Here is a 72,089-nt window from a genome sequence, read left to right on the forward strand (position 1 = left end):
CTTTAGTTCATTTGGTTAAATGACGGAAATATGTATAGCAGCCTTAACACAGCAATGATACGTCGTTTCAGTTAGATCAAAAGTCCAATGGATTGATTTTGTCAATATTCCAGACGCTTATTCAGTTGTCATCTTGTTGAATAAAATTTTTTATAATAAGAAATGCGCTTTGTTTAAAATCATATTTATGACAATAAGTCAGGGAGTTAAAACGTGTTGTTATTCTATTGAATTAAGTTTTGTCATTCGAGATATTTTAGAGTATAATGATTATTTTGAATCAGAAATAAAAACGTTAGTCAATTTGTTATCGGAAGTTAATAGGTGATATCCCTATAGAGGTGTTCAAATGAGCTCGTGGTGAGATTTTACTGTGAAAAGTAAGTCTGAATAGGGATTCTGGCTAAACAAGATCAAGTCAGTTTGTTGCGTGAGGAATGCTAGTGGGTATCTGATGGTCAACATGGTCTCATTCATTACTGTTTACAGGGATTTTGTAATAAAACTAGTTATTGAACGAATACTTGGAACTTTAGGGCGGGTAACAAGAAACCGGTTAACATCTACATGCATTGCGATAGTGGTTTACTAGGCTTTGGTAGCCCGGGTCTCACTGATGAGTCCTGTTGTTTTACTTTCGTATAATGTTTTGGTGAAGAAATGATAAAGGCCATATTGAAAAGTGAGTTTATAAAGCAGACATTGAGAATTAAAGGGTAGTAGCTTGAAATAACTTTAGAAGGACTTTTACAATTTAACAAGTTATAAAAACTGGTAGAATACTTCTGTTGACAGGAGGAAATGTTAAAAAATCTCACTTTCCTAGTGTAAAAGGTTGATAAAATTATAAGCTAATTATTGTTTTCAAATGCAATCATTGGAGTCTTCGTTTCAATTATCAGGGAACAAGAAAGTCATGAATAAAATGTATATATATGTATAATTATATATGACACGAGCGGTCATTATTTTCGAATTATCTATTAATTTCCAACCGGTCTTACATATAATATATATATTAGGCATTTGTTCTATAGAAAACAGGTCGGGAAATATTTAAAACACTAGACAGTTTGAAAATAAGGAGTTGTAGTTTATACGTTTAGTTTATTTCAAACTTTCAAATCTAAAATAAATATTCGATACATATTTTGTGACACCGGTAGGAGTGTTTTATAAATCAAAAGTTTGAAGTTACGAATTAAACAAAGCTAGTAAGCTTGAATATGTTGCCTCGAGTTTCAACAGTTTCTTTTTACCTGATTATGAACATTAAGGCATGATATTGCCGAAAACCTTGACCCACACCTTATACAGCTACACATTCTTAATACCCGAAATAATGAGAAATGGCAATCTGGTTAGCGCTGCTAACTGTTTACACAGAGAGGATATCTACGATTCAGCCATAATTTCATATTCCAATTCGAAAACTTTGCAGAGGATCACTAGTTAATGCTATAAACTAAATAGTTAAGCTCAACGCATAACATCACTAGAAAGGAAATTTTTAAAATTGTTTGTTGTCTCTTTGCGACACATGTGATCCCTGGAGCGGGCGTAGCGTTGGTAGAGGACATAGTGCTACATGCCATATAAGTAAACTCACGGTCAAATCGTTAAGCAAAATTTTAAAGCCTTTTCTTTTCTTTAACATGATTACAGAAAACTTTGTATGGAATTCAATCCCCTCATCAATGAACAATAAAGACCATCCTATGACCATTCCAATGAAGTTTGAAACACAAAGCATGTAAGGTGTACAAGAAGTGTTTGAACGTGGAAAATGAAAGTGGTGTTTTTACATTGCTATATGACAGGTCAGTTGTTCGGTGGGGGTCAACAGTTCCGAATTGTCTTCAGGTTTGTTGCATATTCTTTGTTTCTGTGTAACAAATGTTTAAGAGAAAAACACGTTCCTACATTAGTTATAGAGAGTATGTTTCATTATTTTTCAATAAATATAATTGATGATTGGTAATAAAAAACATATTTCATAACACAAAGTGTTTGTTTTTTTAATTAAAAACTAGTTTAAAATTAAGCTGTGCTTTATTTAATGCAATAAACCTCATATGGAAATATGTATCACTCGGTTCACTTGTAACCGCACTGTGACACTTTTATAATCAAATAAGCTTGTGAATACGATATGTCCGCATGTTGGCACCGGGCAATAGTTTATTAGTACTACCCCAAATTGCAACAAAAATGAAAAATGACCGACACGTCCTTCAATAAGTGTATATTCTTCCATTTGTCTATAAATAATAAATTAGCATTTATTTACAAGTTATTTATTTAATATTGACGCAACGTGTATATTTACAAATCGCATTTACAATTTTGGTCATATGACTCGTATATAATAAAACATTTCACGCAATCTTTACACATGCAAAAAACCTGATCATGCCATCGAACCAAATTATATACGTCGTCTTTAAGTTCATTGGCTGTTTCATCGTATGGATCCACAAACGATTTTTAAAACGATACTCCTGAGGCAAAACACCAAAACAGTTTACAGTGATAGATTTTATAAAAACCGTAGTCGTTTACCCGTCGTTTTGATATCAATATTAATGTTTTGCTACATCTTCTATCATCCATTTTCATCTAAGTTACCTAGTTCGAAAGGTATTCTGATTATGATAAATAGACGAAATTGTTTACAATCTCTAGCTATTTAATGGTCTGATGTAATTAAAAATAATAAATGAGCGTCTTTGAATATTAAGAGTTAAAGAATAAGCGCTTTCATCTTGTTACTCTTTCATGAAGGGTAATTTTCCATTAACCACGTGTTGAAACATTTAAAGGTATTCACTCTGAGATATCAACGCTGGTGATATTCTTTTCATAACAAGTTCAACTTCATTTTGTTATGTTAATACTGAATAACGCCAGACAGTATTTGACAAATAATTATTCTAATATATTATATTTGTAAGTTCAAGCTTGAAACTTTTCTATTACGATTGCGACCCGTAACAAGTTGTAAGGTTTTTTGTAACTAAGGCTGATTATTAACATCTTAACATCCGGTCTGAAGTTTTGTGGTTCCATTAAAAACACAAACGTATTTTCATTTCTGAAACTGTCAAGCATTAGAGACATACCCTTTAATGTATTTTAAAATTTTATAAACCAGATAATTACTTTTTATAATTAATTTAGAACGGTAACGAAACTATTTTATGACATTAGTCATACTGATTACCAGGTGGCATTTACTCGCCCAACCACGAAACATTTTTTTGCAACGTCATATTGGATATTGAAAAGTCTTAGCTGAACCACTTTGCATTTGGTTCCAGTTATCCGAACAATGCGTATGGTCATTGCGTCTTTGTTTCTATTGATTTGTTTCCAAGCGAGGGATTCATTCGGTAATTCTTATCTAGTAACAGATTGTATTTTGCAATGCAATAATAAACGACAAGAAATATATAAAAAGATATTAATATGTTTATAATATCAAGCACTAACTAATATCAGTATGACATGTGTTTTAGGGTTCATTCTTGGAAACAATGGGACTCAAGGTAAACATCTCTTTCTTTGTCTTTTTAAAATAGTTTATCCGTGAAATAAACATTGTAAATGTTTGATTTTTTTTTAAACTAAATGGGTTGTTTTACAATTATAAAACGAAGTAGCCTTTACATTTGATTTGTGTTTGAAAAGGAAACACAGTTGTGTTGACCTGGTTGTATTTTTTCAAGTTTTTTAGAAAGTTTTATAAACAGCTGTTGTTTTTGTCAAGATATTTGCGAAGACGCTCAGCCGAACTGCAACGCATTCAACATCTGTCAACTAGATCCAGATGCGGCAAAGCGGCTCTGTAGAATGTATTGTAACCTGTGCGACGTTGGTAAGCCGTATATTCATATACCTGTATTATACCTCACGTAAACGTGTCCCTTTTTTGTGTATATAAAGTTGATCGGTCCGTATATCGATGTATTTTGATAAAAATCCATTGTGAAAATTGCAAGCAGCACTCACCAGTTTTATGACGTCAGCGGTCCATATCATGTGTTCGTCCGGTCCAGACCTCGTCAAAAATATAATATGGACCTCTGACGTCATATAATATGGACCGCTGACGTCATAAAACTGATGAGTGCTGCTTGCAATTTTCACAACGACTTTTTCCCAAGTAAATATTATTAATTAGATTTGGTCAATAAAACACATCAAAGGCGCTTTAAACATTTTTGATGGTAAAAAAGTGTTCGGTATAATATAAGAAATGTTACACACCACTTCGGGCCATGTGGTTTTATGAGGACCACCCAGTCAGCCCCCGAAGATGAATGTCATATGACCATCAGTGGTGTGAACTATTTCTTACTATTCATATACAAATATAAAGGGGTCAAAATTTATCGAACTAATTTAATTCTTTGAGTGTGTCATCGGGCAGCATAACAGCAGGATTTTGTTTGAAATTTCGATTGTATAACGAGCTTGATGTGGTATTTTATGAGGAGTTAGTTGATTGAACTAAATAATAAATAAAATAAAATTAAAATACTTGTAATTCAATTAATAAAATCAAACTAGTAGCCCCTGTGATATTTTAATTTGAAATTGATACACTTCAGCAACAAATAAGACCTATAGTGTATATACTTTGAAAAGCACACGGAGGTGCCTGAACAGATTCCTTGGGACAATGTGATGCCCACTTGGTAAAGGTATGAGGTCACATGTGGGATCATGTGACAAACCGTTTTTCCAAATATGTCGGAGACGACACGAAGTGCAATTAAGATAATACGATGTTAAGCTTTTACATTTTAAGTCGACGGCGCCTGGTCATTTTGGAGCTCCTGGGGTCAGTGTGACGTCACGTGTGGTAATGGAACGAGGTCTCGTGTCAGAACGTGTGACAACCCGGCCCCTGCACATGGCGGAAATGTCTGCCCCGGTGACAGAGACCAAACAATAACATGTATCGTGAATCAATGTCCAGGTTAGTATAAGTAATATTATTTAGAACATGTATTCTACTTTTATATACCATTGATGAGTTGTTCCGATTGTTTTTCGATCAGAATAAATATAATCATTACTTACATAACTGATTTTCCAGCGTAACATTATCAATGAACTGGGAGTCAAGTTTGTAATTCTATTATAACATATTTAAGATCCTACTCTTAACTATGATTAATATTTATTCGTAGGTTTAGTAAATTTGTAAGGGCCTTTCAGAGCGCAAAAGTCGTTCGAAGGACCACAACAAAAACAAATGCTTTAAAAAAAATATATATATTTTTGAGGTTCAATACATATATCCGTTGCGAATTAAGTAGTGTATTTAAGACTTGAGCAAATTTTACGGAAGAAAATTTTATCAGATTTCAAATCAAAAATCTTTTCTTTTCTTTTTGGATACCTCTTTATAGACAATGATTATATTTTGGTGTCAGAATAGTCAGTACAACCGAATCAACGCTGTCGTGTGGCTTTGTGGTGATTGGGGCTAAATCAAGAAAGAACTTTGAAGTTTTGTAACCAGAAAATGAATTAAATTAACTATTTTCATTATTTTATTAAATATCGTTCTTGTTTAAAGATGCACTCTCACAGATTGAAGGTTATGACATTTTTTATTTTTTTTTATTTTTTTTTGTGTGTGTTGGAACGAGCCAATTTTTGCAAAAATCCATGGAAATCAATTATATAAGACTGCTGACAAAACAATTAGGTCGCAGATTTTTATATTAAAGTTCAAAAACTGATGATTTATGCATTTTTCCTAAACCGTTAGTAACGGTTTAAGCCATAAAACATTAATTTTCGAACGGAAATATGAAAATCTACTATCTGATTTTTTGTTAGCAGTCTTATATCATTGGTTTGGAGATGTTTACGCAACATTTGCTCTTTCCAAGACAAAAAATTAAAAAGTTGTAAAATGGTATATCTGTGAGAGTGCAGCTTTAAAAAAGAATTATTCAAGAACCATTAATAAATGTTGTTGAGGAAGTATGGGACATTTTGACAGACTTGCCAAAATATATCAAATGCTCTCGATCCAAAACATGATTAAATCTTCGTTCATACTGTTCCCAGAAAGGAGCAAAAGTATGCCAAACACGAGCGGTATCTGATATGTTTGTAACTCATGATTTAGTATTCTCTGACATTAGCCAATTTACACATTATATTTACATCCAGATAACAACCACAAACATATTTAATTTACACAATAAATATGATATTTTACAAAAGTCCACGGAGGTTGGAGCGGCTGGTCACTTTGGGGATCCTGTAGCTCTTCATGTGGTCTCGGAATGCAACGGCGAGACCGCTCCTGTGACAACCCTTGGCCATCCAAGGACGGCAACCCCTGCTTCGGAGACAGTGTTGACAATCGCATGTGTACCGACATTCAATGTCCAGGTCATTATTTTAAATTTTATACAAATGTACTCAAATTTATCTACACTATTCTCACGCGTATGGGCTGTACGTTAAGTCAACGATTTTCTCTTTTTCCATGGCACTTTAATACAGATGCATACTAATTGATCACAAAATTATTAATTAGTTGAACAACGTTGTGTGCCGTTCAAATGTGGCTTTATGAGTTCACAAAATTAAACATATATGTTATTGTTATGTTTACTCTTAAGATACAAATGTTACGAACCCACCTAAATGAGTACTCTTTCAAACAAGTGGTGCCTTTAACAAATCATATAAAAATATTTTCAGTGGGTTAAACATGGCGATCAGATTGCAGTTCATATTGCTTCATATTGCTTTACATGCTGAATAAGTTTACAAAAGAAATCTTGATTGAGACACGACGGTGTCGCTTGAACACAACAATTTTAATTGGACCCAACTTGAAATTTACTTATTTAAACGTCATTCAAAGACCTGTTGACTCAAAACATTATATACTTTAAAGTTGGATGGATGACGTGGTCAGACTGGAGTTCTTGCAATGAAGCTTGTGGACTAGGTCAAAGGCAGAGGTCAAGGTCATGTCAGAACCCGCTAGCCTCTCTCATAAACAACAGCTGCTCTGGAAACGCCGAGGAAACACAGATATGTTCATCTTCGTCATGCACTCGTATGTTATTATTGGTTTAACAAGTCAAATGCATTAACATGGTATAGATACTGTTATTATTTTAGATTTATATTAAGAATTGTAAATATTTAATTCTTTGGAATAAACACGCCTTCTGAAATCAAGTAATTTAGAAAGCCATACGCGACCGGTTTCGCTTGTAGCTCATCAGGCCTTAAATATAATAAATAAATAAATAAATAAATAAATAAATAAATAAATAAATAAATAAATAAATAAATAAATGAATAAATAAATAAATAAATAAATAGTAAATGTGTAATTGCTAATTTGCGTAAGCAACGTCAAGTGTGATGTTTAAAAATGGCTTAAAATGTCAATGAAATAACGCTCGTTTGAGAACCTAACAATTCTTATAAGCCATGAAAAGTAACGAGCGAAACTAGTCGGCTTATTGAAGAAAAGAATACCCATGTGATTCTACTTTTTTATTTGATTACATAGATTCATGAACCGGCACTTTACTAGTATTCGTATGTGCGTGTGCGTGCGCGCGCGTGTGTGTGTGCGTGCGTGCGTGCGTGCGTGTGTGTGTGTGTGCAACTGCGATGCAACTGCATGAAGTGAATCAGCTATTTTAGGGGTATTGTTAGTGTTTTAAGGCATACTGGCATTGGAATAACGCAAAACCATACTGCTGTTAAGGTCATGAGTCTTTATTCGTTTTTGTCTTGCATATATTTTACTTCAGTGATATGTATCATGGTGGTTTTAATTCGTGATTGCCTATGATAAAAACCGACACAACGTGTGTTTCAGAAGGCAAATAATGTGTTTTTTTTTAAATATCTGTAAAAATGAAAAATTCTAAACAAAACACAGTTATAAGTTTTCTGTAAGGCCATGCGTGGCGTAATTAGCTAATGACATCAACTATTTTACTGATTTTCTTTATATATCGAAATATCAAAGTCCGGTTATGATTTATACGATGCGACAATGCACGCTTTGCACATACCATACGTTATTTTGTATCTGATGTATACCATTAATTAACAGTTTTAAGTCTGAACAAAGCATCGCTCATTCCACAATGTGCCAAAAGACAATGTTTCAGATCAATAGGTTCAATACACTGTTTGTTCAAGAGCTTCACTAGTTTGTTTAAAATAGATAGTAACAATATGTTACAGCTGTTTTTAAAATACGCCATCAACTGAAACGCATCATCAGTGTACAAACCATAATTTACTCATGTAAAACACAAAATAAACATATTAAACAAAAATATATTTCACCATTAAACACATGTTTTGTGCTGGCTAAAGACTAATATTAAACATTGTATTCTGAAATATACCTTAATTATACCAGGAGGAAGAGGATTGTTAGGGTTTATAACAGCGCTTGTGGAATTTAAGTCGGTTGGACATTAGTTCCAGAGCAGAATTAAAAGAAAGTGTGTTGAGGTCAAGATTAACAACAAGGGCTATTGCCTTGTTAGAAGACGACAAAAGTATGAGTTAACTGTCTGTTTGTCTTTTCAGTGGGTTGGACGTCGTGGTCGGGTTGGACTTCATGTAGCGTTGCCTGCGGAACAGGTCTACAGAAGAGGTCAAGGTCATGTCAGAATCCGATGACTTCCCTGATTAACGACAGCTGCTCTGGTGACCCACTCCAATTTCAAACATGCACAGACAAAGCATGTGTGTAATACCGATATCACATATAACTTTAAATGTTACTAATTTGAGATTATACTTCTTCGTTTTGGCATAGTTTTGGAGTTTTAAAGATATCGAATTTATTTAAATATATTTCAGATTCATAACATACATATGACACCATATAAATTTAATGCTATTAACATTCGACTACAATTCTCCTATTTCCCATGACTGTAAATTAAGATTGAACTATTAGGATATTGGATATAAGGAGTTTGTTAAATATATCGTTTCCTTCTTATAGGCTCATCAGCATTTACGGCGACGGGATACGCACCTTACGGACCATACTCTATCAGATTCCCATCCGTGATCCTGAATGAAGGCAACGACTACAACAGCGCTACAGGCGTGTTCACCTGCCGTGTACCGGGGCTGTACCTTGTCACTGCCACCATTGGTAAAGAATTTGGAACTAGTGTGGAGTATGTACCATGCTATATACAACTGAATGGGAGCGATAAGCTATACCTCTACCATGATCCGAACAGTGATGAGCAAGATGGTTATACATCCTCCGCCACAGGAACATTTCGCCTGCATGTAAACGATCGGATTAGCGTTAGTTGTGCTAACAGAGAATTTATTTATGATTCAGCAGCGACTTCTTTTTCTGCAGTGCTTATTCGTCCTGACCAGTTGTAGTAATATATGTACTTGACGTGTGTGTATGCACATACAGTGGTTTATCATAAATATATATATGTATGTTTTCTTCATTTCAATAAACAAAGTGATAGGAATGTATTGTCTTTTTAAAATGGTTCATGCACTTTTATTTGCTGTCGTTTTAAATAATTATATAATTGCCGGTGATTAAATTGATATAAACGGATGCTCCATAAAAGTCTAGTAAAGATTTAAATGAACTATCAGAATTGCCTCGTTAACGTTTCATTTTCTAGCGTTTTGAATTGTGTATAATGAGTGACAAATACTAGTTGTATATGCAAATTGTAGTGTACCAGTTTATGCCATTGAAATAAAAATTAAAACGAACTTGTTTGCAATTTTTTTAATTGATTTTAGTACCTACCAGTATGACAATCAATATGTATCGTGCTAGCGTTTAGTCTAGACTTAAAATAATATTGAACAATGAAGGGAATTATACAAATTCATACATACATTTCGTAGTTGCAGATTTGGATTACTGTAATTAGTACATTGATTTGACTGTTCAGTACCAATATCTATGGCTGCAACAAAGTCAAACCCCATGCCAAAAACCCTTTTACCAAACGACGTTAAAAGTTTGTACAAGTAGCTCCCTTGCCTGGCGCTCGTCATTTAAATGGTAGTGCTTGGTAAAATGGTGTACTCAGTACTGGCTTAGCGCAGGAAAGTTGTACCCCGTGTATCGGTGCTTTACACGGAGCACGTAAAAGAACCAAAGGGTATCTTCGAAAAATAGCTAGGGTATCGCACACGGACTTCTTTGTATACCACCACTGATTCTTCAGCGTGCTGTCTCTTCCGCAAAAACAAACGACCCCGTTGGAAATAATGGAAATAAGGGCATGCACTTTCACGGGTTATCCTTGACCGCAAGGTCTAAAGAAATACATACATACATGCCGGAAGCAGCGACGCTAAGGTAATTCATGTTTTATAAATCAGACGTTATAAAAGAAAATCGGCAAAGATATAAATGCCAAGCAGACGAAGGATAAATGTTTTCTCAGTTATTTCACGTATTTTAGAAATATTTTGGGAAAAAACTTTTGTGTGACGAACAACTTGCCCTGCAGACAATGGCAAACTTATTTCCGAAAGAACGTTACGTATGCATACAACTTTAACTCCAATTTTAGGCATATTATAAAAAGAAATATTGTTTGTTTCAGTGTAAGATAGCAATAAATTTCACCGAGTGAAATATAGTACGATCTTACTCTAAAACAAACAATTATCCTCCATTTCATTGCACATTCAAGTGAGAGTGTAACTTGCAAATTCAAATAGTATGTGTCCTACGTTTTCATGCTAAATTTTGTTTCGAAATAGAAGTCATTACCACTTAGGGAAACTGACCCCAATTTTTCGAAACTTCTTAAGCTCAACAGCCTTAAGTTGCTTATTTCAATTAGCCAAAATAAATACTTTAATTGAATTTTGATAAATAATAAATGGTTTATTGTGATAATCGCAACGATTATTCCTATCTAAAGTACTAAAACATTTAAAGGAGTATATAAAACGCAAAATATTGAAAGACAAAAATAGTGGGTTTAACTTTATCCTGTTATAAGAGACTTAATTAAGAAGTTTCGAGAAATTGAGGCCTGATTCTATAAACTCTAAGTAATCATTGATAAGATCGATACTATTTCCATGTGTATGTGTGAGATTTGATAAGAAATTCGTCACATCGAAAACAAACTCTATGCAATTTCATACCCGGTAAAATTTATTTGATTCTTTTTGTGCTTTATACAATTCTTAAGCAATGTGTCGGCTTACATGTCAGTATCTTATTATGATTACAGAAATTGGTGTCCGACTTTTACAAATTATAAAAATATAATTATTTTAAAATACTCTGTTTACTGTCTTCCATGACTGCTGGTGTTAGTAGTTTATACTCCGGGTCCCGGTGTTAGCACATCGAAGGGTCCCAGAGTGACAGTTCAACCACCGCACACCTATCCTGGGAGTTAACTAGATGCCTTCACCTCTGTAAGGAACTAATGTACATGCCAGGAGCAGTGGTACAGTGCGAATGGCAGAAATGACCTGCTCCGTCCGTGAATCGAACCCGGGTTGTCCGATTCACAGTCCAACGCTCTAACGATCGAGCTAACCGGGCGGACATCTTCGAGACGACTGTTGTTGGGTTTATAATGGTCTGCTCGCGCCATATAATGGCTGCATTATGACTTGACCCCAAAATCTTCGATGACTTATCAACACCTCATGATTTATACAAACCGGGTAAATCACGTGACCTAAAGGGGTTCTCACATGAGTCATCATGGGCCACAGCCTATGTAAACACACAAGTAAATAACGATAATCTCTAAACAACTATAAAGGCCTAAGTCATTTTCTGCTTCTACACGTGTGGAACATTTTAGATTTGCTTGTATTTTAATGATGCAATCCTTTGCCGAAATTTCAGCTTTGCATCGTTTTAAAAAAAAAATCACCAATAAATTTATTTAGAAATTAACGTCATTTAACTGTTTGTTTACACAGATTGTGACAGGTGGTGATCCATGTGAGAGACCCTTAAGGTCACGTGATTTCACACCCTGATAAAGACATCAGCCATAACTTGCTGAAGTAAATACAAAGTTTGAAACAATGTCATAATGATGCTATTATTTTACAATAATTATTTTTTTTGCACAATTTTGCAAATTTCTCATAACTTCTTAAGCTAAACAGGTTTAAGAATACAAATTACATTTTTAGCCAATGAAATCGCAGATAGGCATTCATTAAGAACTAAGCTTCATTATTAAAATTTCATCTTTCGCGGGTGTTTAACGGTTTACCTCCTGACACTCTGTGTTATTTCAATTAGGCAAAAAACAAATTGAAACTTGATTTTGATTAATGAAAAATGATAATTATTATAAATATATCTCTAATTTAAGGTCTAAAAAATACTAAAATGAGTAGATAATAGGCAAATTATGGAAACCCGGAATAGTGAGCTTAGCTTAATACTGTTATAAGGGACTTAAGAAGTTGGGAGAAATTGGGGCCAGGAAGTTAAAAATACAAAGTATATAATTAAGCTGAAGAATATTCATCAGAGTAACTTGTTTTTATCAAATAAAAAGGAGTTTGATTGTCAAAATGCGATATTAAGAGAGTTTTTACATAAGTGTAGTCAATATACAAATGCCATTGAAGTCCCTACCAAAACGACAAATAAAGAAATAAAGAAAAACGACACTGACTAAGAATGACTTGTCAAAGTGTTAATTATAGAATGGTTAAACGATGCACCATACTAGGTATATGTAACGCGAAACCAACATTAGTTTATGGGTTTGGTTTGTGGTCACCAAGCCAGGCTGGCTTCCTCCAGGTACTCCGGTTCCCCCATAACATGAGAAGAGCATGATACTATGATATCACAGATTATTAACACTATTAAGATATTGATAATTCACGTATAAAAAGTAATTATTAACGTGAAATTGCTTGAACAGTGGCGTATCTTAATCCTTTACTGAACAATATCTATAGATACATAACACAAGACCACACTCTCGCATTACATCCTGTCAACGAGAGTTACTTATTTAATGTTGTAATAAGTTGTTTCACAACCGCGGTTAAATAAGTGTAAAACAAACAACATTAGTTTACTCTTTATTGCATATGGAACCTCGTTCTAAACTCAGAGATAAAGCTCAAAGGTATTGCACAACACTTTCCACAATATACAAACATCAGTTACATACATCTATGTAGGGAAGTTATATCATTTGTTATAGAGATTAACATAGAATTTTCAAATGTGTGATAACTCATTAAAACAGTTAAAGCGCTCGTTGCAATTTGCAATTGAACGCATCGTGTCATTCTGGGCCGGTTTACGGACGGGAACAAGTGATTTCGTACCCTGACCATTTCGTACCATCCGATTCTTGGTCATTTCGTACCCTTTAGATAGTCACTTCGTACCGTATTTTTTATATTGGTTTTTAGTCCTTAAATACAATGCTTAAATGAATATAGTCGTATTGTATTATCACATATATGAATCTTTAATGACTTTTGCGTTTTAGTTCTATCGAAATTAGTTTTAAAAAACATATACCATATATCCATGAAAGAAGACCTAAAGAGATATTTTCATTCATACTTACATTCATAATAAAATTCCATAAATATAATTCCTCGATCTTCACTTTTGTCTTACTACCATTTTTATATTATTACTGATTCTGTTTAATGAAAAAAATATAATCCAAGAAAAAATAACTAAAAAATATAGGGCACGAAATAACCTTAGGTCGGGTACGAAATTACTATCTAAAGGGTACGAAATTACCAAAAATCGGTGGCGTACGAAATGGTCAGGGTACGAAATGACTATAAACCGTACATACATACACAGACTCCTGGGCCATGATTACGAACAGTCTCAAGTCTTGACAAGGACTCAACTGGCAAAACTGCAGATCCTCAGTTCATTGTAACTTTCCCTCTAGTTGAGTTTTGATGATGAACTTTGCTGAATTTTATATCATTCGAAATGATGCACTTATTCACATGGGCCTAAACTATGGTTCTATGTTATTTAATAAAAGTGCTTTTTCGAGTCTGATTCTAGACTTGGACTTTAAACTGTTCGTAATCATGCACCTTATTTAACAACTTCATGAGTTTATGTTTGAGACTCCAAACTTGAAACTGCACATTCTCATTCTATTGAACAATTGGTATGGGATAGAGCAATCATGGTTAAACTGGCCGTACATTTTGCAAAAAAAAAAACCTAAAAAAAACGTAATAGCGATAATTTTAACATTTTCTGTAAAAAATAACCATATTAAAGATAATTCATGACATTTGAAGAAACAATGTTTTTCTTAGTCTGTGTCCGATTCTTGGACTCAAGTCGTAAACGAATATCGGCCGAGTGATAGTCTTCAATATAATTTGTATCCTTATCCTAAGTCATGCCTCAGTGACTACATTCATTCCATTGACCAAATGATTATAAGTCCAATACAAAAACTCAGATTCTACTCTTAAATTTAAATTCGGTATCGAATAATGGCATGGACTGGAATTCAATATTGATCTAAGAACGATGTAGCTAATCGGATTACTTGTTATTAATAACTGGCCAATAGTGTGAATAAAGTCAGTGATGTGTGACCATGAGATATAGGTTGTATATTGAATACCAACCCAGATCTTGTTTCAATACATACAAACTTAATGCACCAAGAATTAAGTTAAAACAATTGTATTGATAATGTTCTGAAATATTACAAAAACAATTGGTAAATGCTAGTAACATCATGTAGTATGCTGGATTAGAATGTGGGTTAAAATCACAAACTGGTATAATGGCTTTTAGCTTATTTAATCTAAATGATAGGAATGAAAATGTATTTTGTTTAAAAAAGGAACTTCCCAGGGGCGGATCCAGAATTTGACGTAAGAGGGGCATAACAAAAGGGGGCGTTACCTTTTGACTTGCGCCCCTATCTCGGAACCGAAATGTATTCGGTTAAAAGTGTTTGCATGGGGGCTTGGGGTTTTCCCCCATGAAAAAATAACAATTTCTAGTCGGAAACGGTGCATTTTGGGCGTATTGTAATACTATTTTTTTCTCCTGTATTGAAATAATCTTGGTCGATTTGTGGTTGGGGGGGGTGCGCCCCTCTGGACCCGCTAGTGGTTGCGGCCTTTATAGTGGTAATATGGCTTTATACAGAGACTTGCCATTACCGAGGGCGCGTTTCATTAAGAATCGTATTAACAATAAGGTTTTAAAACAGTGCATACACATGTTGAAAAACTGTGTAAGATCAGTCTTTTTCATCAGTGGTTTGGTAATGATGAATCTAACTATAAATCTGCTGTACGCATAGCACCATCTCTCTGGTGTACGAGAATAGTTATAGGTTCGAAAACGCTTATAGGAATCTTGGTGATATGGCACCCATGCCCATGTTAAAATATATTTATATATAACCGTGTGTATTTAAGACAAATTATTAATGTATTCCAGTCTCAGTGTTATTTCTATAACTTTCTGCTTCAGTTTTCTACTCGTAGCTATATTGTTCCGTTAATAATTTTATTTTGAGATAATATATACATATCAACTTATTTATGGGAAAAATCGAAATGTTTGCTAAGTGAAAATATCCACTTAAGCAGTTTATTTTATACAGGCCCGATCAATATATTAGTGACGGCCCGATCTATATATAAGTGAGGGTCCGGTCTATATAGCGGCCATGGCCCGGGTCATCTGCTCTGTATCTTGGGCGATGTTGTCTGCAAGGGTTTTCAGGACGGCCTTGTCGTTTAATACCACTATGGAGTTGGTGTAGGGGTCATACCGAACTTCATACGGCCTCTTTATCTTCGCCGCGTAGTCCCTGGATGTAAGATTATATTAATATAGTTTGAAACAAGACAAGACAAGTAAAACAAAATATGAACATTTTTTAAATAAAGTAACACATAAGCAGGGGGGGGATTAAATATTTTTCTATACTCTTTTCGTGTGGGTAATTTCCATGGCCGAGTGGTCTTTTCTACTGTTTTTGTAATGAAAAGGCGGACCCCGTTCAATTCCGGTTTTCGCCAGAATATTTTTGAACGGAAAAGCATCTGGTACGTTTCAGAACCAATGAAACTGCCTCATTTATTATTCAAGATCAATGTATTTTCATAGCCAACTCGCTCACGGTATACAGCGCAGCATAGCGTTGGAGTGTATCAGAGTCATCCGGCTATGTTGACATATGTAATATTCTGTTGTACCCACGTTGTAAAGACATCCCCTTTGAATGCAAATGAACACGTGATTTCTCGTTTAAAAATATTCTCGCGAATCCGGAATGGAACCGGGTCCGCCTTTTCTATACAATGATATATTTAAGTGTAACATGCAAATTGAATGGAAGAGTTGTCTCCCCTGCCTCATGCATATTCATTAAATCGAGTCAACTGTCTTTTTTAAGTATAAGTATAACGGCTTTTAGTACCGTGGTTGCATATAACACCCCTTGCTTCAACTTACAATATCTATGAGAGGTCAAAAAAAAACGAAGAGAGTTTCTCTTACTTCATTTTCTTCATCATGTCATCGAAGGACTCTGCCACAAAGTAGAGCGGCTGGAGGTCCTCGTCCGTGTACGACTGCACAGCCGTCTTGTCTGGGTCGAAGGGGCGCTTTTCCGGCTTGTCTGAGAGCGCATGCTCCAGCTCCCCATACGACGACAGGATGCCGGCGCCGTACGCCTTATGTTCACCCTTCTGTTTGCAGATCCCGAACTCTATCGTGAACCAGTATAGCTGAAAAAAAATGCTTCTAATGTTAATTACCTTTACACAATTCACATATAGATATAGCTTACGAAAATGACGTCGTATAACAAAAATACTATTGTTTTAATTATCTAAAAGGGATACATAAATGTTGAAAACAATGATTCTTATGAAGGATGCCGAGTTTCATTTGGAAAGAAATGTGAATAAAACCTATTATAACCTTTATTAAAATGCCGTAATTTAAATTATTTTCTGGTGGTTAGTTCAAAATTGTATTTATTGCATCAGCAGTTTGATCGTGAATATGTGGCCTTACAGTGGCGAACTTTTCTATGTCGGAGTCTGAGGCTCCGAGGGACGCGAGCCCGAGGTTCTGGGAAAACTGTGCCACAATGGGGTCTGCCAGCATCGGCACGTGGCCTAGCAACTCGTGGATACAGTCCCTGTAACAAAGCATGACTTAGAGTACTTTGATTCGTAGACAAGATATTAAATGTAAGATTTGACTTACACACTGAAAAAGAGCCTGTTCTTTGTGCTTGGATTCGCACTGTAGATACAAATCATTACTAGAAAAAAGCATCCTTTCAGTGCTTTCAATTTATTATTGACGTGTGTGTATACAAGAAGTGTATCTAATCAATCGGAACACCTCAGCCTTTTCCTTCGGAAACAATATCCGACGTATATGGACGGTTTACAATGTCAGAATTATTTTCATTTAACTACGCTACAAGTAGATCGCGTAGTAATTTTACTTTAGCAGTTAAGCCTTAAGACTTTATTGTTCGGAATCATAATGATTTATGCGATAACACATTCCACTGGGATTCAACTTTAAACTTATATATAGAATTTACACGTTAAAACACTAGAATCAAGTCAAGGTTTTAAAGTTCATTTTACGAACTACTTTTTTTAGAAGTGACCAGCATACATCCGAGACTCGTTGTTTAGCGGAGATGGCCGAGGTGTTCCGATTGGCATTAAGTAAGAGTTGAATTTATAAAGAGTATTTATCGAAGTATTTATCGTATTAACTCAACTAAGTAGTGATCTCCCTTGACAAGCAAAAACGGGTCTATGCAACAACGAACGGAAACAAAATTGGATTTGTTTATACGTATGTATATACTATTTATTTCTACCCGAAAGTGATTTAACAATTGTAGGAATGAATAGTTATACGACAATAAAAACAACTGTAAATACTACGGGAATAAGCTTATTTGAAAGCAATAAGTTCATGTATATGCAGACATCACACATTGTACAGCAAGGGAAGTAACTGCAGTTTGCAGTTCGGTATTCAACATAACTGACTATTACACATGCAATTACAGAGTCATTCCCAATTCTTGATTGCACATGACAAATCTATTGAATATTTCAATGTTCACTGTAACTTGTAAATAACGCTTAGACAATGCTGCGCCATATTGTTTCAACATACAGTCAAACCCCGTTCGCTCGAACTCCCAGGGACTGGCGAAAATACCTTGAGCCTCAGAAAATTCGAGTAAAATGGGAACTTTTACCTTCAGTATAAAGAAATCGGTATTTTACATTTAGTTCGAGCCAATGAGAATTTCGAGCCAAGCGAATTCGAGCCAACGTGTTTCGACTGTAATTACTACAATATTTTTAAACATTTCATACTAGCCTGCCAGTAAAGACAGACATCACATCACCATTGCAATAATAATGGCAGCTATGTCAATCACTATCTGTAGCAAAACCAATACAAATCTGTATCTGTATTCAAATGCAAAAATAGTTCAAATAACTGCATCAGGCATAGCTTCAATCATAATCATATTTATTAGGGTGAAGAATCGCGTGACTAAAAGGGGTTCTCACATGGGTCAACACGGGCCACAACCGATGTAAACAAACTCCAGTTACGGTAATTTGTGTTGAATCATGTGAGAATGTCACGTAATTCCTCACCCTGTTTATACTAAGTCTCAAGTTTCTGAGTATTCTTTCAAAATACTAACTTCAATGACATCATTCTGAACTTAAATTCATTTCTCCCCAGTATAAACACAATACGTTTGTGTCATTTAATTCCATTTAAACTATAAACATCTGCTTATGTCTGGTTAATAAATGTTTCATAGTGCTTGTTTTTTTTCTAAAACATTCCATCGGACATTAATATCTTTTGAATGACAATTTGGTCATGAGTCTACCATTGACAAAGGCAATTATTTCCCGCCTAATTCATCACATTTAAATGTCTGAAAATATCTGTCTTGACATAACTGCAGATGCAAAAGACAATCTAATGGATGGTTGGTAATATGTGACTCACGGTTCTGGTGAGTGGTCAGGCTTGGAGGGGTGGCGGACGTACTGGGTGCACTGGAACACACGGAAGGCGAGGCTGGCCAGGAAGTCCCGGGCCGACAGCAGTCCGGACACCGGTCGCAGTTGGAAACCAGTCCGACCTGGAAGTTTAAAGGGGGTTGAACTTTAACTATGTTTTAAAGGAACAAGATTGTACTTCGTTTTCAACATTGTTCGTTTATTTCAAAATCTATGAGCATTGTAAAAATATATGAGGATTGTGAAAATATATTTTGGCAAACACATTACAAACAATGTAAATATCGTGAGAAACTCTGTTCCTTCTTGAACAAATAAACATAATACAATTATTTCGATTTGAGGCCATTAGTTTAGGGTATGAGAGTTAAGTCCCCTTCTCGTTCACAACGAACGAGTCCAGGTTCTTACCAAATGCGTTCAGCAACAGCACATTATTTCAGACAATACCTTCAAGTGAGAATCAGACGTCCTCTAACTAAGGAAACTAGTTCTGAGGGTGAAAATACTCCTTCCCAATACGGCTAAATAAGGTAATGAACACCATTCTCATTCATCAGAGGTTTGATCATGATAAATCTGGTACGCATAGCATCATCACTATGGTGTACGAGAATGCTGGACTCCTGATTGTGGACAACAAAAAACGACGACGACAAGGACACGGCATTATCAAAATTACGTTTGAGTAAGACTAGTATGTACTCTAGTTGAGGTATGGTAGTCTGAGAGAACACGAAGTTGTGCATCTCCAGCCAATTAAAGTAACTCAGATATTTAACACGCGCGTTCAACAAAAACAAGAACAACAACACCTACTACAACAACAACAAATTATGTCAGATATTATGTACAAGTAATTATGAGATGAGCTCTAGTTGAAATATTGCGTTCTAAAAGAACACTTCCCCCTTCTACAGGTATGCTTCTCCAGCAGGTTTCTAGTGACACGCGTGCACCAACAGCAGCAGCAGCAGCAACAACAACAACAACAACAAATTATGCAAGACATTACGTTTAAGTAAGTTTGAGACGTCCTCTAGCTGAGGTATAGCGTTCTGAGAGTACAGTCCTTCCTTCTCAAGTAGATTGAACGAGTTCTGGTACTCTTGACACGCGTACTTGGGCATCAGCTTCTTCAGACGATCGTACACGTGACCCCTGGATGAACGATAATCCGGATGAAAAATTCGGATATGTTGTTTTTCAAATATTGCATTTGTTCCCTTACAATAAGCTCAATTTGCAATATACGGGTTTTCTTTCTATTTTTTAACAAGGACTTAATTAGAACTGTTAAGATTAAGTTGCATTAGCATTATTGAATGATATTCGGTTTTATTAACATGGTGGACTTGAAATGTTCATCATTCTAAGGATTACCGAAACTCGTTCAATAGTGCCACTAACTTGTTTTAAACTAAACCATGGTGGAAATTTACAGCATAATATTGTTTAGCATAAAGTAACTTATACACTGTTCTTTAAATAGAAAGCCGTGTTCTATTGCGCATTTCATTTTATTTCATCTGCTTATGTTTCTGTATTCCATAAGGTTTTGAATTTTTCTTTAATGAAAATAGATCTGTGTAAATTTTTACTGTTTCTGATAATATGTATATTTGTAAACTTGGGTAAAATAAAATGAACTCTTTAAGCTTGTATACTGTTATTGCACATATTTTAAAATGCATAAAGGATGTGTTCTAAGGCTTTCAAAACTAAATGTTTGACTGTTTAGCTCCACGGTAAATTACTGTAAAATACAAAAAAAAAAATATGGACATTACCATGCCTGAACCTCGGAGTCTGCATATTGCACCCTTGGAATCTGCTGACCACTGTAAGAAATAAGAAGAGATTTATACCATGCCTGCATCTCTTAGTCTGCACACTGCACCCGGGGAAACTGCTGATTACTGCAAGAAGAAGAGTTGTATATCATGCCTGCATCTCTGAGTCTGCATATTGCACCAGGGGAAATTGCTGGCCACCACAAGAAAGAAGACGAGTTTGATATCATGCCTGCATCTCTGAGTATGCATACTGCATATTGTCATCCTTCAAAAAATATTATCAACTGCGCCTCGTGTCGACAATATTCACCTCAGGTTGACAATTTGCACTGTCACCCTCAAGGCAATCGATATTTATATAGCATTGCATAAGTGTGTATGAAAAAAGAGAAAACCGGGCCCTGGATGCCGATATTGAGCTGTCGTCCGTGCTAAAAATCGCTTTAGTTTTCTGTATAAATTCATTTATATAATAAAACGCTTGTGATGTTATGTTCGGATATACAGCTCATAGTCTTCCCAAAGTGTTTTTCTCTTTAAACGCGCAAAACTTATAACAAATATAGCATTTATGGCCATGCCATCAATTCAAAACATTTATATATACTATACCAACATTTAACGGACAGAAACTGGACCGATTTTGATACACCTTATATCATCACGTCTTTTTTAATATTGCTTAGATATCCTGATTCAATTTATACATACAAACAAGCATATCCATATTAATTTCCATATCAAGTTCTGAACATACTACTGAATCGGAAAGATCGTGGTGTACCTTTGTATATTACAACGAAAAATTGACTGCAATGTTAGAAACGAAACAGATATTCATTGACAGTATATTTCTTTAAAAAAATCAATTTATATGTGGCTGGAAATGTAGACGGTAACATAATCAACATAATGCAAATGGGCGCATGGATCCCTCTTGCAATTTGTCGGAGGTACTCCGTCAAAGGTAGTCAAGGTAATCCATTTGATTATACAACCCTGTGCTGTTATGTATTCCAAATAGATGAACGACTACAAGAGTCATATAAATTGCGGTTGTAGTCAGGATAATAAATACTTACTATCTGTATTCAAAGGCAATGTCTGCGATTTGTTTGCGTCTCTTTCTGTACTCTTTGTCTGTAAACCCCTGCAATACAAATCTAACATGTAAATGGTATCAAATTTCATCTAAATGATATCAAACTTCATCTTAATGGTATCAAACTTCATCTAAATGATATCAAACTTGGTATCAAACTTAATCTAAATGATATCAAACTTCATCTAAATGGTATCAAAAGCCATCTAAATACTATCAAATTTCGTATCAAACTTCATCTAAATTACATTAACAAACTTCATGTAATTGCTATCCTACTTTACCTAAATGGCACCAGACTTCATCTTATTGCGTTCAAATATCATTTCATGGCAAAAGAAAGGTGTATGACATTTACTTAAATGTTCGTAATTAAAGTAATATTCTATTTAAACTACAACTATATTCAAGTCCCATTTATATAACTTTTTGAGGTGTACTTTATTCTAACTTCTGTGCTGAAACTGACATTGAGATTTTGAACTAATACGTTTTACAAATTATATCAACAAAGATATCAAACAAAAAATGCATTTTAAAATTTGCGCTAAATGATAGGTAAACATCCGAAGTAAATGGGGGGGGGGGCAAATTACACCAATTCGGAGGTTTTGAAGCTGAATCGTTTGTTATGCCAGCAATAAGCTGAACATGCTGCATCTACTTTTCTATATTTTCAAAATGTAACCGCATTGTTTTTCCTAGTACACTGGTTATTGCCATTTTACCGAATACACGATGGTTACGTTAAACTAATTTTATTTTTCTTTGGGAAAATGAAACTTTTTTAACGTTGTTTAATGTTTCGTACACAAGTGGAGCTTTCTCGCCATACATCGTGTCAGCGGTCTTAAAGCACTAGAAATCAGTGTTATTTCGCGTGTAAATTGGGCAATTGTCTATAGAATGTATAGGGAATTTATTTAGTAGTCTGTGACCTGGATCACCGCGTATAAATCGATTAACACTCCAACAAAATGGAACAACGCTAATTAATCGGCTAACACCTAAACAATGAATGGAGCGCAAACTTAACAGCCTTCACGCAGATTAAAGGTCCGTTTTACAGTTTATTGCATACGTTTAATGATATGTCGCGAACCTGGATTAGGCATGTCGGATCGGACCAAATATGTCATGTCGGGAATCCAGCCCTGTCTGTGAAGGCGTGTCGGCACCGACACCCGATATTACCATGGGGAAAACAGGTTACTAATTGCGATTATGTGTTGTTTCCTCTTCCTAGGTAATTCGTTGCATCCAAGCAATATTCCAAACACAAATAAAATATTCATTAACTGGAGAATGCATCCCAAAAATCTCATCGAAAATTCAAAACTCCTGATACACGAATAAACGCAATACAACAGCAATTCGAACATAAAACGGTCGATTATGGCAACTCTGAAGTACGGCTCAACGACAGAAGTACGTAAATTAAACAACCATGTTTTCCATGAAAAAAGCGCTAACAACCTAGCAATTCACGAAATACATCAAGCTTTGCACGCATATGATGTCTTGATTTAAATAGATAAGATATCAAATGTGGGAATGGCTGCAATTGACTTCGTGAAGACGTCGTGACAAGTCGGTCTTGGAGCATTTCTCACGCATATCCGTTTTCCTTAAAAATATCTGCTATATTCCAAGTTCTTCAAATAGCTCTGGGACGGATACTCGTTAGTTTCTTGAGGAGAATTCTAGCGAACTAAATCATGTTCTATCTCAAGAAATGACTGTCATTTACGATACTAATTAACACGTTCTTAGGAAAACAAAATATTTGTTGTCAGACTTTTAACGTTCTATATTAAAAATTAAATTGTCATCAACATGACTAATACATTGAAAACTACAGGGACATTCCCAAACTACGCACAGGGTTGCTTTCCTAACGGTGCAGTAATCACTGCCATCATGCAAATCACGTGACCATAGTTAGTTAAAATATCATATCTGTAAAAATTGTGAATTACACAATTGTATCTTTATTGTTTTTGTATTTAAACCTCAGTGCATTTTGAATAATTGAAAATGATAAAAGGGAGAAGAAAAGACATTTAAAACAAGTGTTTATACATGTAACTGAAATCCAGCAATACTCGCTAACTCAGAGATATATTTTCCTTGTCAGGGGAGATCACTGTGTTGGAGATTGGTACAAGCCAGGTAGAAAGATAATTACGATAGCCCTGTTCACATGCACAATGTCGACACACAACGTACAAAACACAAAGAACATACAACATACAAAACACCACCCTCTAACCACACATGTATTTAAATATTATTATTGGCATAAGTTGGGAAACAGCCTTATGACGGTCAGTGAAACAGGATTTTCATTTTCACAACAGTTCTATGAGTACCCTGCCCCCACTTGCCCTATCATCTAAAAATTGTTTGCATTGTGTCTTGCGTTTATGCTGTATGAATGCAGTAGGTCACGCGAGCAAATTCCATGAAGTGCGCTAGCGCTTCTTGGTTATTTGATCGCTTGCCCTAATGCGTTCATACAGCATGAACGCAACAGAAAATGCCGTCAATACTTATATTTACATTTTCATTATGGTTAAATATTATCAGTACCTTCTGAAATTGAGTAATTGGTCTTAAGAAATGTTCAACAACAAATGTTTGTATAATAGAATACCTTGGTTGAATGACGACGCGCTATATTGAAATAAACAATGACGTCATAACCCCTTGCGTGTTATACAATATGAACATCAAGTTTTATCTAATTATAGGACTAGGCGATTGCAAGTATTTATTTATAATTGCAAACCTACATTATAATCAAAGTCTTGCTCTGGCTCAAACTTGGTGACACAATAAAAACACAAATACTTACCGGATGGTCGCTATCCAGCTCAGGCTCAAACTTTGTGACGCAACAAAACATACAAATACTTACCGGATGGTCGCAGCCCAGCTCTGGCTCAAACTTGGTGACGCAATTAAACATACCAATCCTTACCTGATGGTCGCTGTCCGGCTCTGGCTAAAACTTGGTGACGCAATAAAACACAACAATACTTACCGGATGGTCGCAGTCCAGCTCTGGCTCAAACTTGGTGACGATGTGTGTACAGTTGTCTAGGTCGGATATGTGCCGCGGAAACCACATCTCTTTTGAAAAAAGCAGAAAAGAACAATTTATATTTGCAAAGTACATATACAGGTACTTTTGGTCACAGCTACGTCAAACCTAGACATCACGACAGTATGCATGTTCATTAGAACTGGTGCATGTGTAGACATTACATAAACTGCTACTGGTCAGTTTATACCAATTTGAATTAAAACGGAAGCTGATTGTAATGGCGTTTATTTTGAAAGAGTATGAAACAACAAATGTATTTGTTTTCTTCTATATTATGCAATATAAGAATGAGAAAAAAATATATATTTCTGATTCTACTGTGAACATACACAAACGTTTGGCAAGCTTGAGATCAGCTTTTCAAACATACACGAAATATTCGTTTTAAGCATATAAAATGCTTGATTCGAAGAACTGAATAGTAACAGATGCGGGTACAAGGTTCGACGTTAGAGGGGGCGTAACTTAGAGGCCTAACCTTTTGAATTGCGCCCCTCCCTCAGAACCGAAATTTATTTGGTTGGAAGTGTTCGCAGGGGGGCATGGGGGTACTCCACCAAGACAATTTTAACAATTTCCAGTCCTAAATGATGCATTATGGGCGTATTTATATTACTGTTTTCTCTTATTTTGACATGATAAGTAAACTATTTTAGGGAAGGGCGCGTCGGATGCGCCCCCCCCCCCCTCCACCTGGATCCACTATTGAGTAATATACGAGAAATGACCTTCATGAACATATGACAGGTTTATACCTTGTCTGCTGACGAGTCTCTCATTCTGGCACCAAATGTCTGCGATAGTGTTGTTCTGACGTATCGTGTTCATAACGGCCGTCACCGTGTCCTTGTTACCCGTGCACTGGATTAGGACGTCGTGCTTACATCCAACTTTTTCTGCCTTTCGGGACTCAATATGGTCGATGGCAACTTTGGACGTCTGTAATGGAGGGCGAATGAATATAATTATAATTAGATTTCGGGTGAAGCGCCAGGGAGCCGTTTTATTAAGAAATATTAATTATGATTTTATCGTTACTTTTACGATCTCGTAACTTGGAAGTTTACGATAAAACTTGCGACCGTTTCAGAAAGCGGTACCCAAGCGGTGCGTTCATAACGATTTTCTTTCGGTTAAATGGAAAGTAAACTTGTTGACTGTCGGTTTGTTTACTTCCGGTTTGTCGTCTGCAAGACTTCTAGCCAGTCAGTATCTCAACTGTCAGTTTATGATGTGTAGGTTTTTTTTAGCCAGGTTTTAAAAAGGTGTTGCAGGAAAGGGTCAGGGTGATGTGAGACAAAAGGACACACTGTATCGAGCAGCGACTATTTAAAGCATTACGAATTTCATTGAAAATACTAGAAACTGTGGCTATTTGAAGTACTTATAGGTTTCAACCTAAAAATATCTCAAGTGAATTTGAATTCACAGTCATATTTTAATAAACAAACTTGAGATTTTTATTCATCAGGAGAGAACGTTTAAGTATTTTCTATCAAAGCTTTTTTTCTATATTAGAGCATAACTTTTAAAACAAAACAGCACAGTCAACATTTCACTATGATAAAATAACGTCTTCATTTATTTGTGAAAATAAAATCACGAATCGCTTAGGGTTTGCTGTTCATCTTTTAATTAATTTCTTTAATGATACAATTTTACAACTCATTTAGAAGTTGCATACTGCAGAGACAAAGACAATTGTTTTCAATTTGCAGTCGTTAAATATAGAATTACAGAAACGGAATCTGTTGTGGTTAGTGTTATATTTGCGACGCAAAGTGTGCTTTGCTTCTGCTTCAGGCGGTAAAGGGAAGTAACGTATGTATTGTATCTGACAGTTTTAGTGGAAAACGCTTTTAATCAAAGCGGTATGCACTGATGTTTCATTTAACACGATAATGGTTGAATAAAAAGAACGCTTGACATTTACATGGAAATCGAAAGGAATATGGCGAAATAAAAGAGACCGCTATGTACGGAATCAAATAAGGACCATTGCGATCCCGCCCCGGGCCTTTTGAAGATGTCCAAGGAAAGAACTGCGATATTTTTTTGCTTAAAGGCCTAGTTTAAGCCCTCTATAAGTAACCCCCCCCCCCCCAAAAAAAAAATCAATAAATAAATAAAAAAAATAAAAAAATCCGTGTATTTGTACACAACCTCTGTTAATTGAACTTAATCTTATTGCCTAATTGTCTTATCAGATCTCCAATCTAAGTATCCTGCTGTGCATTTTTCTATGTTTCATTCAAATGGCCCTGAGACCATAAACGAATACACAGGAAATTGGCCCCTACTGTGCCAGTAAAAGGAGATGCACAGCAGGGGATTATCATGCCAGACATTCCTTAAACTAGGCCTTTAAAAATCGTATCATTTTGTACTGTATTTGAATAGTTAAACCTCTAGGTATTCAATGAGAAAGATGCACCGATGGAACAATAAAAAAAAGCGGGGTTTTGTTTTCTCAAGACAGACTTACTTAAAAAGACAAACCGCAGTATGTGCCAAATCTCGCACCTTTGTATATTGAATTTCAACTGTAAACACAATAATTATCGATACAAAGTACTACAAATGTGAAAAATCCGAAAATATAACTAACAAAAGTCTTGTTTTCTTGGATATTTTCATCAGTCGCGATGGCCCAAATGGGATTCTGTAGCTGTGCATAATTATAATAGTGTTAACAATTCCGACATCAAATTTAAATCATTGGGCAAACTCATTACGGTTGATTTAAAATATGCATATGTTTCGCTTTCCTCATTTAAATATTTGATTCATTAAATGTTGCCGATAAATGGTGAATTGATGTTTGCATATTATTCCATTCATAATTTTCACTAATTCCCTGCTTATTGTTAAAACGTATTCACCAGGATGCATTTTATACTAGGTTTATAACTAGGTTTTCACTAAAGATTGTATAATTTTAGTCTCTAATTCCAACGCCACTAAACAATGTAAAAGCTTGAATCATTTTCCTCTTCCTTTGACATGTGTTATTGAATTTCATTAAATCAAATTGATATTCATGAAATCATTGCAAACAATATTTTCAATAATTAGATATGCATTAACCATGCGTTATACATATGGAAGAGTACGTTGTTGTTGTTTTTTTGCTTTTATTCGCCCGCAAACATACGACATTTTTGCTTTTATTTGTCCACAAACATACGGCATTTTTTACTTATACTCGTCCATAAACATACGGTATTTTTGCTTTTACTCGTCCGCACACATACGGCATTTTTGCTTTTACTCGTCCGCAAACATACGACATTTTTGCTTTTATTTGTCCACAAACATACGGCATTTTTTACTTATACTCGTCTATAAACATACGGTATTTTTGCTTTTACTCGTCCGCAAACATACGACATTTTTGCTTTTACTCGTCCCCAAACATACGGCATTTTTGCTTTTATTTGTCCACAAACATACGGCATTTTTTACTTATACTCGTCCATAAACATACGGTATTTTTGGTTTTACTCGTCCGCAAACATACGACATTTTTGCTTTTACTCCTTCACAAACATACGGCCTTTTTGCTTTTACTCGGCCATCCCAAACCATATTCAACAATGCTCGCGACGTTTCAATACGTTGACTCTGATAGCAATTAACAGGATCAATAATGCTGAAGTTTTTAACTCTATTAAGTTTGGATATCAATGGGTACAAAAATTCGTTTATCAAATCAGGCTATCCCCTTATATATCAACACTGGATTCGGTGTGTTGTTGCTGCTGTTGTCGTTGATGTTGTTTTTGTTGTTGTTGTTGTTGTTGTTGCTGCTGCTGCTGCTGCTGCTGTTTTATTTTCGAAGAGAAAAGCAATATAGAAGCTACGTCCCCATTGTGAGTTCCGGTATAGCAAGAAGCAAATTGCTGACAGACAGACTTGAGTTGAAAAAAATACATCCGAACCGGATCAAAACTAAGAAAAAAAGTGAAAAGGCGCCAAATAAAGAAGGGCGGAAACATGAACCTACTGCAATGAGAAAGAGTTCCCTCCCTTAATAATTATTAAATTTCCCCAAGAATTGTGAAATAACGATGCATACACTGAGACTTATATTAAACTTTGAGGAGTATCAATGGTTATCATTTATTGTCGTGTGTGAATTACACAGGATTGCTAAAGCTATGTTGAAGTACAGACGTCTGAGCATTGTCTCACTACTGTATAGTAAAATGTTTTATGGTGGCAATATCCCCTCGTTAGTGTTTCAAAAACAGATAAATAAAATGCTGAGAACAGCTTAGCCTAAAGGTCAAATGTTGTCTTTTGGTTGTAAGACGTATAAATTGCTTTCAGGTACATATTCTGGCACAATATGTGACAATAAACACAGCCAATACCACATCTCTTGTCTAATGGTGGAAAAAAGTATAAATTCCTTTAAGGTACACATTCTGGCATAATATATGGCAATAAACGCAGCCAATACCACATCTCTTGTCTAATGGTGGAAAAAGGTATAAATTCCTTTAATGTACACATTCTGGCATAATATATGGCAATAAACGCAGACAATGACACTTCTCTTGTCTAATGGTGTAAAAAATTATGAACTGCGTTAAGGTACATATTCTGGCACAAAATCTGGCAATAAACGCAGACAGTGCCATTTCTGTCTCTTTCAAAGTCAACAGCTGTTTGAACGGCATGTCACTCCTTTTCACATTTTACACTATAATTGAGAAAAGTTATTCAACTTATTTCCATTTCAAGATAAATTTTAACCATGTTCATGAAGACTTTAAGATCCTTAAAATATTAATTCATGAAATTTCGAATTTGGATGTTGGTCTTTAGGTCACGGTGTCAAAATAAGTCAAATATCGGACAAACACGTTCTAAAATAGGTCACACACGACCACGATTATATACGAGTGCTCCGTACAGTTGCTTATGTGCTATGTTCCTTGTACTTTTACATTTGTTATTTGTCAATATTGTTTGTTTGCTGTTTTTTTGTATGTAGATAGCACCAACATAGTTTTATTGAGAAACAGTGTTTTCTGTTTTTTCTTATAAAAGATTTGTTTGAAAATACAGAAGTCCACGAACTTTACGGATAACCCTCGTATAAAAAAAAACAATGAACAGTTTACACAAGTGAATGACATAATGCAAGAAACTGGATTATTCTGCTTTTGTTATGCATTACAATTGTAACATCCCATATGACTGGCGTAAAACCTCTCAACTAATTTCTTTAATTGATACGCGATTAACAATATCAACAAATTTCAATATTCCATTTGCTACAACAATTCTTTGCGTTTGTTTCATTTTTTTTCTGACGGTTTTAGTGGAAAACGCTTTAATTCAAGGCAGTTTGCACTTATTTTTCTTAACACCAATTGTTGTACGTTTCCGTACGCTAATTGCTAAATGCTAAAATGAAACGAATAAATAACAGTCACACTTAGGACAAATGCGACACGGAGAAATCAAAGAGATACACCAGCATGTAAATTTGTTAAGGGATTCCGGCAATTGGAAATTATTCTAATATTCATTGTATTAAAGTTGGTTCCTCCCGCTTTATTTTTTTATGTTATTGCATATTTAATTGTGTTTGTTTTGATTTTTTTCATTCACATGTAAATAGCTGATGCCGTTAAACAAATATTTGCATGTTATTCCATAAATCATACCGGTTCTTTTCATTTTAGTTCATCGATTTGAATTCCAATACACCACTCAGTAATTAAAGTTTAAAACATTATTTCATAGAAAAAAATATTGACAAACAGGTTCACAATTGACGCAAATAAATAATTTAGTGATTTAACTTGCTATTTCTATACCATGAAAAACGCTCATTTATTTGTAATTATACTCGTTTAAAACCACAATTGAAGATAAAAAAAATCAACTCAAAAATATGACGATAAAAAAGGATATCAAATATAGATTAATTTAAAATAAAAGGATACTCATGGCTTTGCAATGATTTATATTTTCGTAATAACTGCATTTTATTCTTCGTACAGAGAACAAACAAATAGAACTTAAGAATGCTCTAACGACCTGTCAATTTTGCAGTCGTACGTTGCATTTTTTTATAATGCCCATGTTCCCATGGTGATGAGGAAATAAGGACGTGGCAAGTAAGGACGGATTGGGCTGACATATAAGGTTTATGGACATTGGTTCTGTTAACATGTTTTAATAGTTCCCCAGTGGTCATTAATCTTTGTTTCTCGTGATATCAATAGGTACGAAATGCGTTCATCAAATCCATATCAACAGTTTTTCAAAAAAGAAACGGTATTTAGGGACTGAATTCTCTATATGACTTCCTATTCAGCGTGAAGATATAGCGGACGGACAAAAGTGAATCAGAGATAATCGGCGGCTATATTGAAGAATAGTTTGTGATTCAACATGATGTCCTTAGTTTCTATAGTGTCAGAAGAACTCATTTATTGTCGTCTGTGAATAATTCAGGATTGGCAAAGCATTGTTGCAACAAATACATCTGAGGAATTCCCTTAGAAATCACACCGTAGGTACAAGTTTTATAGTGGCAATATTTCCAGATTGTTCCAGGATTTCTCATACAAGATCATAATAATGCTGAGAATGAGCGTACTAAAGTTCGAGTGTTGTATGATGGTGCCTTGGTGGTAAGGAGTATGAAATGCTTTTAAATAACATGGAATGGCACAATATGTGGTAATAAACGCATACATTGTCACTTCCATTAAGTTCAATGATAACAGCATAATGAACGGAATGCCACACTTTTACAGTATTGATTCATGAAACATCAAAATTGGATCACGATTTCGTCCACGCTGTAAGAATATATAAAATGTTGTAGGAGTCCTTCTTTAATTAATGTTAAGTACACGGCATGAATATATATTAAACAAACCTCTTTCAATTAGTTTCGTTAACTGATTCGAAATTAATATATTCTATGAAGTCAAAATTTTCATCTGTGGGAAAAATAGTTTGTGTTTATTTCGGTATTTTTAGGCAATATCATAAACTCGCGGACCTGACAGTTTTAGTAGAAAACGCTTTTATTCAAAGATTTATGCACTAATGTTTTATTTCACACTTATGCTTATCCGTTCCCATACTCTAATGGTTAAAAGAAGATAATAAATAACTGTCACTTTGAAAAACAAAAGAACACGAAAAAATAAAAGAGAGAATCTGCATATATAAGTTCGGTACGAGATTCCGGATAATGGAACCCATTTTTATATTCACTATATTGAAGTTGGTTCTCGCCGCTTGAATGAATTGTGTTTATGTAATGGAATTACCAATTATGTTCATTTTACCTTTTCAATCACATGTATGTAGTTGATACAGGTTAAAACAAATATTTGAATAGAATACTATACTGTAAAGCAGACCGGTTCTATGCATTTGAGTTCATTCGTCCAAATTCCAATACATCACTTTATATTTAAAGTTCTTAAGGCATTCTCATTCAGAATAAAAAAAATAACGACAACTGACGAAATTGAATAATAGAGTATTTTATGTTGCATTAACTATACGATGAAAAGCGCGTATTTATTTGTAATTACACTCAACACCACCACCACTAACAGCAACGGTGACCTTTATTTGATATAATGGATATTTTTATATTGCAACAGTCAGGATAAAAGTAGCAGATTACATTGTGAGGGATCAAATTGTTTTTTAGAAACACCATGATTTTCAAAACAATATAATAGTATATTAACACAAGTTTAGTCAACGCGGAGAGTTATAAGTGGTACAGTTAATGAATAATTGAACAATCAAATTAAATATCGAGGACAGCGATATATAATATACACAGCAAATTAATTCTAACATTAGGATTTTCACAATACCGAAAAAAATACCGTTGTTTTAAACATGTTATATTATAAGTGGGTGGTAATGAAATCCAACTTCTGGTATTCCATTTACAACAATAAAAAGCACATCAAAACAAGAAATGTCGAATACGAAAGAGGTGACAATTTTCTTATTTCAATACCTTCACCTTTTGAAAATTATTAATCATACTTTCTCGAAACCACACTTTAAAAATACTATTAAAATGAACTTATTCAAATCTGAATATGTCCACCTGCGATAACTGTTTCAATTTGATCTTAAAGCTGCACTCTCACAGATTGAACGTTTTGTCAACCTTTTTATTGTTTGTATTGGAACGAGCCAATTTATGCGAACTTGCATGGAAACCAGAGATATAAGACTGCTGACAAAAGATCAGATCGCAGATTTTCATATTTAAGTTCAAAAATTTATGTTTTATGCATTTTTCCTAAACCGTTAGTAACGCTTTTAGCCATAAAACATTATTTTTCGAATGGAAATATGAAAATCTGCGACCTGATCTTTTGTCAGCAGTCTAATATTACTCGTTTGCATATATTTACATTGGCTCTTTCCAAGACAAAGAAATAAAAAAAGTTGTCAAAACGGTAAATCTGTCAGAGTGCAGCTTTAAAAATGGTGTAAAATATAGATTAAGTTAAATTTGAAGGAAACTCATAGCTTGGTAATGGTATATGTATTTGAATGAACTGCAATTGGATGTCCGCACTGGGAGCAAATAATGGAAATAAAATATGCTCTTACAAGCTGTCAACTTTGCAGTCGTACGACGCGTTTTTCATTTTAGGAAACCTATTTAATAAATGTTATGAGGACGCTGGACTATGGTTCTGTTCTAACATTAAATGATAAGTTCTTCTCATGTTGTTAATCATTGCTCTTCGTGATATCAAAGGGAACAAAACTCTTTCATCCAATCAACCTCTCCTTTTTCATATCAAAGGTTTTTCAAAAAGAAACAGAACATAGAGATTACGTTTTCTATGTGACTTCCGGTTTAACGAGCAGAAATTGCGGACGGACAGAAGTGATTTAGCGATAATCGATGGCTAAATTGAGAAAGGTTTGTGATCCAACATGATGTCCTTAGTGAACAAGTAAGTTAACATCAGTACTTTTTTCTTGTCGTCTGCGAATTTTCAGGATTGCAACAGATACATCGAACAATTTTCCTTTGAAATCAATCGTTGTATATATATATATATATATATATATATATATATATATATATATATATATATATATATATATATATATATATATATATATATATATATATATATATATGTATGTATGTGTGTGTGTGTGTGTGTGTGTGTGTGTGTGTGTGTGTGTGTGTGTGTGTTTTATAGCGGCAATATTCCCTTTTTTGCATTTTTAAAACAGTTATATGCAATTAGAATGTAGAGAATGAGCTTTCATTGAAGCTTGAGTGTTGCCTAATGATGATAAGTAGTGTAAAATGGTTTAATAACAAAACAGTTCATTTCGATTTATGCAACAGAGCATCTCGTCAAACAATTACAAATGTATATACAGTAAAACAAAATATCCATCCATGTCAATTTGCCATTATATATATATATATATATATTAATAACAAACAACTGATACAAAAGCTGTATAGTTAATTCATTAGATATATTTTGGAAATGCGAGTGGTTAATTGCTCTAACCATGGTTATACGATTGAAACTTATACACTTTTATGAAATAATAAGTTTCTTCTATTATTTGCCTGTATCATAAATTTACATACAATTGTTAGTAAGTTAATTCTTTTTAATAAAAAAAAAATCGGAGGTCGTCGAAACAACTACATCTTATGACAAAATGATATTCATCCTCAATTTCTTGTACATCGCATAATATACATAATATTTCTTTCATAGTTAGTCTATTTTGGCCGTCCCTACCACTTTCAATACGTAACTTGAGCGCTGATCCGTGTTATTGAGTAAGGGAGTTTCAATCGTTTCTGTTATATAAAATATTAAAATGACACTCTTATTCAAAATCAGAACCTAAACATCAAATTTGACTGGTAAACCATTAACTACTTACTAAATAATGTATGTATGGAAAATATTAATTTCTGATAACAAGATTATAACCGTGTATTTAATAGCAGAAAGGAAACTATTAGATGAATGCTAACAGATTTACTGTGATCTACTTCAGTCTCATAATGTAGAAATACCGTGTTTTTGCTCATTTATTTCAAATTCAACTCGGTATCCTCAACAAGAACCATTGTTTTCGACATTTCACCACCATGTTTGGAATGTTAAAACAATATTATTAATTGTGGTAAATGTTATCTGGGAGTAGAAGAGCATCTTTAAGATATTCAGCCATACAAACGTCCAATGCAAAACCAATATATGATATCAAGTTCCGGACTGTTGAATATATCAGCACGCTATGTACTTCACAAACAATATATTTAACGCTTTGCACAAGTAAATTAAATACATGTAATGCTAGCAAAAGAACACCTGATACTTAAGCATTTGTATTGCATTACATAATACCACGTCCCGTATGATTTGCATATCATATATTCCAGGAAACCTGTCAACTAATGTATTTAATAGATACGTGATCAACAATATCAATTCAGTTGAATTATCCATATGCGCCAAAATAAATGAGCATTTGTTTCAGAATATTACAGGCACCATTATAATGATGTGTACCTGACAAGTTTAGTGGAAAACCCTTTATTCAGAGCAGTATGCATTTATGTTTTATTAATCGTCAATTTTTGCCTGTTTCCGTACGCAAATTGTTAAATGAAAATATAAAAAAAAAAACAGTCACCATGACAGTGAAACGACTAGGATAAATAAAAGAGCGATATCAGCATGTATATTCATGAGCGATTCCGGCATTTGAAATCATTTTGATATTCATTGTATTAGAGTGGGTTCTTCCCGCTTGAATATTCTCTACTTAGGTGAATGCATACGTAATTGCCTTCATTTTACTTCTCTATTCTCAGGTATATAACTGATACTGGTGAAAACAAATATTTCCCTATTATTCCATAACGCAGGCCACATCAATGCAGTGTAATTCATTTCTTTCAAATTCCCACTCACCACTCAATAATTCAAGTACTTAAAACATCATCCTATAGAAACAAATAAACTAATTTGTCAAATGTGTTCATGATTATCTCAAATGAATAATAAAGTTTGTTGAACTTGCATTTTATAAACGATGAAAAATGCTTAGCTATATGAAATTATACTCGTTCAAAACCACAATTTAAAATTTATATTAAAATATACTTTTTTCAAATCTGATATATGTCGACCCATTGTAACTCTTATAATTAATTCAATCTTACAAAATGTTATAAAATATTGATTAAGTTAAAAAAGAAAGAAACTCATAGATTGGTAATGCTCTATTTATTCGATTAAACTGCATTTCGTTGTCCGTAGCAGAAGCATATAGCTTTAATTAAGTACATAACTGCTTTTATGACCTTTCAACTTTGCAGTCGTACGTACTTGAGGACTCTTCCTGCTAAAACAGATTTTGCTTCCATATATCAGAATACTTATCTATTTTGTAGATATCGTTGTGTTCTCATTTCAACTACCTCGTTTGCATGACAATACCTATGTTCCCATGATGATGGGATAATGCAGGCGCTTCCTGCTAGGACGGATTGTGTTGCCATAGATTACAATGCGTGCAGGATTTATGGACTCTGATTCTCATGGTGTTAATCGTTGCTCTTCGTGATATAAATGGGTACAAACCCCGTTTATCCAATCAACTTAACTTATATCATACCAACGGTTTTTCAAACAAAAATCGGAATAAAGAGACTAAGTTCTCTAAGTGACTTCCGGTTTAGCGACTAGAACTTGCGGACTAGAGATAATCGATTGCTAAATTAAAAATAGTCTGTGATCCGACATGATGACCTTAGTTAACGGTAGTCAGAAGCACTCATTTCTTGTCGTCTGTGAACAATTCAGAATCGGCAAAGTATTGTTGCAACAAATAGTGAAATACATCTGAGGAATTCCCTTAGAAATCGCGCCATAGTTTCATGTGATATAGTTAAAATCTTTTAAGGAAAGAGTTTCACAATCAAGATAATAAAAATTTAGAGAATGAGCTTACACTAAAGTTCGAGTGTTGTCTAATGGTGGTAAGAAGTATAGAATGCTTTTAAGTAACATGGTCTGGCACAATATGTGGCAATAAACGCAGACATTGTTACATCCATTAGGTTCAATGTTGACAGCATAATGAACGGTTTAACACACCTTGAAATGCGGCATTGATTCTTGAAATCTCGAATATAGATCACGATTTCGTCCACGCTACAAAGATATAAAATATTGTAGAAGTCCTTTTTAATTAATATTAAGTATACGGGATCATTATATATTAAACAAACCTCTTTCAATTATTTGCGTTGATATGTGCACCTAACAAGTTAAGTGGAAAACGCTTTATTCGAAGCGGAATGCATTTATGTTTCATTCAACGTCAATTGTTGCCTGTTTCCGTACGCTAATTGTTAAATGAAAATATAAAGCAGAACAGTTACCATGACAGTGAAACGAATATAAGGAGAAATAAAAGAGCGACATCAGCATGTACATTCGGTAAGCGATTCCGGCATTGGACTCATTTTGATATTCGTTATTCAAGAGTTGGTTCTTCACGCTTGAATATGTTTAACTAAGGTTAATGCAAACGTAATTTGCATTTTACTTCTTCACTCTTCGGTTTATAACTTATTCTGGTTGAAACAAATATTTCCCTATTATTCCATAACGCAGACCAATTCTAAGCAGTGTAATTTCTGTCAAATTCACACTCACCACTCAATATTTAAATACTTAAAACATTATACCTCAGAAAAAAAACTCAATTACTAAACGGGTTCATGTCAGAGTGCTGCGAATGAAAATACAGTATATTTAACGTTTATTTTATGTAAGATGAAAATCGCTAACCTCTATGTAATAATACTTGTTGGAAACCAAAATTTACAATTTCTTTTAAAATATCGTATATAATCGTATTCTATATATCAGAACGAGTATCAATTTTGCAGTCGTCATTGTGTTTTTATTTTATAGTACCTTGTTTGCATGACAATACCTCTATTCGAAAGATGATTGGATAACACAGGCGCTTCCTGTTAGGACGGAATGTTTGCCATAAATCACAATGAGTGCAGGATTTATGGACTCTGATTCTTATGGTGTTAAAAACGTGATATCAATCGGTAAAAACCTCGTTCATCCAATCCACTTATAGAAGATCTCGGAATAATCGGAATATAGAAACAAAGTTCACTTCCGGTTAAGCGACTAGAACTTGCGGACGAGAGATAATCGATTAAATTGGTTTTCGTCCTAGCGAAACGGTTTCTTACGTCTGTAAGAGGACACTTTTGAAGAAAAAACAAGTAAATGTATCTGATTTATACGACAATAAGTGTATTGCCATAAATAAATCAGTAAATAAATAAATAAATATATCAATAAATAAATATATCAATAAATAAATAAATAAATAAATAAATAAATAAATAAATAAATAAATAAATAAATAAATAAATAAATAAATACAGATTTATAAATATATAGATAGAGATATTTTCCCGAAAGATAAACATTAGATAATTATCATGGCCTTCCTAAATACTATGTATCGGCTAGTGGGATTACTCGAAATTCTCGTGCACGGTCCGCTTACAATCGTAAGAAGACACTTTCAATAGCTCTGCAGGGGGTATAGTCATATAACTCAATATAATATTATATTAAACAAGTCATAATATCAGAAACGTGATTTATAAAAGGTACAATAAATAATTGAACAATTTAAATATCGAGGATTGACGTATATAATATACTCAGTAAATTACATTTTAACGTTAAGGTGGTTATGAAATCAAACTTCTGGTGTTAAATATAAAATAAACATAAAAAGCACATCAAAACAAGAAATGTGACATACAAATGAGGCGACAATGTCCTTGTTTAAAGAAATGTGACATACAAATGAGGCGACAATGTCCTTATTTCAAGAAATGTGACATACAAATGAGGCGACAATGTCCTTGTTTCAAGGAATAAAATAAGTATTCGTTTAAAAATATTAATTTTACTCATTCGAAACCACACTTTAGAATGATTATTAAATGAACTTATTCAACTCTTAAATTTGTCTACCAGCGATAACTGTTCTAATTTGATTTTAAAAAAGGGTGTAAAATATAGATCAAGTAAATGTTAAAAGAAACTCATAGCTTGGTAATAAGTTATGCAATTGACTTCATTTTGATATCCGTACTTGGAGCAAATAATGGACATAAAATATGCATTTCGGACCTTTTCAACATTGTAGACGTACGGCGCGTTTTCGTTTTAGAAACATATTTAAAAATTGTGATTGACAAATGAGGACGTTTCTTTGCTAGGACGGATTTTGCGTCCATAATGCTTACAAGGTTATTGACTATGGTTCTGTTAACACATTATATGAGAAGTTCTTCTCGTGTTGTTTATCATTCCTCTTCGTGATATCAATGGGTACAAAACTCTTTCATCCAATCAACCTTTGCCATTTCATACCAACGGTCTTTCAAAATGAAACTGAATAAAGAGACTTTTTCTATGTGACTTCCGATTTAGCGAGTAGAAATTGCGGACGGACAGAAGTGATTAAGCGATAATCGATGGCTAAATTGAGAAAGGTTGCGATCCAACATGACTTTCTTTTGTTAACAAGTGTCATATGTTCTCTTTTCTTGTCGTCTGAGAATATTTCAGGATTGCAACAGATACATCGAATGATTTTCCTTTGAAATCACGCCGTTGTTTAATGTTTTATAGTGGCAATATCCCCTTGTTAGCAATTTAAAAACAGGTATTTGCAATGTAGAGAATGAGCTTCCATTAAAGCTTGAGTGTTGCCTAAAGAAGATAGGAAGTGTAAAATGGTTTTAAGAACAAAACAGAAGTGTATTTCGACCTATGTATAAAACATCTCGTTAAACAAATACGAATGAATATACAAGAAAACGAAATATCAATCCATGTCACTATCAATAACAATTCATGTATACTTTAAGTGACACTCCTATTCAAAATCAATAAATCAATGCAAACATATGTAATACAAACATACATTTTGAGTTATAAACCCTCAACCTCTTACTAAATAATGCATTTATGAAAAATATTAATGACTGGTAACACTTTATAAATGATTGGTTAATGCTAAAAGATTCACTGTGATCTACTATTGCCTCATAGAGTAAAATACAGTGTTTCCTGCACCTTTGATTTCAATAGTTATTAATCGTTTTTGGTAAATTAAAACAACGGTATTAAATATGGTACATCTTATTTGGGAGTAATAGCGGATATTTAAGAAATATGGAGAATGTTCATGATTAGTGGCTACGACAAATGATAAAAAGATCAATGCTGAAACAACATAATTGAATAACAAGTTTTATTTCCGTGTACCAAACATTAGCAATGTTTTTTTGTTACTTCTACTAATAAGTTAATTAAATTTAAACATGCTGAGTTTTACATGAAACAATTCTTAATCAAATTAGATCGGAGAAATTAGATCGGAGGTCGTCGAAACAACTACATCTTATAAAAAAAATCAAGTTCATCCTTCATTTCTAGCAGTCTGTTTTGTCCGTGCAGTTTTCAATATGTAACTTGTGCGCTGATACACGTAATTGAGTAAAGGATTTTCAATTGTTTCTGTTTAATGAAATATTTAGATATTCAGCCATACAAACGTTCTATGCATAAACAAGTATATACTATCAAATTTCGGACTGTTAATAATAGAAGCTTGCCATGTTTAGGTATCAAAAACTTCACAAACAACCTATACTTAACGCTTTACACAAGTAAATAAAGTTTATGCAATGATAGCATGTACATGTAAGGATATTTAGGCGTTTGTTATGCATTACATGCTACAACGTCCAGTATGACTTGCAAGGTAATAGATCAGTAAATAAGTAAAAAAAACAAATGAAAAAAAAAAAAAAAAAAAAAAAATTATTAATTAAACTTATTCAACTTTTAAATTTGTCAACCAGCGATAACTGTTCTAATTTAATCCTAAAAAGGGTGTAAAATACAGATTAAGTTAATGTTAAAGGAAACTCATAGTTTGGTAATAAGTTATGCAATTGACTTCATTTTGATGTCCGTACTTTATGGAGCAAATAATGGACATAAAATATGCATTTCGGACCTTTTCAACATTGCAGACGTACGGCGCCAAAATACGTCCCGTATGACTTGCATATCATACATACAAGGAAACATGTCAACTATTGTCTTATATTGATACAGTTTAACAATACAATAGAATAATCCATATGCGACAACGCTTAATTTGCGTTTGTTTCAGAATTTTCCAAGCAAAATCTTAATGAAGCGTACCTGACAAGTTTAGTGGAAAACGCTTTGTTCAAAGCTGTATGCATTGATGTTATACTCAACGCCAATTGTTGCCTGTTTCCGTACGCTAATTGTTTAACGAAAATAATAAACAACAGTCACATTCAAGATAAATACGAACATGGGGAAATAGAAGACCGACATCAACACACATATTCGGTAGGCAATGCCGGCTAACGGAACTTATATATATATAAAGTATGAGAGTTGGTTCTTTCCGCTTGAATATATTTTGTTTATGTTATTGCATAACTAATATGTTCGTTTTAAACTTTTCATTCACATGTGTATAGCTGATACCGTTATACAAATATTTGCATGTTATTCCATAATACAGACCGGTTTTTTGCATTTTAGTTTATAGGTATTAATTCTTATACACCACTGAATAATGAACTTGCATTTTAAAACGATGGAAAGTGCTTAACTATATATGATTATTTTTGTTCGAAAACACAATCTAAAATTTCTATTCAAATATATTTATTCAAATTTAAGATTTCTCCGCCGACGGTAACTGCTCTTATTTAATTCTATAAACGGGTGTAAAATATGGATTTAGTTCAATAGGAAGGAAACCCATAGTTTGATAATGATTTATATATTCGAATTAACTGAAATTTGTTGTTCATACGGAGATAAATGAAAGCACTAATAGTGCTGAAAGGCTTGAGCGACGAATCATTCTATTGGTTACTTACTTGCCCGCAAAACTCACTCACTCACCATTCACTCACTTACTCTTTCACTCACGTTTACACTCACTCAATCACTCACCATTAGGCTAATTTCACTGCTAGAGCGTTTCAGAAGGGAAAACCGTTTATCCGAGTTCTCTCCCCTACTACACCTTATTTTTAGAATTATTATGCAAATTTATTCCATTGAGGTCAAACCCAGACCTGCCAGGAGTTTTGCAGTTGATAGGAGTTTTCCCTTTCATATCCGTCTTTTATAAGTTTGTTAACTGTTAATATACGCAAAGTATTACGCACTCTTACTTTTAACTAAACATGAACTGTTTATGTAAGTCAAACATTACTCCAGGTATATTTCACAAACTGATTTTCATTGAAATCTGGTTCATTCTACCATGATTTTCAATCCCACCTGAACTCAATTGAATTTTTGTGGTCTATTAGAAAAGCCTGAAAAATGGAAATAAAGTATGCTCTAATGGCCTTTTATCTTTTCAGTCGTACGTCGTGTTCTTGTTTTATTAGCCCCAGTTTGACATGGCGATGGCAAAATGGGAACATTTCCTGTTAGAACGGATTTGCTTCCATATATCAGAACGCGTATCAATTTTGCAGTCGTCGTTGTTTTTTTCATTTTATAGCACCTTGTTTGCATGACAATACCTATGTTCCCATGATGATGGGATAATGCAGGCGCTTCCTGCTAGGACGGATTGTGTTGCCATAGATTACAATGCGTGCAGGATTTATGGACTCTTATTCTTATGGTGTTAATCGTTGCTCTTCGTGATATAAATGGGTACAAACCTCGTTCATCCAATCAACTTATCTAATATCAAACCAACGGATTTTCAAACAGAAATTGGAATAAGGAGACCAAAGATCTCTAAGTGACTTCCGGTTTGGCGACTAGAACTTGCGGACTAGAGAAAATCGATTGCTAAATTGAAAATAGTCTGTGATCCGACATGATGACATTAGTTAACGGTAGTCAGAAGCACTCATTTCTTGTCGTCTGTGAACAATTCAGAATTGGCAAAGCATTGTTGCAACAAATACATCTGAGGAATTCCCTTAGAAATCGCGCCATAGTTTCATGTGTTATAATCTTTAGTTTCACAATCAAGATAATAAAAAATCAAAGAATGAGCTTACACTAAAGTTCGAGTGTTGTCTAATGGTGGTAAGAAGTATAGAATGCTTTTAAGTAACATGGTCTGGCACAATATGTGGCAATAAACGCAGACATTGTTACTTCCATTAAGTTTAATGTTGACAGCATAATGAACGGCTTGACACACTTTTAAATCATTGATTCATGAAATCTCGAATTTAGATAACCCTTTTCGTACGCGCAGTTAACGTATCTCAAAGATCCATTTCAATTCCCATTCCGTATAAGATACATAACATACAAAAGAAACGATAATAAACATTTAAACAATGAATTATCTATTTTTAGAAATGGAACAAAGCTTTTTATTTCTTTTTTTGTTAAGGATGACAATTAACAACGTCCCGTATGACTATCAGAGCACACATACAAAGAAGCCTCTTTCGGTCATTGTCGTTAATTGATTCAAATATATTTATCAAAAAGTCGATTTGCAGTTGCAACATAAATAGTTTGTGTTTTTTTCAGTGTTTTCAGGCAAAATCATAAAGGACGTTTTTGTTGGTAATAAACTAGTTTTGGTTTTATTTTGGTTTCACAAACTGTGTCTCTGTTGTGACAGTTTCAAATAAAATGGAAACCAGTTTTAACGAAAACCGAAACTGGTTCTTGAAACTACCCAAACACCATCCTGAGGCAATGATCAAACACAGTGTGGAAACACTTTTTAGTCAAAACCCTTGAAACCAAAACAGAAACTAGTTTGGTATCAACAAAATCGCCAGAAGTCGCGCACCTGGCGGTTTTAGTGGAAAACTCTTTAATTTAATACTGTGTATGCACCGATGTTCTATTTTACACCAATTATTGCCTGTTTCAGTACGCGTTTGGTTAAATCAGCATCAGCATATGCATTCGGTTAGCAATAGCGGGTTATGGGGCTCATCTTGATATTCATTGTATTCCCGCTTGAAGATTTTTTTGTTAATGTTACTGCAAAATCCATTTTGTTCATGATAGGTTTTTATTCACAGAAATGTAGCTGATACCTCTTAAAACAAATATTATTCTATAAAGTGCATAGAGCAGAACAGTTTAATGCATTTTAGACAATCGGTTCAAATTTCAATACACTACTCAATAATTGAAGTTCTAAAACATTCCCCCTGATTTGACAAACGGTTCACAATTGACACTAAAGAATACTACAGAAGAATTCACTTCCATCTTCTAATCGATGAAAAGCAATAATTCATTTGTAGTTATACAAGTTTGAAACCACAATTTAATTTTTTTATGAAAATATATTTATTTAAATCTTAGATATGTCGACCCACGGTAACAGTCCTAAATAGAATTTTAAAAATCGGATGTAGAATATGGATTAAGTTGAACTACAAGAAAACAGTTTAGATAACATATATATCGACGAATTAACTACATTTTGTTGTTTTTACAGAGTGTAAATAATGGAATTATGTATGTTATCCCATCCTGTCAATATTGTTATGAAAAGCTACAGAAACAAGTTCTGTAGCCAAACTTTTAAATATAAACCCAGGGTAAACGCCAAAGACATATAACACAATAACAAAAATCACAAGCAATAATCACGGAACAACAGCACAAAACACCACAAACAACACAGTGCATATATACTATATACAAACTAGGTGTGTTTATCAAGAAGTGTTAGGTAGCGCCTTGGAACGGTAAGTAAAATTAATTTACTGGGGGTTTAAACCAGTTTGCGTGCACAACCTCACTCTTAGCCCAACAATCCTGAATAAAGTAAAATCGCAAAAGGTAAATCTTATCAAAGTATGCATTAACTTTTTAGACGTACTCGCACTTTCATTCTATAATACTGATTTTTCTTATGTGATGGAAATGGTGACACTGCTTGCTAGGGCGGATATTTCATCCCATATTCCGCAGTACGTGCAAGTTGTCTGTACTCTATATCTGTTAACACCTCATAGAATGACTTCTTATGGAGTTCTTAATCGTTGCTATTCATGATAACAATGGGTACAAAACTCGTTCATCCAATCAACCTATCCTTTTTATATCCAGGGGTTACGTTTTCAAAAAGAAACGGAATATAGAGACTAAACTCTCTATGTGACTTCCGGTTTAACGGGAAGAAATTGCGGACGGACAGGAGTGAATAAGCGATAATCGATGGCTAAATTGAGAATAGTTTGTGATCAAAGCTGATGTCCTTAGACGACAAGTGTTGGAAGTACTCTTTTCTTGTCGTCTGTGAATTATTCAGGATTGGCAAAAATTAGTTGCAACAAAAACTTTCAAGCATTTTCCTTAGAAATCACACTGTAGTTTTATGTTTTATAGAGGCAATATCCCCTTGTTAGCGTTTCTCAAACAAGATGATTAAAATATAGCGATCGAACGAACACTAAAGCCCGAGTGTTTTTTAATGGTGATAAGAAGTATGAAATGCTTTTAAGTAAAATGGACTGGCGCAATATGTGGCAATAAACGCAGTATTTGCCACTTCCATTAAGTTCAATGTCGACAGCAGGATAAACGACCTGGTTAATGAATATATACTTAAAAGCATTTCTTTTTCAAATGTCTCTTCATTGACATCAAGAATTTGGATAAAGCGTTCTGCGTTGTTCAAATATCGCAAACAACATAAATGTTACTTGATCTTCTTTTGTTCGGAAATTTCAATGGATTGGAAACGAATTTAACCCATTAATAGTTATGAGTAGGAGTGATGCAGCCAGAATGATTAATTTAGTTAGATTAAACATATAACGTTACATATATGGGGATAGTTACATTTATAATTTCAAGGTTAAAAGTCCAAGGTAAATGTAATATCTGACAGGATACCAATCTTGTGTGATATATTATGCTTGTCAATATTACTATTAACTTTTTGTAAAAAATGAATAAAAAATGATTAAGTAAAGTTCATAAAAGTTCAATTTGGTCATTTTTTTTGTAAATGAAGGGGCCATAACACCTCAATGAAGATAATGGTGTGGTTGTTCATTACAATCAGTCTGTACATAGTGTGACCACACTCAGATGAAACATGCTTAAGGAGACGTTTAATGGGCCATGACTCTAGAATCAATATTGCAATCTTAAATTATTAAAAGCATTTCAGATGTTATGGCCATAACTACTGTCGCCCAATTTGATAGAGGTTGTACCAGAATTGCTTCAGTAAGAGAGAGGGCAAACTGAAATGGGTAAATTGGACAATTTAAGGGCCATTACTCTAGAATTAATATTGCAATCTTAAACAATTAAAATCGTTTCAGATGCTATGGCCATAACTATTGTCGCCCAATTTGATAATGATTTGACCAGAATTACTTTAGTAAGAGAGAGGCCAAACTGAAATGGTTAAATTGGAAAATTTATAACTCTAGAATAAATATTTGAATGTGGATTTTCACCAATCATGGTGGAGATATAATGCACATTAAAGTTACAAAATAAGTTGTTTACGATGTAACAAATGCTTTAAGTGCGCACAAAGTGAAATTGGTCAACATCCTGACAATTCAAGGACCATAACTCAAGAGTGAATAATGCAATTTGGCTGTTGATGGAACTCCTTCAAGATAATATTCACCTAAACAGGTTTTGTAATGAATGCATAAGAAATGTTTAAGGAAGGGGTTGGGCAAAATGAATTTGTAACACTTTTGACACTTCAAGGGGAATAAAGTTTATAGTGCGACCTTGCTTTTGATCGAACTCATTCGAGATGCTAAGAAAAGTACGACCAACATTGGTAAAGAATGGATTACAAATTAAGGGAGCTTGCATGAAAGTGCATTTTATAACGTTTGATCATTAAACCTGTCATACATGAGATCTTACCTCGAAGACACGGATGACTCTTGAAAGTGATGCTATGCCGTCTTTTAACGAAACCAATATGGTATACTGTCGCCGAAGAGCGTCTTTATCAATTGGAGATATGACGTCGCCATTCTGCTGTGACGTCAGAAACACCTCCTCCTCTTCGCTGATTGACCCTCCCCTGCTTTTGCGTTCTTGTTTATCAAATTCAAGATTTGCTGCTGTTTCAAACTTGGCATCTTCTATTAGACTTTTCCTACGCCAGGATCCACCATGCTAAAACGAACGAAAAAAAACATAAAACACATCTGTTTGTAAATTGTATTTGTATTTCGAGGTTTAAAAAGTTGCTCCGCCCAACTCAACGAAATTTAAGGCATTTGAGAGTTTGGTGTAAATGCTTGACAGCCATCTAAAAGACGCTGTGCACACTTGTTTTGCTTTGTTTAACTAGTTGTTAAGCTTGTTTGCAAAAAGAAGTATCAACCTTTTTTAAATTTGCAGCAGCAACATAATAAATGAAACTCAAGTAGGTGCATTTGCTACAATAGGGTAACGTTCAGATCAGGGAGGTTGTTTTCGACGAAGCCCAAGACGAAAGCTAAATTACAGGAGGTATAACCCCTTTATTATATACCTTATTCGTTGAGGTCATTTATAAGTCACGCTGTCTTGTATCAAGTTGCACTTTGATAACGCGCTACATCGTTTCCCATTAGAAATGTGTTATAACATGGCGACTGCAGAGTTAAATACGGCCGTATTGCAGTAGGTGGAATATAGAACAGCGTATTTTGCGATTATTATTGCTGTCAGATTTATGATGCATATATAATACAAATCGGTAATAAATAGGAGAGGAAAAAAGCTGATTTCGCGTTTGAATAACATAGTACACCCAAACTGTAGAAGAATATCTTTACAATGTATTTGAGCATTCAGAAATATTTTGAAAGAAACATTTGTACAGTAATTTCAAAAATGACAAGATTAAACACCACTAAAAAATCCTGTATATTCTATAGGCAATTGACCAATTTGCATGCAAGATTCGATAAAGTGACCATATCCGTTGTGCGAGAATAAATAATACGGTATAAATTTAAACTAAAAAAGTAGATCAAGCAGATAAAGCCTGTTCAGCATGTTTCTGAAATCACAAACCATTCAGGTTCAAAACATATAAAGGTGGAAAGTAGCCAATGGTGGTCTGAGATTTTATAATGGTCTGATTCACCGTCATGTGTTAAGAAAAAGAAAAAGGGGCATGTAACACTGAGTTATCACTTCCGAATTGGTGTAATTTGCCTTGCCAATCATTATAATGCGTAAGCATGTAGTTCAGATGCGAAGCAATTATTCAATTGTTTAGCTAAGAGTCGACCAGTGTCAGCTATTGTTTTCTTTGTTAATGGCAGTCAGTCTACAGGGGGATCCGAGTCATTAAATAAACAACCGCGCCAATACAGAAGCCGTTTGTGATGTGGATGACAGACAGATTCCAATTTCAAGAGCACTCGTACGTTCTTCAGGCGTGTTGCAAAACACGATGGAATCTGTAATCTCAACGCCGTCCTTCTCAGGTCAGATTTGTTTTAGAAATGCTTCGTTTGATGACATGCTTTAAGAACGTCAAACAACGGGCCATTTTGAGATTGGTCTTTGATTTGAGTTGCGAAACACATCGTTCTTCCTAGGTCAAAGATGTGTTTAATGACGACATTTAAAAATGTGAAATAGAAAGCAAGTTTTTGAGGCGTCTCCATCAAACGCATTGCAAAACACACCATCTCTCACAGGTAAAGTCAGATGTTTGTCCGGAATGCATATTTACGCTATCGTAAAGCAGTAATGTAATGTCAATGTTCAACATGGATTTTCTTATCTACCTCGTTAAATGACTTCCCGCATTCAAAGACAACCTGCGTCGTTAAAGACTCTATGTTCGCCAATGAAATCTCTGTATTGAGTTTGAAAGCGGAATATTATTTCTCATTAAATGCCCAGATGCCAAGATATGCAGAAAATTAGTTTGAGGTCTACATGATAAATCTCAGTAACGGGCTCGTTACGTACGTGACAAAAAAGATCAATCTGTAAATTTGTTATATCGTTCATCTTTTGAATTTAAGTGAACCTATAAAGGCTCTTGATACGCTCGCCTGTGATATACTTCATAAAATTCAAAATATGAACGAAAACTAATACTAACTTTTGCTTGTGTCATATAAATGTTACTAAACAATCGTTTATTCTTACAATCACATGCCTCGCGATCTGAAGATATCTTTTGAAGTGTCAGGGGAGATCACTGCGTTGGAATTTATTCGACGAACCATGTTTTCTTTGTTTTCATAGATAAGCTTTTCTTTTCGCAAAAGAGCGGTTTTCTATCAACGTGAAAAGATTTGTATTGGTTACACAGTGATATATGATATAATATTTGTATTATCTTTAAATTTGCTTGTACACGCATGAAGCTAACATTTCTGAAAAACTTTCGAAATTTTAAACGCGTTGATTTCTGAAATGTATGTGCACCCGAGCTCTTCATTGCAGATATAAGTATGGTGTGTACATTACATCTGGTTTAATGGTTTGTGTGTGTGTGTGTTGGGGGGGGGGGGAGGGAGTTAATTCAGGTTTTATGCGCTAGAGGTAATTAAACCCTTGGGCAGTATTCATAAAATTTCTCAAGTCATTTCTTAACTTAAGTCACATTCTTTATTTTAGTGTGTCTTCATTCATATGAAGTGAAAACTTCAGAATCTCCAAAATCCATTATTGTTCTCGACCTTATTGAAAAACACATACTTTAATGTTAAAAACACATATACATTTCTTTTAATTTGACTATATAAGTTTTAAGAAGTCGACTTAAGTTAGGAAATGACTTCAGATGTTTTATGAAATCCGCCCCAGGGTTCTTTCGTTTTATTTAAATAATTATACAAAAGGAGTAAAACAACCATATTGCCTGATTAATACTGCCACCTATACTGAAACGTCCCTTGTCAGAAAAAAAACAATCAATTTCGACATTGAATTATTTGACCTTTCTGTTGGCGCCCCAGTGCAAAAACAGTGCATAGTTTCTGCAAACAGAATGCCAGTGATTTTAAACCCTGAAAATAGCTATTGTTCTTTTTAGTCAACCATAATCATGTAATTAGTATAGATTTCGCATTTGCGGGACGCAATAGTGCGGTTACAATGATGTGTTTATTTTACAACCACGAGTTATCCCACGACACTTTCAGCAATGAAAGAGATGTCTGCAGTGGTGTTTGGTTAATTGATTTCCTTAATTACTGGAACTACGAACATTTTGTGTAAAATATTGACTATGATATCGAGTTCAAAAGCTTGTTTGTTCAAAAGTCATAAATCAGTGAGCTAATAACAAATATTTGAAAGTCATTCATAACACATTGAAAAGATCTCTGAAGTTGGAGTGAACGGGGTAGAACGTGCTTGAAAGCAGCGCTAAAGCTACTGAATACATGACGAATGGTTATCTGAAAACTTGTGGGTGGGTGTGATTATTCTTGTTCTAAAAATAGATAGAGTCTGGACTTAATTCGTTAAATATCAAGATAAAAGTCCAAGTGTTCTTTTTTATTTTATTTTTTTTAAACAAATACGATGGATTTGTGTTGCCCAACTAGTTATGGCTATTAAGTTATGTAACGTAACGAGAACATTGTCGTTACTTTATGAAATAATTAACTTTTCATTAAATGTCTATTTGCCACACATTGACGAACAAAGATTGTATCATTTGTTTTCAAACGTAACACTTATTAATTATTGTAGGGCATATTTGATTGATTAAAAAGACTCTAGAAATTGGGGCCGGATTAAAGGTTATCCAAAATGAATGGGTGTGGAGTGTCACAGACATTATACCAATTTGGTAAATGTATATACTAATAACTTTGAAACCAGGTTTGAGGGTTTGTGATTTTATTTTTGTCTACTAACCCAGCCGCTGTTTATATCTACCGATTCATCTGATCAAAATAAATAACGGCTGACCGCTGATTTACCGCAATTTATCTTCAACTACGACACACATACTGCAATCCCATTGGACAAAATATAATTTCGAACACTAAATGTTGAATATATACTGGGTTGTTCCGATAATGATACTTTTAAACCATCAACTAATATATGTTATAAGTTCGAACAAGGTTTAAGACCCTTAAAAAAAACAGCTTTGTAATCAAAGGGTGCCAAGTTATAACACTTAATTCTTGCTGTTTTAGTCCACTTTTATTGACAGCAATTGAAGATAAACGACACAGAAATGTTTTGATTTCTTTGATTAATTCACGTGCATAGTTGCAATGTATTGCATTGTTTTGAATGATCGTGTTCCCACTATAATCCATGGACATTCTCTTCCAGGGGAAAATACGTGATGGCGTTTAGTGGAAGACTCAATCTGTTTTACATGGGCTGTCAGACTTAATTATTTCAGGAGTCGGAGTCATAGTCCTGGTTAGGGCCGTATTCACAAAGCATCTTAAGTCATTTCCTAACTTAAGTCGATTTCTTCAAATTTTCATAGTCAAATTAAAAGAAGTGTATAAGTGTTTTTAATATAAAAGTGTGTTGTTTTTTTCCAACAACGTCAATGAAAATAATGTATTTAGGAAATTTTTTATTTTTTTATTTTATATGATTAGAGAGATACTAAAATTAGGAAAGTGACTTTAGTTAAGAAATGACTTAAGGGCTCGATTGTTCAGAACTTTTTTAAAGTTAACGTGATTAACGACATCATTATTAACTTTTGATGGGGAACTATTTGATGGTATGCTCATATATTGAGTTCTAGCACACCGGATAGGCATTTCCGGTAAATTCAGCCGTGCTGGAAAACTCCATCTGGCATCCCCCCATGCCAGATGAGTCACGCGCTGTGACGTAAAAATTTCAATTTCTTTTATAATACACGTTATGTAATCATAATTATGAAATTTAAATAGATGAGTTCCATTAACATTCACTTAACAAAAATAAACTTTAAAAAAACAAAACAAAATAACCCTTAAAAGTCGAAGGAACTTATTGACGTATGCAGTGAATACAAATTACTGCGTCAGTAAACATCATCGCACGCGCTTTTTGGTGATATGTACATAAATGCGCCTTTTTTATATATTTTCTTCACAAAATATGTTATTTAATGTATGCTAGAAAAAATATCTATCATGTGTATCCGTTCCGGATAGAAAAATCCGACCCTCGGGCACGCTGCGTAGCCGGTAACTCGGCAAGCCTCGTTACCTGGCAACGCAGGTGCCCTCGGGTCGGATTTTTCTATCCGGAACGGAAACACATGACAGATATTGTTAATAAACCAAGTACAGCTGAAACGGTTGTCTCCACTCATGTTAGCCATACTGCAGATCATACGTGTATCTATGAGACTTACAGAGGAATAGTGATTTGAAAGATAACAATAATGACGTTAACAACGTTGTTAACTTTTGAAAAAGTTCTAAATAATCGGCTCAAGAAGTTTTATGAATACCGCTCGTGGAGTCCAGGGTAGTATTCATCAAACATATTAAATCATTTCTTAACATATGTCATTTTCTTAGGTAAAGTATCTCGCTGGTCAAAAGGTAAAATAGCTTAATAGTATCAAATATACGTTATTCTCATTAATTTGATGTCATATACAATTTTTTTGGTAAAAAATCGCTTGTTCCTTCCTTTAAAATTGAGTATGAAAAATATAAGGAATTCGTCTTAGGAAAAGAAATGACTTAAGGTGTTCATGAAGACCGCCCCTATGGTTGTTTTCACTAATGTCTAGAGCTTCATTTTGACACTCAGAATCAGAAAAGTGATTTCTAAAATGTTTAAACGATATATATTTTACAAAGATTGTGAAGGGTTATGATCAGTTATACTAAGTTACTCCCGTTGGCACGATGTTGCGCGAGTGTGGTCTTGTGTTGTTGGGGAAACCGAAGTGCCCGGAGAAAACCCACTTGTCCGGCTTGCTGACCACTAACCAAATTTACATTCTAAAATGTCATAACTTGTCTTAAATGTAGCTATATTTCACAGAAATAAGTAAATCGTTGTTAGACATTGTATTAGAAATTTACTTTGTCTGTTTTACCATTATTGCCCACATTATAAAAAATGTACAATTAAATGATTATTTTTATTTTTTAGTCCTGAGTATCAAATTTAGACTCAATACGTTAGTGAATTCGAAAATATTGGTTCAAGAAAATACATAGTCGTTCAGAGAAGAGAACAGTAAAATAAATGTATTTACTTTAATTGAAAGCAGTTTCCCAAACAGAACGCCAAACAATTCAATATAACATTAATCATTACATTTTCCTATTGCAACCACGCATCAGAAGGACTTTCATGTCCAAATTTATAGAAGCCCCGGCCAAACCCAATGAACCCGAACCTAATTCTATGTGCCCGGGCCAAATTTTAGGAGATCGGTCCACAACAGATATGTATTTTTAATATCTTTCATTCACGCCGTCAACATGTTTTGGAGGAATAAAATATTAATATAGTTTAACAATTACTGAACATAATTCAAACTGTATTTTTAAAGGTTTTCATGAACAATTTCACTGATTATTTTTACCGTAGCATCTGTTGGAAATGTTATGTCATGAGGTACCCTTCTACCACTACGAATATGACAGTTTTACGTTACACAACACATTTTCTTACCTCTTGGCTAAAACTTTTCTGGAAAGCTAGGCGTCTTTTGACCGTCTCCGTGTCCGTGGTATTCGTTAAAATTGTCTGCACTTCCATGTTTGTAAACTTGTTTTATATATCTTTGATGTTTAACTTAAATTGTAACGTTCCTTTTTTCAAAATAAATACGCGTTCATGTAAAATAGTGCTAATTTCTGTTTCAATTTTTCAAGTACGGTCGAGATTAATATTTCATTGACATTTGTGTAAAGGTATTTTCAAACAATTGTTTGATTGTTAGCTATTTGTTTAAAGCCCGTAGAAGCTTTTAACAAACAGAAATACCATACCAATGATGAACAGAAATATTGTCAACTTCAGTTCAGATTAGAGTCTGCTTTCAAAGGCGGTTGGCTTTTATATACCCTATATTGATTCATTGATGCTTACATAAATTATAGAGAAAAACGGAGTATTCGCACGCCACTCATCAGAGCCCCGGCTTTATCAAGCGTATATTCAGCTATAATATTAACACGTCTTTGACACGTTCTATGACGTCATATCCGTTGGGGTTTTTTTCAATATGTAAATAATCCCACGCAATGTCTTCGAATTGTTAAAGATCAAACATAGTTTCCACTAAAAGAAGCGTTGTTTCATCGGTGTTTAAATAAGCCTATAATATTACAACTAAATGGTCCATTATCCAGTTAAAAGTTATCAATGTTTATGTTACCATTAGGGCACTAACAAATTGATTCCTAGTCTGTTTACAGATACTCAGTGCTATTATCGCCTCAGTCTCTTATTGTCAAGCACTTGCCAAGTATGGCGAGAATAGAAACTTAATCGAATTTTGGGCATCAGTAAGAGATGTACTCGAATCACAACAAATGCTGCTGAAATGAAAGGCATTGTTAATCTTGTCTTTAGCTTGGTGTTTAATAAATAAATGAGCAACATTAAATGATTAAACTAATGGACTGTAAGTTTTCTTCAATGAATAAATTGTAATGTTATCGATAAAATCATGTTTATGCATTGTATTGTAGGTGGATGTTAGAGAGGTGTAATCTGGATGCAGATATTTTCACGTGCGGGACAGTTTACAAAGCTGCAAGAAGATCGCGTAGTAATTTCATTTTAGCACTTAAACCTAAGGAAATTATGCACCAGTCAATTGTAACCACGGCCCCTTAAGGTCCAGGGAACAGCGGGGACTTCTACTTTCGGTCCAGCCTAACCTCGGTAAAACCCCCGCCCTGAAGGGACGAACTGTTGGTAAAATCCCCGCCAGCTGCCCCCGCCCCCGCACCCCAGGGACCCTAAAGTAAGGCACATTCCCCGATATTTTTGGCGCGAATACAAAACCACCGCATTTATCCGGCACTGCGGGGCCACCGGGAAGGTAAAAACACTTGTAACCACGGCCCATATGAAAGCCGGGGAAATGGGCCGTGGTTACAACTGACTGGTGCATTACCTTAAGGGATGTCAGTCATTTATGCCATAAATCACTTTAATGGCTATTAATTATAACTTCATAATACAAATACACGTTTAAACGCTTCAATTAATTAATACTTTTTTATATATAAAATACGAGCTTATTCCACGGTTATGCCGGCATACATCCGATGGAGTTGAAGTCAAAACAGCCCGAATTACGCGTTGTAACGCCGCACAGCAGCATCGCCGAAAAAAACGTGTTTTTTCTTTCGTTTATGCGGTGATTTTCAACGCATAAACAGGGCGAACACGTTTATGCGGCGACGCTCAACGCATAAAGCAGAAATTGCTTATATAGGGCGCAACTGTGCCTTTTTGCCACATAAAGAGGGTTAACTTTACCATTTATTATAAAGCTGAAAAATAGAGTTATAATATTTCAACAAAAACGACGGTGATGACGTTGATGATGATGATGATGATGATGATGATGATGCTGATGATGATGATGATGATGATGATGATGATGATGATGATGATGATGATGATGATGATGATAATTATGATGATAATTATGATGATAATTATGCTGATGATCGTTGTGGGGATGATGATGGTGGTTGTGATGATGTTGATGATTATGATAAAGATTAGGGCGTAGCATATTACTGTCAACTTGAAAAAATACGGGAATAGTAGGCAGGCAAATTGGTCAAATTTAAGGTAATATTCTAAAGTTGAGCAAAAGTTTAAAGTTGAAAATAAATTATTACTCCCCTTCAAATGTTCACAAGTACATTTTCTTGTTTATAAATGACTAGTGCATAAAAACACAATCAATGAAAGAAAGACGTCCTATCAGTCATCTGAGTCCTCTTGTTCAAGTGCCCAGAACTAATGTTGTGTTGATTTTTTTCGAAACAATATAATCTTCAAACGTTTTCCCTTCGTTGCTCTGGTAACCAGAGATATACGCTGATGACCTAGACGTGAATAAATTTCACAATCGCACAATTACCAGTAGTTCCTGACAAGGAAATAATTCTTTGTACTCATCTGAGCACAAAGAGCACATGTGGAGCTGTGAGGATTGTTGGGTTTCTGTTGCTTGTCCGTCGTTAACAATTGACTTTTCTAGAAAATGTTTGAAATGATGTTGAAAGTGCGCATTGTCAAGAGTACATGCCCGTCAGTCTGACAAAAAGGCGAGAATTAATGTTACGTCATACGAGGATTCGATTTCCTAAAATGACGGTGTTGTGTGTTTCGTAACAAATATTCCCGCCTTTAGTCGGGCCAAACGTCATTTCAAACGTTTCCGCAAAAAGATCAATTGGTTTGGTTCACATTTAAACCAATCTTACTAAATCTCTGTCAGAATTTACGTCTCTGGCCTCGTTCAAAGCTTGGTTAAGTGGACACAAAAACTAAGTCCGATCTTGATGAAACTTTATAAACCACTTTTGTACTATAATGTGTTTTAATTGTGTTTTTATGCGGCGAAAGTGTGCCTTTTTGCCACATAAGAAAACCCTATTTATGCGTTGAAAATCACCGCATAAACGTGGTCGATTTCGTTTATGCGGCGATGCTGTTTTGCGTGGTTACAGTGCGTTGTGTATAGAGATGCATGGACGTTGGTACAGATGCTCAGTGGGTGTTGTCAGACAAAATGATATTCGAGGAAGCAAAGTCAATTATGGCCACCACGGCACCATATATATGTTATTTGTTGTAACTAATTATAATTCAATTATTTGTATGTACTTGTATAATCGTATACGAAGAGAGTGATACGAAATGCATATATACTTTACAAATTAGCACAATGTTAGAAGGTATACAAGATCTATAACATTATATATTTCAATGTTGTCTGGTATCTTTTGGAATTAAACACATAGTTAAGTTTTCTTTTTGTATAACATCATGTTCTTATTCTAGTATAAGTTAACATACAATACTTTGACATATTAGACTTTTATCTGTGCATCAAAATGAACACTAATGAACAGTCAATTGTAACAACGCCCCCCTCCCCGAGGTCCGGGGAATAGCGGGGACTATGACTTTCGGTCCAGCCAACCCCCGGTAAAATCCCCGCCCTGCGGAGACAAACTGCTAAGAAAATCATGGCCAAAAAACCCGAACCCCAGGTGCGTCCTAGGTTAGGCCAATTCACCGCTATGTTCGGCGCGAAAACAAAACCACCGCAGTCACTCGGCACTGCGGGGCCACCTGGAAGGTAAAAATACGGCCCCGCTATCCTCGCTATACCCCCGTGTCAAGGGAGGGGGACGTGGTTACAAATGACTGGTTCGTAAGAATGCATAAAACGCGGCGGCATGCAGGCAACACATTCACCGAAATGATTGGCGGTCAGATATTGTAAAGGGTCATGAACAAGACCCCACACACCTGAAGACACTAACAGTAATTACGTTATTGACTCAGTATCATTCCTGGTTACTTATCAATGCATGTATATGACAGGAGCTTTCAAAAAATCTACGAATATTCGGACTCGATTATAACCAAAATGGGAGTCTCAGAGTGAAGATACTTTTTCTTCGCAAGGATGTTTTCTAAAACAAAACATACTGCGCACATGAGTACTTTAAGTGTCGACTAACACGTCTCTCGTGTATAGGTACTTTCCAAAAGTACGCATGGGTCCTTTAAGCGTTCAAAAATAAAGTTCTTTGCCAACGTACTTTTCCCAATATACATGCTACGCACAAGTATTCTTTCAAAAACACATGCTTCGTGCAAGAGTACTTTCGAAAGTTTTTTGCTGCGTGCAAGAGTACTTTCGAAAGGTTAATGCTGCGTGCAAGAGTACTTTCGAAAGGTTAATGCTGCGTGCAAGAGTACTTTCGAAAGGTTAATGCTGCGTGCAAGAGTACTTTCGAAAGGTTAATGCTGCGTGCAAGAGTACTTTCGAAAGGTTAATGCTGCGTGCAAGAGTACTTTCGAAAGGTTAATGCTGCGTGCAAGAGTACTTTCGAAAGGTTAATGCTGCGTGCAAGAGTACTTTCGAAAGTTTTTTGCTGCGCGCAAGAGTACTTTTGAAAGGTTAATGCTGCGTGCGAGAGTACTTTCGAAAGGTTAATGCTGCGTGCAAGAGTACTTTCGAAAGGTTAATGCTGCGTGCAAGAGTACTTTCGAAAGGTTAATGCTGCGTGCAAGGGTACTATCGAAAGGTTAATGCTGCGTGCAAGAGTACTTTCGAAAGGTTAATGCTGCGTGCAAGAGTACTTTCGAAAGGTTAATGCTGCGTGCAAGAGTACTTTCGAAAGGTTAATGCTGCGTGCAAGAGTACTTTCGAAAGGTTAATGCTGCGTGCAAGAGTACTTTCGAAAGGTTAATGCTGCGTGCAAGGGTACTATCGAAAGGTTAATGCTGCGTGCAAGAGTACTTTCGAAAGGTTAATGCTGCGCGCAAGGGTACTATCGAGAAAGGTTAATGCTGCGTGCAAGGGTACTTTCGAAAGGTTAATGCTGCGCGCAAGGGTACTTTCGAGAAAGGTTAATGCTGCGTGCAAGGGTACTTTCGAAAGGTTAATGCTGCGCGCAAGGGTACTTTCAAAAGGTTAATGCTGCGTGCAAGGGTATTTTCGAAAGGTTAATGCTGCGTGCAAGAGTACTTTCGAAAGGTTAATGCTGCGTGCAAGGGTACTATCGAAAGGTTAATGCTGCGTGCAAGAGTACTTTCGAAAGGTTAATGCTGCGTGCAAGAGTACTTTCGAAAGGTTAATGCTGCGTGCAAGAGTACTTTCGAAAGGTTAATGCTGCGTGCAAGGGTACTTTCGAAAGGTTAATGCTGCGTGCAAGAGTACTTTCGAAAGGTTAATGCTGCGTGCAAGGGTACAAGGTTAATGCTGCGCGCACGGGTACTATCGAAAGGTTAATGCTGCGTGCAAGGGTACTTTCGAAAGGTTAATGCTGCGCGCAAGGGTACTTTCGAGAAAGGTTAATGCTGCGCGCAAGGGTACTTTCGAAAGGTTAATGCTGCGTGCAAGGGTACTTTCGAAAGGTTAATGCTGCGCGCAAGGGTACTTTCGAAAGGTTAATGCTGCGCGCAAGGGTACTTTCGAAAGGTTAATGCTGCAGGCAAGGGTACTTTTGAAAGGTTAATGCTGCGTGCAAGGGTACTTTCAAAAGGTTAATGCTGCGCGCAAGGGTACTTTCGAAAGGTTAATGCTGCGCGCAAGGGTACTTTCGAAAGGTTAATGCTGCAGGCAAGGGTACTTTTGAAAGGTTAATGCTGCGCGCAAGGGTACTTTCGAAAGGTTAATGCTGCAGGCAAGGGTACTTTCGAAAGGTTAGTGCTGCGTGCAAGAGTACTTTCAAAAGAATAATGCTGCGTGCAAGAGTACTTCGAAAGTTGTATGCTGCACGTATGATATATTAACTGTCCATAAACACGCGGTCTGCTTAAGTGTACCTTTCTAATATAATTGCTGCGCGCGAAGATACTTTATCAATAACTGCATGCTGCACGCAAGGAGACTTTCAAAAATAATATGCTGCGCGCAAGGAAATATTCAGAATACGAAAATACATGCATTGCGAAAGGGTTGACCTTAAAAATGAATGCTTTGCGCAAAGATCTTTTAATTGACCCCAAAAGACATGCGCACAAGTATACTTTACAAGGGGTGGTATTTAATATGCAACTGAAGTTATTCTTAGGGTCATGCAGCATTGAATTCATTCACTCTATTGATCAGTTATTAAGAACAAGTATTCCGATTAACTACATCGTTCCTAGATCCAATTAAGACCAATATTTAATAAAGGCCCATAAGTATGCATGCTCCGCAAAGAGTATATTCTATAAATACACACTGCGAGCAACGGTTCATCTACTGACCACACACAAAACCTTCATATCAAGGTTAAGCACCAAAGGTCCAGGAAGTTATCGCTTGAACAAGACTTTCGCGTTCTATATTACTGTGACCTTGACCTTTGACCTGATGACCTTAAAATCAAATTCGGAGCATGCATACTTATGGGCTGGTATTCAATATAAAATGTATAAATACATGATTCGCGCAAGGGTACTTTCCGAAAAAAATGCTTTCCAAGAAATGAATCGACGGAGGAGTTCACTGTTTTCGAGAGTTGTTCATTGTGTGGGCTTCTTGCCATAAATGTAGAAACCTACAAGTAGACATTTATACAGATTTAAACAACGTTCAAATAATAAAGAGAGACTAAGAAAAACCATTGCTTGGTCCGCATTCACAAACGTCTTGAGTCTGGTATTCAGACTCAGAAAAGTCTGACTTTCACACTCGGAAAAGTCTGACTTTCAGACTCAGAAAAGTCTGACTTTCTGACTCAGAAAACTGAAGCTTTGAATGTTTCAAAACATCTATAATGTAACTTATTTTGATAGAGAATGTAAACCTTATTGTAAAACACTCTTTTTGTGACAGTTTAAGCAAATCTTTGCTCTCGTTATAACATTTTAAAACAAAATTAGGTGTTCCTTTTTTGAGTCTAAGTCTCATACGAGCCCTGGGGAAGTGATTACGAACAGTCTCAAGTCTGAGTTCGGACTCAAGACTCATTATGGCAAAACTTCATTTCATTGTAACTTTCCTTCTATCAGAGTATTGATGGTAAAATATACTGAAATATATTAATATTTGAATGTTTTACCTTTATTAACATACATTTTTGTAAATGATATGAAATAAATATGATTTTTTGTTCCTTTATAAAGATGCTTTTCTGAGTCTGAGTCTAGACTTGGACTTGAGACTATTCGTTATCATGGCTCCTGATTCTGATCCTGTTGAATCTTTACCAATTATATGCATTACTTTTTAACAGATTTGTATACATTAAATGCTCTTCGGCTAAGGCAATTATGATGATTGCTATTAATTACAACAAGAGATGTTTGTCAAACATTATTCCCCATGAGCGGCAGGAAAATTTGGACAATTTAATTAAATATGCATGGACCGAAATGCCAGCTCATTTGGCAGTTCACATTAAATGTCTATGAGGCAGTTTAAAGATAGTGATCAATTTTCATTCAAAGTTTAAGGTTAGAAGGTGCAGTTTTTTGAGATGATGATATTTACAAATAAAGTTGTCTCCTTCTGGCAGCAGGGAATAAATACACATGACGTGAATTTGAATGAGCAATTCAAGTTTAAAAAATGTATTAGTAATATGACAAAAGTCATGTTTTTGCAACATTTAAGCAATAGACAGTCACTATGCCATACAGCTTGAATGATTACTAAGACTGGTCAGCTGAGTGTAACTTATATATACGTTAAAACTAGAAATAATATTGACCTTTTGACCTGATTACCCAAAATTCAAAATAGGTCATCTACTGGTCACGCCCAACCTTCATGTCAATAACCATACGGTCAAGGACGAGCTTTTCGTGTTCAAGGTGAACGTGACCTTAGCCATTGAACTGTTAACTTCAAAATCAATAGGGTCCATCTAATGACCACACACAAGACCTTCATGCCAGACATTGTAACGTTATCATTTGAACAAGCTTTTCGCGTTCAATGTCACTGTAACCTTGGCCTTTGACCTAATGACCTTAAAAATCAATAGGGGATATCTTCTGGTCACGCCCAACCCCCAAGTCAAGTTTATGGACCAAACAACCAGGTATTGTTGAGTTAACACCTGAACAAGGTTTTTGCGCACTGACCCGATTACCTCAAACTCAGAAGGGATATTTTGCTGGTCACGCCCAACTTCATGGTGAATTTCAAAGACAATAGGTCAAGACAATATCGAGTTATCATTCGGACAAGCTTTAATTTACCGACCGAACGACCGGCCGGCATGTACATAGCAACATACCCCCTCTTCATCGAATAAATACTTGTTAAACAAAAATAATAAAACCGAATAATATTCGATAACTAATATGTGTTTACATTTGTTTTTAACTGTTTTTATAACATAAATACAATGTCATGTTAAAATTGTGTTACTTGAATTGATTTTAAATAAAAACTTTCTCCTTCACTGTCGGCCAAATTGCCCTCCCAGACAATGACTCTATTATTCATCGGCGATACCAATTTGACGTATGGCGACAGGCATGAAAGGAAAATGCGTTAAAGATACACAATACATAAAACCACTTAGGCAACCGTCCCAAGACCCATAAAACAAGTGTTGAAACCATGATTTCTGTCCAAAACAAGACATAAGCTGAGAAACCCGAATCCTCGAAGAGCAATTTTTCCCATTTGGTAGTCCGATAAATGTGTAATAAAAGAAGCTTATTTGAACATTCTCTAAGCAGTGGACATTGATTGGTTAGAAGTTTGGAGATAAATGTCCCTCTATGAGATTTGCAGGGACAGATATAAGCATTGGCTTAATAAATCTGTCGACAGGCATTTTCTCCATTGAGTTAATCTGTGACAAAATTTGAAAATAGACATAATGCAATAAACAACATTGAGCCGATTTTTTTTAGAACTTTGTGAAAGTTAACAACGTTGTTAACGATATCGTTGTTAACTTTTTTAAACGTAAACTATTTTATGATGTTCTTATATGTTCGAATAAAGTACAGCTGAAATAGTTGTCCATAATCTTTTTAGAAATATAGAAGATCATATTATTAAGTACATCCTCTTAACGTCCTGGATCAAACAGATATCGGAGTTAACAACGTGATTAACGACATCGTTGTTAACTATTAAACGTTGACTACTTGATGTTGCTCTAAGATGTTTGAATAAAGTATGGCTGAAACAGTTGTCTATTATCTTGTTAGAAATACTGCAGATCATAAGTACATCCTCTAAACGTCCTGGATCAAACAGATATTAGATTTAACAACGATTACGTTCACAACGGTGTTTATTTTATCAACAAAATTTTGAACAATTGAGCCATAGTATCAATTTGTAACATGGTTGTATATTATGGCTGGGAGAAACGGCGAAGAACGTGAGACTGGAATGAAGATGAAAGCTGTGCGAAGACAGAGGTGGAAAAGTTGCAAGATATAATTGCTGGTGAAAATTGATCTATTCGTTCAAAGCTGTAAAATTGTCGTCGTCTAAAAACCTCCGATCCACTACTGCGCTATGCTTTGTTGTGTTCCGTGGGCAATTTGACCCGGAGTATCTCGTAATCATGGATACTTAACGAGGCTGTGTCATTGGTTCCACAAGTAAACACCTCCGTAAATCTAACTTTCACATAAGCACAGACACTCATACTATTCTGACGAAAGCTCGATTTGAACTCGCTCCGCCTGATCACTACAAATTTAAAACCAGTCACACAGACCACTCGCCTGCGGAGACAACTAGCAAAATAGGGTTATTGAAGAGTATTTATTGCAATATGCGATTTCATTGGAAGAATGAAGTGTAACGGAATAAAGTAACGTGGTTGCCAACAATTGTATATTATATATATACAGACTTTAAGTCTCCCTTTCCTTCATGTTTTCACCATTTTATAATAATTAGTGGTATAACAAAATTTGTCCTCAATGAGTCAATTTTCAAGATATCAGCTGAAAACTTCAGCACTTTATTTCTCAAACATAGCACAGCAGAAAGTGCGAAAAGCTTAAAATGTTTTTGTTTTGTTTTTAAATAAGGACCCATTTTCGCAGACCTGGTCACATAATTATATTTGTTTGCATTTTTTCTTCATTCGTTCAAACCATTTTCGCTGACTTATTAAAATACTGTTAAAGGTAAAAACACAGTTTTGAACTGATAGGACTCACTCCTTATTAGGTTCGGGAAAATATGAGTACACTCTTAAATGAGCAATCTTTAATCACAAGAACTTGCTTTGAATTTGCTTTCTAAATATAAACTTGCATGTATGTAGGCATTCAAACAACCGTTCTCTATAAAGCCTACGCAATCAATCAACCTATCTTCAACAAAATACCTGACACATCGTGTGAGAAGTGACTTTAAACTCTTAGATTGTTATCATCATACACAGCTTACAAGTTTTTGCAATTAAATCCCAGTGTAATTCAAAGAAAGCTCGCCCTGAAATAAGTGTTTCTTAATTATAAAGGTATTTGATGGGTGAATGGCGCGGCAAATGGCCTATGTACCAATCGATGTGCTTTTGAACGCAAGGTTATAACGGCTTATACTTCCGCATCGGTAAGTTCATGCCATGCCAGGGAGCCTAATTGAATAAAACAACTAACGCATACATATATACCAAAGGTAGCTTACACTCTATGAAATCTATTATTATTTGTGCTTTAAATGTATAAGCCAATATGGATCTATAAGCGATTTTGCCTTTTTTGCATCTAACAATTACCAATGTCTGTGTTACGTGTTACTGTACTATACTGTTATACGTATATAAAACAGTCATTCAGTATACAGATGATTAAACAGTTATTAAGAGGACCAGAGTTTTTACGCTCTGAACATAAAAGATGGAGACTATATATAGTCCTGTTATGTTTATGACGGTATTCAAATTGATTCCTGAAAAGGGCTGAAAACAATGATCAATCGCAGACAGCAAGTTACCATTACAGGCCTCAACCTGTGCGGTATTAAGCAAACACGCTTAAGCATTGTTTTACCCTTGGCCAACTGAAGTAAAATCTAGGCTCTCTTCCACTTGTGGGATTGTGCCTAGTTAGTGTGATGATATTATGTCAAACCGATCCTTGTTACATCAAATTCAAAAATGCTGCGAAATTTCTTCCTTAAATAGATACTAAGTTTGTATGTATGTATTTCTTTAGACCTTGCGGTCAAGGATAACCCGTGAAACCCGTGAAAGTGCAAGCACTTATTTCCAACGGGGTCCTTTGTTTTTGCTGAAGGGACAGCACGCTGAAGAGACAGTGGTGGCGTCCTTTGACTTAAAGCTGCACTCTCACAGATTGAACGTTTTGACAACTTTTTTTTATTTTTTTGTCTTGGAACGAGCCATTTTTTACGAAGATCCATGGAAACCAGTTATAAAAGACTGCTGACAAAATATCAGATCGCATATTTTTATAATTAAGTTCAAAAATTGATATTAAATGCATTTTTCTTAAACCCTTAGTAACGGTTTAAGCCATAAACATTAATTTTCGAACGGAAATATGAAAATCTACGATCTGATTTTTTGTCAGCAATCTTATATCATTGGTTTGCAGATATTTACGCAAAACTTTTCTCTTTCCAAAACAATAAAATAAGAAAGGTGGTAAAATGGCCAATCTGTGAGAGTGCAGCTTTAAGTAAGGAGTTGGCGCAATATTTTCCAGAAAGATAAAGTACTGGACACAGGTGCTCATTCATTTATCACATACTGCATTAAATATTGCCGTCAATTTCTTTTACAGTTTTAATAAACTTCTGGACGCAAATGACTGGAATCAATCAAGATGCACAGTCATGAACGAAAAATGGATAAAATAACACATTATATACAGTGATAGATGCATACGTGTTGATGTATACTTATTTGACTAGTTGATATACGTACACAACATTGACTTTCTGAACATTTTAGAAACTCATTTTGATTCAAAACTCCTTATTAAAGCTACACTCTCACAGATTGAACTTTTTTATTTTTTGTCTTGGAACAAGCCAAATTTGCATGGAAACCAGTTACAGAAGACTGCTGACAAACAATTAGATCGCAGATTCTATATTTAAATTTAAAAAAAAAATGATGTTTTATGCGTTTATTTTTTGAACGGAATCTATGATATGATCTTTTGTCAGCAATCTTTTATCATTGGTTTGCAGATATTTACGCCAAAATTTGCTTTTTCCAAGACAAAAAATAACAAAGTTGTAAAAACGGTATATCTGTGAGAGTGCAGCTTTAAAACCTTTGTCAATTTAAGGCATTTAAATGAGAAAATTCATAGCATTGAACATCAGCTGATTAAAATTATATTGGAGCTTGAGTTGAAGTGATATTAACTCGAACAGATATTGAAATATTGTTCCTTATTACATCATTTAATTTGGGCAATATGTGCTAAACTTGGTAAACGTTTGGTAATTTTGTCTGTTATTCATGTCGGAAAATAACTCATTGCTAATGTTTCTTTTAATTAGGCATGTGTCACGCACAAGATCGTGTATGCACGTGTAGTTTCATTTCTAAATTCCACGCGACCGAGAGCGATGTTTCAAGGTAAATTCTGAAAAATCGTATACAAACAAATCAAGTCAACAGTTTATTGAGTAATGCACCAGTCAATTGTAATCACGGCCCCCCAGGTCCGGGGAATAGCGCGGACTTTGACTTTCGGTGCAGCCAACCCCGGCTAAAATCCCCGACCTGTGGAGACGAACAGATGGTAAAATCCCCGCCAAATGCCCCCGTACCCCAGGGACCCTAGGTAAAGCCCACTTCCCGCTATACTTAAAGCGAAGACAAAACCGCCGTATTCACCCGGCATTGCGAGGCCACCTAAAAGATAAAAACACGGCCCATTTCCCCGGCCATCCCCGGTATACCCCATGACCTGGGGGTGGGGGGGCGTGATTACAATTGACTGGTGTATAATTGAAGGCCACTGGCCCAAAATACATAACATACATGAAAGGCAAGAGTTGTGTCAGGGTAATTAATCGATACAAGCAAAGTGTGAATACAATTTATGATTACTTCCCCTTAACCATAAATGTTCAGAAGAAGATGGTATACATAATTATAATTTTTATCAAGCTAGTTTTCGTAAATGTCCAGATTGATTTGTGTTTAATAACCTTTTAAAATCTTCTAATTCAGTAGTATTAGAATACCAATTAAATAGATATTCCCTTCATATAATTATCATCATATTTACAGCATATAAAGAATGCATGGTATTCTCAGTCTAGAACAAAAATGTTAATATTATCTAGAGAAGAACCTTGGGATATTCTTATGCCTACCAGTTTCAATTAACAATTTATGATTTGAACATCTAAATTTACTGAAAGCTAATTTGTGTTTGTAAGGTATGTCTAAAGCGAAGTGGATGAGTAGTGTAACAGTTGTTCATTCACATTATTCCTGTGTTAAGTGTTTGCGCTTTCCTCGTTTATAGGCAAAACAGTATTATGTTGTTTTTTAATCTAAATTAAGCATTTCGGGTAAAGAATGCCAATTCAAAGAAGGGATGCATGAGGTCAACGGCAGCTGGGACCGAAACGCTCAGATCTCTTCAAGTTTCATTATTATTGAAGTCAAGGGTCAATCTTCCCCTTGAAGCCCAGAATATGCTACATAAATGCATAAGAGCAAATGAAGGTCCTCCCACTATAATTTTTCGTGTAATTTCAGTCTTGAACTGTGCACTTCATATTCATAAAGACATAAAAATCTATTTTTTGTGGCGCAACTTTGGGCATATCTTCCATGAAAGCCCAAAATATGTACTCCCCGAAGAAATGCTCGGCTGATTGTATTCTTAAACAGTGCTTAATACTACGAGGGGTGTCCGGGAAGTTGGTGGAAATATACCGTAAAATGCAAATATGTTCTTCTATTTCTCTGAAGTTGTATGTTTAAGTAACTGAGCCATATTTTTATTTGAATTTTAAAAAGGAAATGAATATGATTTCTGACACACGAAATAACCTTATCCATGGCGACGCACTTTCAGTAACCCGGAGAACGTACACAGTTCAAACACTTCATGCGGTACTCATTGCGGTTTTTAAAATCGTATTAACTACAAGATACAAGATACAAACATCTTTATTTAAAGACGGGTTTATTTAAAGCTGCACTCTCACAGATGTACCGTTTTTAGAACTTTTTTATTTTTGGTCTTGGAAAGAGCCAATTTTTGCGTAAATATCTGCAAACCAATGATAAAAGATTGCTGACAATCAGATCGTAGATTTTCATATTTCCGTTCAAAAACTAATGTTAACCGCTTAAACCGTTACTGACGGTTTAAGAAAAACGCACAAAACATAAATTTTTGAACTTAAAAATAAAGTGATCTATTTTTTGTCAGCAATCTTATATAACTGGTTTCCAACAACAACAACAACAACAATTACCTTTATTTGCCGTGGTAACATTTGTTACAACAGACTAAAGAGTTCAATAAAGCATCGGTAAACAAGATGGTATCGAAGTGAAATTATTACGCAATATAATAATGTTAACATGTACAACTGAAATAAAACTTCATAAACGTATATTTGCGGGTTCAGTGACATGGGTAAAATTAGCTAAACATATCATTTTAACATTTTGAATTATAATATTTTAGAGAGGAAATGTAGGATATTTGTGGTATTAGTATTTTCTGCAAGTAAATAGTTATCTAAAAAACAAAGTAAACAAACAAGCAGACTATTATACATGTATACATCGTTCATTTTATTTCATAGTATAAATACTGCTATGAAAACTTGACGCTTTAGTGTAATCTGGCACAAATCGATACAAAGTGCGAGTCAGTTACGGTAAAATATTTCTGTAGTAATCAGCACACCATGAAAATCCACGTGCAAAATACAATTGTGAATGAATGTGTTTATTTAAACTTTAAAAATGAATGACATTCCAGCGTGGATATAGTAGCAGCAGGTAGGTTTGAGCTTTATTTTATTGTTGGTTATGCAATTACATTTTTAATAATTTTTAATAAGAAGGATGGCAAATTTGCCTAGATTATTCAAATGCGTGTTATTTTTGTTATTTAGAAGCTCTGCGAATTTTATTATATTTGGATTTTGTCTATAATATCTCGGGATCAGGGCTTCCCTTTTGGTGCGAAATTCGGAACATTCTAGTATATAGTGAAAACTGTCTCCTATGGTATTTGGACAAAAAGGACAATGTCTTTCGTTGTAAGGAATACCTCGCCACGCATGTGTTTAAAAGGGAATTTAAAATTACAACTCCTTAATTTATAGATTCCCAAAGCTGTTTTCCGTGGAAAATTCAGTAAATAACTCTCAAGCTTAATTTCTTCTTTAAAACTACTGTATAATACACCTTTGTGCGATTCGTTCATTTTCTCTCGCCAGACTTGCACATTTTGGTATTTTAGGGTTTGTGTTACTAATGCACCAGTCAATTGTAACCACGCCCCCACAGGTCCGCGGATTAGCGGGGAATTTAACTTTCGGTCAAGCAAACTCCGGGTAAAATCCCCGTCCTGCGGGGACGAATTGATGGTAAAATCCCGCTTAGTTCCCCCGCACCCCTGGGACCCTAGGTAAGGCACATTCCCCGCTATGTTTTGCGCGAAGACAAAACCAACGCATTCATTCGGCACTGCGAAACTAGTCCATTGGCACAATTTAGCCTTCCGACCATCACTTTGGGTATACTCCTAGAATGCAGTTTAATAGTTGGCATAAAATGGTAAAAGAAAGTGTTTCGTCGATTTTATGTGCTCGTAATAGATGTTGTCAGATGTTGTCAAATGGGCTTGAAGCCATGCCTTTATTGCATTTTTCGATCTTTTTTCTCTATTTCTTCTTTAGTGATTGGTGAATTTAATGTTTCCTCATTATTCAGCAAATTTATATTAATATGTTCTAGGTTCTCCGCTTCCCCACAATCATTATTCTTAAAGAAATCGTAAAAATCATTCAAAGAAGGGATTCTGCTTGTTTTGTTATTATTGTCGAGCGACTTTATATAGGACCAATATGATTTCGGGTTGTTTGTATGTAAATCACGCAAGCGGGACGATTTATTGAACTAAAATTGCCTGATATAGTATTTCATAGTACGTTTGTAATCGTGACTCGCACGGTTGAGTAAGTTTTTATTAATCTGCGAATTGTTGGTATTATATCTCTTCCTAGCATGGTTATAAATTATCCGTTTATTTCTGCACTGAGGCCCGTACCAGGGCTTATCATTTTTATTACGATTGGTGCAAATGTTCTGGAAGTTAATTATTCATACATTGTAAGCTTAGGTTTGAAACTTTTTTGTGCGGATTCGTTGAAAATGTCCGATAAAGCTTCTGCGATTTTATCACTATTTTCTTGGGTTTCAGCTAATGCACTGAGAAGATTTTCCATTTCGGTAACTTTCTCTAAGTTGATATTTTCGGTAAATTGTTTGCATTTTGATCCTCCTATTAATGTTTATATTCTACGTGGTAATTATTTTCCGCTGGCTCTGGTCTGACAATTTGGTTTAATATCTCTAACTTTTAGATGGCGTGACCGTCCGAGTACAGTGAAACTAGGTGTATAATTTCAAAGTTGCTTAAATTTCGTCAAATATTTGCAGAACATATAAAATAATCAATTACGGAATTTTCTTTAAAAGTCGAGCCCCCGTTTGATTTATCACCACCAAATCGTCCATTTAAGACAAATAGGTTATTATTCTTACAAATACCAATAATCTTATTGCCAATATTATTAACTTTTGTATCGACAGACACGCATTTTTTAGAAAATAATTCATTATCTAATTCCTTTATTTGGTTGAAATATTCCAAAACTTCATTATCAAAATCAAAATATTCCGAAATAAATTCATCGACTTCTAAAACATCACACCTGTTTTTGTATAGGCGCTTTACTGGGGGCGCTGTTGGTACTGGTTTTGTTTGCCCCTGTTGGTGTGAGGGGCGGCATTACTTCCTGCTCTATGCTATCGTTTTTTGAGCCATTGTCCCATGATGTTCTCCCTTCCGATTCTGCTTCACTCGCACTCCTCGCGCTGAGGATCAACACACTGCGCTCGGGTAGGTTTGAGGTTTCCTGGACGGTTTCACCCTCCGTAGGGCCCTGATCTGTCGGCGGTGTCGTTTAAGTCGGCAGTTCCCGTGGTAGTGACTGGTGTACTTCCATTCTCCGGAATTCATAAGCTCCCATTACACGTTTCTGGAGGTTGGTGGCTCTGCTTTCAGCAAGTACACTTGACCAATGGGGGAACATGTCTCTTATAAGTAATCAGTGAATAAAAAGTGTTCTTCGTTTAGCATAGCTCTCTCTCCCACGATTTTGTTCAAGTTCGTCCGGAAAATCATGACATGGGGACAATGACCATCTCGACGATTTATGACACTGCCCTAAAAGCTTACCGTTACGTTTATACAAGCGCTAAAGGACGTTTGTATACGCCGTTGCCACCTACGACGATGTCCGGATGGATACTCTTGGTTTCTAAATTGTTTGCGTGTGGTGCATCTTGCTGCAATCAGTATCGTAATGTATTAATAAAGGTAGACTAAGATAACCGTACCGTAAAACGTAACATGAATCGTAAAAAAAAAAAATCAAAAAAATCAGACATTTTGTTCTGACAGATGATTATTTTCCTTTTAAGTATATGTATATTAGGTTTATAAAATGATAGCTAATTGTAAATTTTAGCTCTAATGGCCAAAGGCAGGTATAGCTATCGTTTTCATGCCAATATTTTTTACTTGCATCGCCTTCACTAAATATAGTACGATTGGCGCTGTTGGACATTTTGCAAAATATTTATTAACTTTTAGGGGCGTAGCTAGGCCTTAAAAACTTGTAGGCCTGGTGGATTTATGTGAGTTTGGGGATAAGCCCCCCTCTCCACCCCAACGTTTCTTTCTAAATAAGAAGCAAAATGGTGAAATTTAGAAGCATTTCAGGAGAAACACCAAAAGCACAAGTGCATCCATTTTATATGCAAATTACACACACTTTATTAATTATGCAATGATTAATATAAAATCACCTTGCTCATAGTATAAATAGTACCGAACTTGCATTGGTCATAATTAAACAAACTTTTGAGTTGTTCTAAGTGTTTGAGTAGCTATTAGTTTGTATTGCTTTTTCGGGTTATTTAATTTTGTCATTCTCCAAAAAA

The 72,089-nt window shown here is 34.9% G+C and overlaps 1 protein-coding gene across 1 annotated transcript; it reads right to left on the minus strand.

The window, feature by feature from the left end:
- Positions 1 to 14,130: 14,130 nt before the first annotated feature.
- Positions 14,131 to 54,209, minus strand: LOC128238731 (tyrosine 3-monooxygenase-like). Its single transcript, XM_052954927.1, has 11 exons — positions 53,872 to 54,209; positions 47,161 to 47,418; positions 25,864 to 26,047; positions 25,046 to 25,134; positions 21,980 to 22,047; positions 20,892 to 20,942; positions 20,117 to 20,262; positions 19,088 to 19,223; positions 17,087 to 17,213; positions 16,565 to 16,794; positions 14,131 to 15,872 (listed from the first exon to the last, which is right to left on the minus strand). The coding sequence occupies exons 1-11, from the start codon at positions 53,956 to 53,958 to the stop codon at positions 15,716 to 15,718; spliced, it is 1,533 nt and encodes a 510-aa protein (XP_052810887.1). The 5' UTR covers positions 53,959 to 54,209; the 3' UTR covers positions 14,131 to 15,715.
- Between the last annotated feature and the right edge of the window lie 17,880 nt (positions 54,210 to 72,089).

This window comes from Mya arenaria, chromosome 6 (genome assembly GCF_026914265.1).
Source record: "Mya arenaria isolate MELC-2E11 chromosome 6, ASM2691426v1".
NCBI classification, from domain to species: Eukaryota; Metazoa; Mollusca; class Bivalvia; order Myida; family Myidae; genus Mya; species Mya arenaria.

What these genes read in the sequence shown, in the direction of transcription:
- LOC128238731 (XM_052954927.1), bottom strand. Translation starts at nt 53,958, where the DNA reads ATGGAAGTGCAGACAATTTTAACGAATACCACGGACACGGAGACGGTC. An exon ending in CCTGACCACTCACCAGAACC is followed by an intron (nt 17,214 to 19,087) that starts GTGAGTCACATA and finishes GCTTTGTTACAG; the next exon opens with GGACTGTATCCACGAGTTGC. An exon ending in GACATGATGAAGAAAATGAA is followed by an intron (nt 15,873 to 16,564) that starts GTAAGAGAAACT and finishes TCTTACATCCAG; the next exon opens with GGACTACGCGGCGAAGATAA.